Raw genomic sequence first — 72,089 nt, 5'->3', positions numbered from 1 at the left:
ATTTCATAGGGAGACGCAGGTCCTATGTTCCTGTGGCTTCAGGTTGGACTGGTTTTTAGGAGGGGTTCCTGTAGATTGGGGCTGACTATCACCCAAAACACACCATTTGCTACCCAGTGGATTCCTTGGTTCACTGGGCAGTAGGCTCCTTTCTGAAGTCACAGGTGTGAGCTGAGGGTGAGGTGTTGCACTAAGTAGAGGACAAATGTGTGTCCTCCAGGATGACATACTATTTTAAACAAACTGTCTGCGCAAGGCATTGTCAGAAGATTGTACTTGGCCTTCACTAAGAGTTGTCCTGATCTCACAAGTGACTTACTAAGTCCGTGGATGATTCATTTTGGTTATAAATTGAAGGAATTTGAAATGACCATTGAGGTTGGTCTGTGGTCGCAGACCTCTGTGAGCAGGACCTGAGTCAGGTCCATTCATTCCTGGCCCCACATGCACCTACCTTGTCAGTACCAGGGGGCCATGTGATACTTCAGATGCCTGGGCATGAGGGCAGCTCACACTGCCTCCAGGATGAATGTCGGCATGTTTTCTCTGTCTCTATGCACACAGACCCAACTGAGTGGGTGGATGGCCCTGTGGGACAGGCTGAAAGGGGACACTGACTGGCTCTGTGGTTGAAGGGTCCCTCCTGATAGGACCCTGGCCTCTCCTCCTAGGAATGAGTTCAGGCTCTGAGACATGGCTGAGGTCTGGAAACTGAGCCAACAGCCAGACTTTGGCGGGCATCAGCCATCCTTGGGTTTTGCTTCACTTCTTGGAACTCAGACAGAATCTGGGTTGCCTGCCCAGGTGCTTTGCCATGAGGTACCCTGTGATCTCTCAGCCCAGGCTGCCTTTCTGCTTCTAAGAATGTGCAGACTCTTTCCTTCCACCTGTTCATCACGTCCATTTGGGTTCTGTGTTACCAGAATTTTTCTTCTCCATTACTTGCTGAGAGTCCAGTTCTGGAATTCTGTCACCCAGCAAGCACTTTGGCCCTTAGCAGTCATCATCAGTGACCTCCTAGACAATGTTGGTGCCCTTCTTGCCAGGTTTTTTATTTTGTTTTATTTTTAATTGCTACATATAAACATAAAATTATATATATTAAAGGAGGTGCCATGTGAAGTTTTAATACTGTGTGAGATTTAAATCATGTTAAATGTGTCTGTCGCTACAAGCATTTATAATTTCTTTATGGTGAAAACTTTCAAAATCCTTTCTTTTAGCTACTTGAGATACACAGGACTTTGTTGTTGTCTATAGTCACCCCCACTGTGCCATAGCACACCAGAACTTCTTACTCCTACATAACTGTAACTGTAACTTAGGACCCATCAGTCAACCTTTCCCCAGCCCTCCTTTTTCAATTACCACATACAGCCTCTGGAACCATTCTCAATTCTCAACTTTTGGGATCAACTTTTTCGGATTCTATCTCCAAGTGAGATCATATGGTACTAGTCTTCCTGTTCCTGACTTACTTCCTTAACATAATGATCTCCATTTCCATCAATTGTGTTGAAGATGACAGGATTTTGTCCATTTTATGGATGAATAGTATTCCAGTGTGTGTTTTGTATCACATGGTCATTATCTGTTCATCAGTAGATTGTTTCTGTCCTTTAGCCTTTGTGAATAGTGCTACAATAAACATGGGAGTGCAGGTGTCTTTGGCCTTTGTGAATAGTGCTACAATAAACATGGGAGTGCAGGTGTCTTTGATAGACTATATTTATTTCCTTTGGCTAATACCCAGTAGAGGAATTCCTGGATCATATCCTGGTGTTATTTCTTAATTTTTTGAGGACACTCCATACTGCTATTCCTAGTGGCTCTATAAATTGACATTCCCACCAATAGTATATAAGGGTTCCAAGCCAGCACTTATTATCTTTTGTGTATTTAATAATGACCATTCTTAGTGGAGGGAAATGATATCTCATTGTAGTTATGATCTGCATTTCAAAGACAATTTTTGGTACTGAGTACTTTTGCATATGCCTGTTGGCTATTTGTGTGTCTCTTCTGAGAAATGTCTGTTCAGATTTTTCTCCATTTTTTAATCAGGTTGTTGGGTTGTTATTTTTTTTTAGTTCCTTATGTAGTCTGGATATTAACCTCTCATCAGATGTGCCATTTACACACATCTTCTTCCATTCAGTACAGTGTCTCTTCACACTGAAAATTGTTTCCTTTGCTGTGCAGAAGCTTTTTATCCTGGTCTAAGTCCAGGCCTTCTGGAATGGTATAGTGAGGATGCCTAAAAATCTGTTCCTCATAGAACTATTGAGAACAGGTACAAATGTTTTCAACAATCAGCTTTGTCAGGCCTCTGAAGATCAATCAAAACTTACACCAACGTGAGGAGCATTTATTCAAGAAAAATGCCAAATTTCAATAAGAACTGTGAGATTTATGGCATGTTAACATGACCCATTCCCATTCCCCACACCCATCTTGGAAGTGGCCTGGAAATGGAGCGAGTGCACAATCTTCTAGGAAAACTAGCATCCCAGCCCAGAAGGTGCACTCTGGCCTTGGTGCACTCTGGAGTTGCCCCATTCATAGGTCTCATCATTATTTGACTACACAGAACTCATTCTTGGCAAAAGTGGGCAAGGGGAATCCTGACAGCAACTTTGTCTTTATATATATATATATATATATATATATATATATATATATATATATATATATATATATATTTTACTTGTAGATGGATATAATAACTTTAATTTAATTATTTATTTTTATGTGGTGCTGAGGATCAAACCCAGTGCTTCACATGTGCAAGGCAAGCATTTTACCACTGAGCCACAACCCCAACCCCTACCTTCTCGTTTAAAAGCAAACTAATTTTATTCTTAAGGGACTCCATCTTCATGGCCTAATGCTGCTACCTGAACTGCAGTTAATTCAGGAAACCAGACGAGGGGCAATAGGGGATTAGAAAAGATAAATAGATGGCAGAGTGCTTGCATTGCATGCACAGGTCCTGGATTTCATACTTAGCACCATAATAAAAAAGACAGACACAGAGGAAGAGAAAAAGCTGGGACCTGGTAGATATTACACTCTGGTGGAGTGCAGTGACCATGAGTCAGCTCAGCACATTTATTATATGTTTTATCACTAAAAGGGTTTTGTGAGAAAGTTTCTTTAAAGCAAGCAGAATCAAGATCATAGCTATAAGCAGCCCAATTATGATAATTAGCTTGCACCCATAACTTTCTACCCCTGAACAGCTGGCATCTGAACCTCAAGGTCAAGAACTGGATAACTCTGTGGCTAACAACCTCCTATTGAGCAGGGTGTCACCACAGCAACTGGGCTATCTTAATAGCACCTTCTCCCTGAGAGTTCCCAAGAGAGGCATCGCCTCTGTCACAGGACAGTTCAAGACCCATACTTCAGTCACCACTCCCAACAACCTAACTACCAACCAATGACTTTGTCACAGGAGAAGAAGTTTCTGGAGAAGGGGTCTGAGGATTCCCAGAAGCAGGCTGACTCGGCTCAGGACTAGCTGGGTCCTTGGCATATGCATCAGAGAAGAATTTCAGCATGAGCCAGACAAAGACATAGACTGGGCTTTATTTAGGAAGGTAGATACACATCCAAGGGAGAATGCAGCTGACTTGAGTGAGGAGCAGCCCTGACTTGGGCTGGGGGCCCAATATTTAGAGATGAGCTGTACTAGAAGCTGGAGTGGAGATGGATCCAAGGTGGGGCTGCAAAATTTCTCCCAAGTTTTTCTGCACTTGTGTATTTCCCTCATTTTACAAGGGCATGGGCCAAGGTTTGCAACTGTGTCTTCTGCATCTCGGTGGCATGATTCTGCACTTCAGTGGCTTGAGGGTGTTTCCCTTAAGATTCCATATTTCTCTCTCTTTATCCTAAATCCCTAATACACATTGTTGATTAGGTTTCAACATATAAATTTGAGGACAACTCAAATATTCAGGCTATAATAATCCTTCTGCTGAATTGTCTCACCATATAGATGAAGAAACTTGAATAAGGCACATAGCCCTTGTATTTGTCACTTGAATATGATCAGAGTAAAAACCAAAGGCCTAGGTATCTCTATAGTCAGGCCAACCATTCCCTACTCTGTCCCCTGCTCACTTAGTCCCTAACCCAGTGTTTACTCGCTGGTCTTCAGCATATTGCAGAATTCTCCAGCCTCAGAGCCTTTGCACTGCCATCCCTTCAGACTGGACTGTTCTTCCCTGAGGAATCTACTTGTGTCATTCTCACATCTAGTTCTCAGGTGACACACCCTTCCATGCCTCCCCCTTTTGAATCCTTTATTCATTTATTCTTTATTTAATTTTTAAAATTGTCATATAATAGAGATATATATTTCTTTAACCATTTTGTTTGTAAAGGTATCTATTTAAAATTATAATACCTCCACCTGCTGGAACAGTCCTGAACCTTCTCAACCTGAGTTTCCCCCCCCCTCATTCTGTGACCTATTTAAACACACTGTGCCAGATTTTGATTGCTACTGTAATAAATTACATATATATATTCTTTCATTGTTCTGAAGATGTAAACACCAAACTCACAGGGTTATAATCAATAATCATTTCTTTGTAAGGCTGTATTCCTTCAGAAAACTCTAAGAAAGAATATATTTCCTGGCCTTTTCCTGATTCTATTCTTTAAGTCTATTGATGTGATGAATTCCAAAAATCTAAATGGAACACTGGACATCATTTTTTGTTTTAAGTTTAGTTTTAATTTACACTTCTCTAATTGCTAGAGATGTTGGACATTTTTTCATATAGCTTTTGACCATTTGGATTTCTTCTTCTGTGAAGTGCCTGTTCATTTCCTTTGCCCATTTATAAATTTTGTTTGTTTAGTTTTTTGAGTTCTTTGTATATCCTGGAATATGATGCTCTGAGGTACAAGTTGCAAATATTTTCTCCCATTCTATAAGCTCTCTCTTCATGTTCTTAATTGTTGCCTTTGCTGAGAAAAGGCTTTATAGTTTAATGCCATCCCATTTATTGATTCTTGATTTTATTTCTTGTGCTTTAGGAGTCTTCTTGAAGAATTTTGTTCCTAAGCTGACATGATGAGAGTTGGGCCTACATTTTTTCTACTAGGCACATTGTCTCTGCTCTACTATCAAGGTCCTTGATCTACTTTGAGTTGCGTTTTGTGCAAAGTGTGAGATAGGCGGTCAATTTCATTCTGCTATGTATGGATTTCTAGTTTTCCCAGCACCCTTTGTTGAAGAGGCTGTCTTTTCTCTAATTTATGTTCATGGTGCCTCTATCTTGTATGAGATAACTGTATATATGTGGGTTTGTCTCTTCTATTTGTTTGTCTCTTCTATTCTGTTCTATATATTCCCTTCATACTGGACTGTTCTTCATAAATGTTTTTATGCTAATACCATGCTGTTTTCATTACTACAGCTTTGTAGTACAATACAAGGTCTGGTACTGTGATGCCTCCTGCTTCACTTTTCTCACTAAGGATTGCTTTGGCTATTCTGGGCCTCTTATTTTTCCAACTGAACTTTATGACTGCTTCTTCTATATCTATGAAGAATGTCATTGGAATTTTAATAGGACTTGCATTAAATCTGTATAGGACTTTTGCTAGCATGGCTGTTTTGACAATATTAATTCTGCCTATCCAAGAACATGTAAGATTTTTTTCCATTTTCTAAGGTCGTCTTCAGTTTCTTTCTTTAGTATTCTATGGTTTTCATTGTGGAGGACTTTTATCTCTTTGTTAGATTGATTCCCAAGTTTTTGTTTGTTCTTTTTTTTAGGTTATTGTGAATGGAATAGTTTTCCTAAATTCTCTTTCAGCTGATTCATCATTGGTGTGTAGGAATGCAATTGATTTATGGGTGTTAATGTTAAACCCTCTTACTTTGCTGAATTCATTTATGACTTTTAGATGCTTTTTGGTGGAGTTTTTGGGTCTTCTAAATGTAGAATCATGTCTTGGCAAATAGGAATAGTTTGAGCTCTTCTTTTCCTATTTATGTTCCTTTAATTTCTTTCTTTTGTCTAATTGCTTTGGCTAGGGTTTCAAGAACTATGTTGAATAGGAGTAGGAAAAAGAGGGCATCCCTGTATTGTTTCAGTTTTTAGAGTGAATGCTTTAATTTTTTCCCCATTTAGAATGATGTTGGCTTGGGTTTAGCATGGATAGTTTTTACAATGGTAAGGTATGTTCCTATTATCCCTATTTTTATCCTGTTTTGAGCACAAATGGATGCTGATTTTTGTCAAATGCTTTTTCTGCATGTACTCACAGAATCATACGATTCTAGTCTTTAGGTCTATTGAATTACATTTATTAATTTTCATCTGTTGAAACAACCTTGCAGCACTAGAATTAACCCCATTTGATCATGATGCAGTATCTTTTTAATGTGTTTTGATATGCTACTTGCAATTATTTTATTAAGAATTTTTGTATCTATGTTCATCAGGTATATTGATCTGAAATTTTCTTCCCTTGAAGTGTCTTTGTCTGGTTTTGGTATCAAGATGATATTAGATTCATAGAATGAGTTTGGAAGGTCCCTCTTCTTTCTTACTTCATGAAATAATTTGGTGTAAGTTCTTCTTTGAAGTTCTGGTATATCTTGGCTGAGAGGCTATCTGGTCCTAGGCTTTTCTTTGTTGATAGCATTTTGACGGTGTCTTCAATATCATTGTTTGAAATTGGTACATTCAAATTTTCTATGCCCTCCTGATTCAATTTAGTAGATCATATGTTTCTAGAGATTTAAGACAGAAACTTTTGACAAACTGGTAAACTGTTTTCTTAAAGAAACTTTCTCCAATACCAGAGATCTTGAATAGCCTCCAGATCAATAATCCAGAAACATCTCTCCACATAATTGAAGAACTTGGCTTCCATTTTGGGAAGAGAAGGACCCTTTTGTACTTTCTTTCATTTCTGTTTTTTTTTGTTGTTGTTGTTGTTTTTGTTTTTTTGGTTTTTTTTTTTTTTGCTTTGGCAGAAGTGGGTCTTTGGTTTTTCAGGAGTTTTTCTCTGTGTTCTGGAGGATTCTTGACCTCTTGATCTAGGTGTCAGTGGTTTTTCATCTTCCCTGTTCTTATGTCATTGTTGTGCAATTTTAGCTGGAGAGTCACAAAGAGGTTTCCTCACTAGTGCTTTTATTTAGTTTCTTCATCAACAAAATCATCACCTTTAGCAGAAACAAGTTTTACTGCTTTCTGTTGAACCTTGCTACTGCTTCTAGGGTCCAACAGCTTTTCAGATTCACTAAAGAGCTTGACATCCCTGGGATATTCCTCCACAGTGTGCACAGACCAGGAACCACACTTCATATCAAGACCATACATGGTGTAATTTTCAAGTCCCCAAGGGAAATTATTTACTGCACAGATATTTTTCAAAACTGCCACCATTGCCTTACTGGGACTGCCTTCATAATCTATTGCCTCTGTTTCAGCAAGGTGCAGTTCATTCTTTGCACCACCCATCAAAAGACCATTCTTAAAAATTACTTGTGTTCATTTTCATCATTATCCACCTGAAAGTGATCATCTTTGTCAGCCTCTATTTCTCAACCAAAAAGGTAATTCTGGGGCTCTAGGGCTCGTGTCTGTATTGACTGAATCTCTCATTGTGGGGTATTGAATGCAAATGGATCTCAGTCTTTAAGAGGAAGGGTTTGAAAGGTTAGAGGTAATGGGACAGAGGAGAGTGAGGTTGGGAGAAAATACAGACATGGGAAGAAAGCAGATAGCAAAAGAGGCAGGGAAAAGAGGAGAAGCAGTATGTAGAAGGAAGGAACTCATATAACCTCCAGCAAGCTCTGCTTCCCCTACAGAGACTGGGTATTCACAGTGAATTTTGTTTTTTAACATCTGCATTTCTAATTTTTAGAATTCTATTAATAAGTAATTCTGTTTTGCATTACCTGCTAAACATGCCTTAAACAACCTTTTTCTTCATTGAATTTCAATAGACTGGTCCTTAGTCCTCCAATGGTAGGTTTGGGGCATGCCCACACCCTAGAGGCTAATTTTGCATGTTTCTCTGAGACTTATTCTCAATAGAATGTCTCCGGTATATTCCAATAGCTATCTTCTTTTGCTACTTATGCTGCTAGTAGAAGCTTGGAAGACTGTGAGTCATGAGCGTTAGCAAGAACTGGTTAGGGGTTGGGTTTGTAGCTCAATGGTAGAGCACCTGCCTTGCATGTGTGAGGTACTGGGTTTGATCCTCAGCACCACATAAATAAATAAAATAAAGGTTTTGTGTCCACCTAAACTAAAAATAAAATAAAAATAAAAAAAAGAACTGGTTGGAAACAGGGAGAAGAGATTGGGGCTCCATGCTGGGCACAGATAAGTGGATACCTCTTCTAAAGAATGGGGAAAGGGTGTGGTTTGGCTAGAGAGGTTCCCTGGAATCTGATGATCAGCTCCTAGGGCCCCAGCCTAGGACACCAGACTAGGTTCTGTGCTCCTGTGTGGCAGCTCCCCTCTGCTGCCATGTTCCTGTATCTACTCCATGATGACCTCCCTGAACACCAAGACCATGATGAATTGACCTGTGATCCCTGATGCCTCCTTTTTCTCTCTATTGGAAATACTGACTGTTCAGCTAGGTTTTAAGTTTAAGGAGAACAGATATCATCTTGTATTTTTTGTACCCAGAAGTTGGTAGAGGTCACTGAAAGTGCTTTCAGATTTTCTCCTGGTAACACTGTGCCTGTGAGGGGTCCCTGATAGCATGAGAGCATCCTACAATATCAGTTAAATGTGACACCAAAATAAGGATCTAGAAGATTGAGGGGGTCTAGGATGAAGAGTCCTCTATCTGCCAGCCTGGCCCTTCAGAGGGAGTCTGAGAGTCACAAAATGATGGGAACTAATGGCTGTCTTCTCCCTGTCCTGAATCTCACATCCACGTTTCTCTCACAGGTACCCACTCTCTTTGCCTCGACTTCACAGTCAAATCTCAGTCCAGACCTGGGGAGTCCTGGTGTGAAGTGCAGGGCTCAGTGGATAAGACCACTTTCCTTCAGTATGACTGTGAGAGCAACAAGATCAAACCTTTGGGTCACCTGGGAAGGGAGGTGAATGCCACCAAAACATGGACACAATTGACCGAAATGCTGAGAGAACTGGGGCAAGATCTCAGGATGATCCTGCTTGACATGGACTTGGAAAAAAAATAAGACCATGGGTAAGTATGGAATGGGGTGAAGAGATAGAGCAGGAGAGAGGAAGGGGTGGAGTGCACATGTGGAGGAGGCTCTGGATGTATTTGTGTAAAAGAGATTAACATTGGCCCAGCCTTAGAGGGATGTGGGGCTTAATGGGCAAGAAAGGGCAAATCTGGGAGAAAAGAATACAGGCCTCTAAATGTGCAGAGAAATTCTCAACTTATTGGGAGGTGATGAATCTATCAAGAGTGGAAGATGATAGTTTTGTTGTGTATTGCAGGTCATCTCACCCTGCAGGCCAAGATGTCTTGTCAGTTTGAAGGAAAAAATCACATTGGTTCATTCTGGAATTTCAGCATTGATGGACAGCCATCTCTCTACTTAAACGTGATGCACATGGAGTGGACAGTGATTAATCCTAGAGCCAGAGGGATCAAGGAGAAGTGGGAGAATGAGAAAGAACTGACAGAATTTTTAAGGAAGGTCTCCATGGGAGATTGCAATCACTGGCTCGGGGAATTCTCAGAGCACTTGGAGGAAATGCCAGGTAGAGAGCTGAGTTACTATGAAACTCAGCAGGATGTGAAAGATGTAGGAATTCTCTTTAAAGGTCTGATGACTTCCCTGTGGGATGTGAGCATGTGCATATAATGGAAAATTTGATGGGCTGAATGACTGACTTCTTCATCAGCTTCTTGACTGGACAATCAGTGATAGCCATGTGGATTTGTCACTAGCCTCCTTTCTCATCTCACCTCCCAAGGTCTCTTCTTTACAGGAGCCCCCATTGTCCATTAATCAATGATGCAGTCATTAATGGTCGGCCAACTAGTTCCCAGGTCTATATACATTTCTGTAAACTTCCAGGCCTTCTCTTGTTACAACAAATTGGATGAACTTTTGCTGTCCCCTTCAGTTGTAATGTGAGCTCTATAAGGACATAGCACAACCTCTGTTCATCTCTGTACTCCCAGGACCTGGTAGAATAATTGTCCCATAATGAGTCAGTATATATGAGTTGAATGCACTGTATGGGGAAAACGGGTGCTGAACAATGGATATTTTTAATTTTGACAGGGATTTTGCTCTTTTGTTTGTTTTAGCACCAACATCAACAGTCCCAGTTACCAGCAGATCTCCACGTACCTCATCTGTTTCAGTGACCAGCTTAGGGATCATCATTGTCTTAATTTTAGTCATCAGTCATCATCATCATCTCCATGGCCAACAAGTTCTACAGGAAATAAACAGACACCATGAAAGGTGAGGAATAGTCTGTCCTCTGGCCTTTGGGTGGCGCTGTCTCAGTCTGGTAGGGCCTTAGGACAGGTGTCCCACCAGTTTCACCCAAGCCCCTGGCCACTGATATCTCTCCACAGAAGTAATGCCCTTCCTTAGCCTTGAGCACTACCCACTCCACAGTAGTGCTGGAATGACTGCTGCTGAGTAGAGGAGGCCACTGTAGGTAGCACAGCAGTGCAGTGAGAGGAGGGACACACAGGAGTCTCCTCCTGAGTGGGGCAGTGCCTCAGATCTGGAGAATCTGGTGGGTGTTGGCTCCAGATCTTTGGTTGAGGAGTTATTTGCTCTCTGGGATAATATAACACAGGTTAATAATTTTCCTTAATGTTGTAGAAGCTGTTCCATCATCTACTATGTCTTCTGTGGACCACAGGAAGGCAACATCATCAGACCACCCTTGGTGGCAAGAAGTGTCCTTAGATGACTGTCTCTACTCTGCCACTCTTTCCAACAAACTTTCCTCCATTTGAGTGGAATTGGAAAGCCTGCAGACATTTCCCTTATTTATAGAGGAAGATGATTTAAAAGGATATTTATCTTGGTTTAATGAGGTTTATCTATGTATTCACACTTATTTTTGTATATAATTAAGTTACTGATGGACAGAAACCACAAGTCAACTCTGCTAACTCACTAGATATTATGACACAAATGATTAAGGCCATAGAGTGAAGTGACATGTGGATATATTAACATCTTGTTAACACTATTAGACTTTATTAGCAAAAACTCCTCCTCTGGCTAGTAATGTTTCTGATATGGGGCTCTGGCTCCAACATCTAAATGGAGAATCTCCATTGTGACCTGAGCTGCAGAAGAACAGTTCTTCCAGCTAATAAAGACTGAGCTGACTCAGAGCAGAACATTCAGTTGGGTTTCTTGGAGGCTTGTTTATAAAGACCATTCTCTGATGGAACAATTCCATCTTCAGGAAGCCAGAGAGCAGCAGGGCTTGCAGACTGGCAGGCTGTTGGTGAGGACAATTATGCCCATCTTCAGAGGAGTTACTAACACCCCCCCCAGGACTTTACCCTCCGTGTGCCTTGAAATCTGGGGCTTGGGAGGGGTCCCCAGTGGCATCTGCCTCCTCCTCCTCCTCTAGCCTGCCTCAGAGAGACTGGTGTCTCTTGTTCTCCTTGATCTTCAGAGAGGATCTTACAAAACCCTCTAATACTTTTTTTGGCATTTCTAAAAGGAAATCATTATAATGCCAACTTCTTCTTAGCATTCCTGTGGTTTTAAAGCCTGGGCATTTAGGCCACCTATTAGAGACTGGACCAACAAACCTTCAAAGAAAACAAATTTCCTCTTGGTCCATTTGGCAGAATTATACTGGTCTGGGCTAACAATTGCAAAGCAATGAACCCCCAAAGAAAATCATCAGAGTTCTCATGTAATAGAGATATTTTCCCCTTTGAACTACCTTTTTAGAAGGTCATCAGAACACTAGACAATCAGCTTTCTTCAACTACTTGCTCAATGTTTTTAGCGAGACTCCTTTGGTATGAGTTTCTCTCTCCCAAATAATCCTCTAGTCCTTTTAACTTTTAGTTCAGCACTAGCTACTCTAATATTGCTATCTGTGGATGTTACATTTTGCCTATTGAATTTCTGAAGGCCAAGTTCCTGATTTGTTTTTCCTTCTATTACACTCCAGTACCTAAAATAAACTTTCCTCCATTTGAGTGGAATTGGAAAGCCTGTAGACATTTCCCTTATTTATAGAGGAAGATGATTTAAAAGGATATTTATCTTGGTTTAATGAGGTTTATCTATGTATTCATATTTATTTTTGTATATAATTAAGTTTCAGAGGTCTCAGTCCATCGACAGACGACTCCATTGCTCTGAACTGGAAGTAAAGCAGAACATCATGGCAGAAGGGTGTAGAGGAGGAGAAACAGCTCAGGAGGTGACCATCAGGAAGCAGAGAGTGCTCTCACTGAGCAGGGACAGAGGCATACTCCAGTGACCTAGTCACATCCTACCTGTGGATTTAGTTACCACCTAGCTAATTCCTATTGTTAATATATCCACATGTCACTTCACTCTATGGCCTTAATCATTTGTGTCATAATATCTAGTGAGTTAGCAGAGTTGACTTGTGGTTTCTGTCCATCAGTAACTTAATTGTCCTCTGCCTCAGAGCATGTCACATTTTCCATCTTGTAGTAAAGCTGTGTATGTATATTTTGTCTCCCCAGTATAGGGACAAAAGATATTTATGGAAGTGTAGGATAGGTATTTCTGTAGTTCAAATTCAGAAGTTAAAAAGGGTAAACAGAAACTCTTAAGCATGACACCATAGTACCCAATTCCTTTTCCCCCAGACTACCAATGGGACCAGTTTCTTCGAAATTGTTGATGTAAAATAATAACTCAACTTTAAAGGAAATAAGAAAATAGTTTACTTTGAGCCAAATATCAGTGTGACCATGGCCTTGAAACACAGATTCAAGTTAGTTTGGATGACGTTCCACTGTGAAAGAGGTTACATGAACTTTCATAGTCACAGAATAAAAAGTCATGAGTCAGTGTACTTACTAAATACATGGGTGAGGTCCTCCAGCACGTGAACCCCAGTGAGATGGCGCAGTCTCCTCCACAGGGTTCAGGTGTCTCAGCTTTGAGGTTGGTGGAGGCTAGAGGTGTTTCAAGCTTAGCAATACATTCTGAGAGTTTTTTCTGTAAGTCACAAGGGTGTCAGATACAGAGGTTGATAAGAAGTGACTGTTAAAAGGGACAAAAGTAGCCCAAGATAACTTTGACTTCCAATCTACACCACACCTCTGATGTTCCACTTAGCCAGGGTCACATGTCTGTAGGGTCTTTGGTACACAGATGCAGCTTCTTCAACCTCAGTCCATAGCAGAACCGTACTCATCATGCCATGTATTATTTATTCCCTCTATCAAAAAGCAGAAATGCTAATGTGGAGGAGGAAAATGTTTTCTACTCATCTTGGGTTCATGATTAAGATCTTATAACCAAAAATCAAAACAGAAAACAGAAAAGCATACAAATTATAACTTCCGCATGACTTGAGAGCCTTTATAACAAAATGGGAACTCAGTTAAATTAAAGTGATTTTTATAGTGGACTTGATGAGGAACGGTCAGTCATGGAGAAATATGATTGAAGGCAAAAGGATATGAGGTACCAGTGATCAACAAGGGACTTAGGAAGGCCTGTTCGGATTCTTCTTGGCTCATAGTCCTGGAGGGAGGATGCTCTTTCCTCCAGGTAGCCAGGAGGGCACTTCCTATAGGAAGGTCTCATGACCTGTGTTTTAGTCAGATTTCTCACTGCTGTGACTAAAAGACCAGACAAGAACAATTTTAAAGGAAATATTTATTTGGGAGCTCATAGTCTTGGAGGTCTTAGTCCATAGACAGCTATTTTTTCTTTCTTATAGAAAAGGTAGCATATCATGCATGTTTTTCTTCACTTTGCTTCCCTCAACACTGTCCCCTGGCAATCACTGTAGTGAGAAACCCTCCTTGGTGTTTCTACAGTGTATTTTGCTGTGTGGTGGAAGCTCTGCCTATTTAACTATTGACCCATCGGTTCCAGCTGCTGCTAGTCTTTATCACCAATAGTGTTGCAATGGTACCTGCACATCTTGTCTTGTGCTATTCTTGCTAGTATGTTTTTGGGATAGTGTTGTAGAATTTCGATTCCCAAAAGACTAACTTCCAGGGTGACTGCTTTGTCAAATGGTATCTTTCTGCTAGGTTTGGCCAAGTTCCTCTTCATCTGAATTGTGCCATTCTCCCCTCCCTCCAGCAGTGCCAAAGGGCCCTCCTGCATCACGGTTGCCTCACCAGTAGAGCACGTGCCACATTTTAGTTGTTTGCCAACCTAACCGGCAAGCAATGGTATCTTACTGTAGTTTCAATTTACATTCATCTTGTGATAAGAGAAAGTGATATTGGGCACCTTTTCAAAGGGCTAACAGTCACTTTCACTTATTTTCTGTGCATTGCCTGTTCATATCCTTGATGAAGCTTTTCTTTTTATTTTGAATTATTACCTTTCTGTAAACAGTATCAAATCCTAGCAAAAATACTCTGTCCAAGAGACCTCAGCTCCTGTGAAATACAGTGGAAGGTGGCATGGGACTCTAGAGTGTAATAAGGAATATTGGATTTCTTGGGTATTTTAATTCACATAATTAACTAATCAATTCAACTAATGTTTGCATACACACTGTGTCTGAGCACTGTTCTCTCTCAAAGAGTGGTGGAGAAGAGTTTCCTCCACAATTTGTTCTTGTCAGGATTTTTGTCACATATAGCAACAAACCACAGGGTCTTGAGAGGGGAAATCAAAGGATCCCATCAGGACTTGACAGGGGCCTATTACACTCAGTGAAGAAGATCCTCTGAGGATCTTTGGAGATAGGGCAGGAAGAAGGGTCGCTCATGTTCTCCTGGTTGAAATCCTATATAAAGAGGTTTAACTGAATTTGTGACACAGGAATGAAAGAAAGGCAAATGTGAATCAAAGGCCCCATCCCATTATTCCCACCCTAACCTCAGATCCCCTCCCAGCGCCTCTAAATCCAGGGAAGCCATTTCACACTACTCTCTAAGACTGTCTTTAAGCCCACCCACCATACACATGCACAGCAATTCTCTCACACTCTCCAGATGAGCCACTTCTGGAGGGTAAGCCTGGCTCAGGGGATAGGGCTGTGGTGTACAATGGGAAGCCCTTTCCTCCCCTTCCCACTAGGTGTTTATGATTATGCACAGCTTCCCTCTGGAAAGGAAAGGCATGAAGTCATGTCTCCATTTAGGGTCTGTGTGGCTTTGAGCTCCTTCTCAGCCCTTCTCATACTATCTGTTACCCCAGACAAACACAGGACTGAGACTGCACCTGTCCTCACAAGTCTACCTGACATGTGGACAAGGACATTCTCACGCCCATGGGTTTCCTGGTCACTAGAAACTACTAGTGTTTTTTCAGCTACTTGTGGTGATAGGGACAATTGTCCTGGGCTGGGCTGGAGAATCATTATGCAGGAGTGAGAACTTATGTTTTTATGTATGTCTATTTCTCTATTTTTTTAAGGTACTGAGACTGAATTCAGAACCTCACCATACCAGCAGGTGCTCTACCACTCAATGTACTAGTGAAGCCAGACTTTGAGAGCAAACTCCATTCTCCTCTTCTCCTGGCAGGTGGAATCAGCTCAAAGTGTGGCACCTGGAAGAGCCAGCTTCTTCCTCTGGTATTGAGAGTGTGTTACGGCTCTCAGGGTGGGAGCTCAAGATGGTGGGCCATGCCCACCACTGTTGCCATGGACACCATTGCTCATCACCAACTTTTCCCTGGGTTCTTGTCTTACAAACACGACAACAGAATCCAAGGGTGGAAAGAGCAGGATTTATTCAAGTGTGAAAAAGAACAGAAAGTATATCTAAAATGAACAAATAAAATTAGAAAATAGAAACAGAACTCTCACAGGGACAACAGGTGAGCCTAATAGAGGTTGCCGCCTGAATGTGCTAGTCTAGGGGGCTTTTCTACACTTGGGTTAACACCATTGGTCCAAATTCATGCTCATCAGGGCTTGGGAAAGTGCCATGCTATTGGCTAGCCCTACAATCCCATTCAGCTCTGCCTCACTTGTTTTATACCCATTTGTTGGGAAGCGAGAGGTTCGTGAAATTGGGGATGTTGCAGGGTGTGGGTGTATGTAGAGCAGGTGTCCACACCAGGCCAGCCTGCCCCTGTGAGGTGACAGGTCTGCACCCTCTGGCTCCCAGCTCCTGAGACCCACACTGTGATGGTGGTTCTGTGGCCCTCCAGGGCCACAGCTCCAGGACAAGGACTTGGCTTCATTGTTTAAATATACTTCAGTGGCACTAGAAGGAGCTTCTCACCTCTGTGTTCAAGTCGTGTTCAGAGCACTGTGGCCTCTGACATTTTGTTTTGGTTGGGGGTAGGTTAAAAACAGGTCCCAGAAAATGAGAAAAGTTGAAAAAGGCTGTTGACAGCATTTGGTAGAGTCAGGGTCTGAGGTCATTAGTTAGAGGCCTCTTAAGTGCTTGCCAGCCTCCTCTGTGACCTGTCCAACGTTCAGGTAGCTGTGCTGAACACCAGGGTGTGCCAGCAGGACCTTGCTACTCCCATGGCACCCCTGGCCTTTGCATGTTGTCGTGTACAAATGTTTGTCATGTACATGTTTGTCATGTACAAATTTCCTGAAATATTTGTGCACTCAATTATCCTCCCTTAACTATCTGACTTTTATTCATCTTTCATATCTACTCTGAAAAATCCAGCCTGGGTTAAGTGTTCCTGCTTCCTGTTCCCATGGCGTCTTATACTCTCAGTGTCATATCATTGACCTCACTGCATTATAATTGCCCATTTATTTGTCTGTATCCTTCACTAAGCTGTAAATTCCATGACAGGGACTCCTTTCTATCTTATATGTGGCTGTATTTTTATAGCCAATCATGTCAGTAAATTATAGGCTTTTGGTTAAATAAATAAATATTTTGGAGACAAGATTTCTCTCTACAATATGTGATAATTCATAAGCATCAATTAAATATTTATTCTTATCAAATACATTTAATATTTTTAGTCACTAAAATGTATAGCTTCAAATTGTCACACACTTGAATTTCATTTGGAGACATTTGAGATGTTATAAATTATATCAAGAGTGACACTCTACTCCAGGCACAAATGCACACAGCCAAACACAAGAAGTGTTATTAGACACAGCACTGCACAGGAAATTGGGACATTTAAATTCAGATCCCCATTTCACCACAAACATTGTGTCTTTGGCAAATCTCATCCTTTTCAGGATTCATCCTCATTTGTAACATAAAGGGATTATATTAAAATGTTCCACTTGGTTCTCAAAGATCTAGCCTTAAAATTCTGAGTACTAACAATATTAGCTTTGAAATCTGGTATGTCTTAGTTCAAAATCTGGTCCTTAAACTTACTGGCAGGATTTCCTAGTCTGTATAATGGGGGTAATTGCTACTCAATAATGTTGTCATTGATGAATTAAATAAGATCAAGTTAGTTCTTGACCTGGATCAGGTACTTAGTAAGTGTTCATTTCTTTTCCCTTTAGGAAATGTGAAATATCATAAATAGGATTTAACTGGGATAAAAGAAGATAGTTTATGTAATAAGTTCTGTTTTTCACCTTGCTAACTGCTAACACTGCAGGTGTGACTAGGGAGCAAATACCACTTGACTTTTGGTTTCATTTTCTTAGAACCCTATTCTATTGCCAGACACCCTGGTGTTGGTCATCTTGCTTAGGAGGTAATTAAACCTGGAAATTTGAACATGACAGGATAACAAGTACCAAGCCGTTGATGTATGTATATAATGGGGGAAAGGAGAATCTAAATTGATGACCTTATACCACCTCCAAAGATAAGTAAAATCATACTTGATCATTCAAAAGAAGGACACAGATTAAAGTGATTCATAAAAAAAAGACCCAGATACTGGTGAAATCTGTTTACCAAGCCTTAAAATTTGGATACCATTATTAAGTCATTTCCAAGCAATAAGGAAATATAGGAAAAAAATGGTCTTCTGATTAGAGCCAGTTCCAGAAGATAGACACCAAAAGGGTTCCCATTGTCAGATTAGCAGTTGAAAGATATCAGCAAAGTTGCTGAATTTTTTTTTCTATTTTCAAGCTATTCTTAGTTTTATATAGTGATTTTAGCCTTTATTTATTTGGTAATATTGAGAGCAATTTCATGTAGAATGTATTTTTGCCTTGCTGAAGTTCCTTGTTATCAATAGTTTCCAGAGAGTCCCACCAGGCCCACCTCTTGGCTTTTGACTGACAGCAGGGTGACATCAGAATTTCAAGTCTGCTCTGCCATGACAACTCTGTCACCTTGGCCCATGCTGACTGGTTCTATCTGGATTCTTAATCATTTTTACAGGTTTTATGGTTAGGAGGAATTATCTTTATCTTCCAGAATCTGGTCTGTGAAGGGACACATAACTTGGGTTCTTCTTGTCAATGTTACTTCCTGCCTGAATTTCCTTGTAGATAATAATTTGCTGAAGAATAAGACATATCCTTTCCACTTTGGTTAGGCAGAGCTGCAGGTAAATTGTTTTTTGGCAAAGAAAGCATGTGGGGGTGAAGAAAGCATGTGGGAGTAAGCACAGTGGGACATTTCATAGAATTATTCTCTTAATGTGTGTTCCCACCCTCCTCATCTGTCTGTCCCCTAACAGCAATGGTACATCTATACATTTCTGTAGTAGCATCTATAGACTTCTGATCTTGGATCCTAGGCTCATCTAACTCTTGAAGATCCAGCATCATATAAGGGTATAAAGTAGGCACAAGTTGTTTACTTTCTCCGTAAAGGCAGATAGTAAGGGGTGGCAGGCCTCTGCAGGCCACACTATAACTGTCTCTATATCAAGTACTCATGAGAGCAACTGAAGACCACATGCCAATGAATGGGGCACTGGCATAGTTTTCTATGCCCTAGTTTTCTGACCCTAGATTAGGGTATCTCCTGTGTCTCCAGTGTTGGTGCCCATCCTTATGCTGTCTTTCCCAAGTGATTCTGCAGATGCATATTTTAGAGTGAGCAGCAGGTCTTATGCTCCTGTGGCTTCAGATGGTCTGGTTTTTAGGAGGGGTTCCTGTAGATTGAGGCCTACTGTACCCCCACCCACACTCACACCCTTTGCTGCCCAGTGGATTCTTCGGTTCATGTTGATTATAGGGTACACTTTCTAAAGCCACAGGTGTGAGCTCAAGGTGAAGTGATACACTTAGTAGAGGACAAATGTGTGTTCTCCAGGATGAGATACTATTTTAAGCATTGGTCTGGGGAAAGTAGTGTCAGAAGATTGTACTTGACCTTCTCTACCAGGGTATCCCTGACCCCACAGGTGACTCACTAAGTCCATGGATGATTCATTTCAGTTACAAATTCAGAGAATTTGAAATAACCATTGAATGGATCTGTGGCCCCAGACCTCTAGGAGAAGAACCTGGGACAGGTCCATTTATTCCTTATTCCTGGCCCCATGTGAACCTTGTCAGAACCAGGGGGCCATCATGATGCATCTTGAGACAGGGTCTCCCTATGTTGCTTAGGCAGATGAACTTCTAGTCCTCCTGACTCAGGGTTTTGGTACCTGGGATTACAGACACATGCCACCATAACAGGATCAACTTTTAAAAATTATTGTTATATACATTTTTAATGGTTGATTTTTTTGCCCATTTCATTAAACTCTTATTACAATATGATCATTTCTGTGTTTTTGTTTCTGATATGAGTGAGACATGATCTTTTTGTTACCTGCTCCCCATTCTTGGTATCTATTCCATTGTTGTGTAAGTGATAAATATTTATTAATATTACTTATTAATATTGAGTTGATTTAATAGTTTAGTAACAATGATCATGCAGAAGTATAGAAAAGATGTTCTTGTATTAAAAAATAAATAGTACTTCTTAGTGAGATAAGAAATATTAGGATTCTAGTCAACTAGATCAAGAAGGTCATGGAGAGAGTGAATGTCCATTTTAGATTTTCCCTTGCCATTTTGTATAAATTTATTTAGGCTGTAATTCTCTCAATAGCCTGTAAAGGAAGTAGCATTTTCATTTTAGAACTGGGGAGATTAGAGTATTTATGTAAATGTTCAAGTTATTGTTGTAATTGTAGGGCTAGGTTTTGATTTAAACCTTCTACTTTGATCTTCTGCTGCTTCCCCTTTGCTTGTCAGACTTAAGTTCCCACAGTCCTTTCTGTGCCTCGAATAAGGCAAACTGTTTCCTACTTGGAAACTTTGTTGTTGCTCCAGCCTGTTCTCTAATACCTGGGAAGCCCTTATGCTAGAGCCACTTGTGGATGATTCCTCTCATCTCAGGTCTTGGCTCAAATGTCTTCTTACAGTTTAGTTTTGAAAGGCACCCTGTCTACCTTAGCTACTCTACCAAGTTCTCTCTGCTTTTACACAGCATCCTGTTTGTATCCTTCATACCACTAATCACATCTTACATTATCTTGTTTATTTGTTGGCATATTTATTGTCTACTTTTCCTTAGTAAGGTCTAAGGTCCAAATATGAGTTCTTGATTACTGTGTATCTTTAGCACCTAAAACAGTGATTGGAACATTGTGAGTACTCGGTATGCATTTATTGAGAAGAAGAAAGAGATAAAGGATGAGGAAGAGCTAAAGGGAGAGAGAATAAGAGTGAGTAATGAGAATCTAGGTACAAGTTTCCAACTTCTTTCTCACTGGATGATTGACTCCTATTGGAATAAGTTATGTAATTACAACCTGTTCTTTTTGAATTTCCTTATTTAGGAATCCAATATGCCATACTCCTTTTAACTCAAATCTGCAAGACTCCAAAATTAAAGTCTGAGTAATTAGAGTAAAAACCATGGGTTGCACAATTAATAATGCTAAATATTCACCTTGAAATAATTGCAGGTAGTCACTAGAACCCATAAATTGGGGAATGAAACAATAAATTTCATAAAATACTTTTCCAGATACAGATAGAATTGTAGATCAACCAGGACACAAGAGGTGAGAGCATTATGTTGTTTGATGACTTCCCTGAGGAGAAAGTCTGCTGTGTGTGTGTGTGTGTGTATGTGTGTGTACACAAGTGTAAATATATATATATATATATATATATATGCACACACATATATGCATGTATATATGTGTGTACACATATACAATAAATTTCATCATAAAAGGAATATTAGAATTATAACCTTGCTGCTACAAACCTTACCAGTGTGATAAGTATTGAGGGAAATCTACTTAGGATAAAGAATAAGATGTGATTATCTATTTCTCTTTAATTAGTCATCTTCAGTATCAATCTTTTAATTAAAATACTTCAGGAGAAGAGGTATTCTCTTTCACTGGTACCCCATATCACCTAGGAACTTGTACATTGGAGAACTATTTTATGGTTCATTTTCTATGAGGGCTCTGAGACTTTCCTTGGAGATCTTACAGTACCTGCAGTCCACAATGGACATTTTTATTTTGCTATGACACTCAGTAGTCAATTGCAGAGTCTTGAAATGATAGTGAAGCTCGGAATTTAAAATACATATATTAATGTGTGGTTAATACACTATAAAATATGATTAAAAGTATCAGTTTAAGATATAACATATAAGACTAACTAATATATAAGTCTTACATAACATGTAAGATTAAGATATAAGACTAATGTTGGTCTATGTCTTTATTCTAGTCCTAAAGAATATTCTCACATATAATAAAGAATTTCCATTTGATGTTCGGCCTGTCCCATTAAGGTAAATAAATAAGCATCCATATTTTGTCTTCTGATTTTATTATCTATTTTATGCCTGTTTTTCAAATATTTCTGGATTTTTTCCCTATCAAATTTGGTATTGGTGATATGGCTGATACCATTGGTAGCAATGAGATGATTGACATTGACATTGATATCAACATTAACCTAATAATCAGCATCTTATCTGGGAAGTTAGTGGCTCTGAGGGTTAGCTGGTATATTAAGTGGAGTAGCTCACTATTTTTTCTATCCTTTTTTATATAGGAGAATTTCAGCCCCTGGTGAGGAAGAGCATTTGGAATTTGAAGAAGATGAAGAAGAAGGTGGCGCTGGAGCAGGGTCTCCTGATTCTTTTCCTGCTAGAGTGCCTGGTGGGTACAAAAAATGTACATTATATAATTAAAGGTCAGGTGTTTGGAACTTACTTTTGTACTTGTTAGTGGCAGGTAAAACATCTCCAGTTTTGCCAATCTTAAGCAAATTATCATGGCCATTCTGTTAGCGGTAGCTATCGGTTTATTGTGAAAGTATCTTACTATTTGTGTCAGGGATCCTCAAAACATCCCGTGTTTAGTGATTGGCTAGGAAGAACCACAGGACTCAGCATATAGCTGTACTCACAGTTGTATTCTGAGTCATTACAACAAGAAAACACAAGAACAAAATCAGCAAAGGGTAAAGGCACACAGGCAAATTCCAGAGGAAACCAAACTTCTAAGAGTCCTCTCCCAGCAGAGTCAAATATGTACTTGATTCTCTCAACATTCTTTCACACCTGTGAAATGAAAAATATTGTCTATTGGGGAAACACTGTAGAGATTCAGTGCACAAGACACTTATTGGGGTTAGCATGAACCAAAACTACAGACTCCAGGAAGAAAGCAAGTGTTCAGCAGAAACCATATTGTTTGCATGGATGGTTTAGGCACAGTGATCTTCTTAACAGGGCATGATAGGAATCCTGCTGAAATCCAGGTTCCCAGATGCTAGCCATGGGCCAACATTGTAAGTAGGCTTTCTAGAGTAACTGTTTGCTATGTTAATTTTTTTCTTTATATATCTAGCTGTTCTTTAAATAATCATATATGATTGTGAAACCTGGACCTGGAGGAAAGGATACTAAACAGTTGCCCTTAACGGGGAAATAAAGAATACATAGCAAGTCCTTTTTATTTGTGGAAGATCTTGACAAGGTTGTAAAATACCCTGGTCAAGCACCCTGAGTAAATTTTTTGCCTCTTCCACTTCTATACTTTCTTCTGTTCTTATACAGTGCACAGTTTTTACTTCTGATGAACTAGTTCATTTTTTGGAAGTGTGGATATAACACTGTACTATTGTGATGCATTTTTTATGCTTTATGGTATAATTAGATATAATATACATATCATCCAGAAAACTTCATAATTAAAGTCATATTCCAGTAATTTAAATACTCTTTGGTAGAAGACGTTTGAAATATAAACAGTATAGGCTTAGACAAACAAGATACCTGCACTTTTGAGTCTATCATCTGCCAATCAGTAGTTAAGTGACTGTACGTAATTCTTTATAAAAGGAGATGTTGACAATGCCTAATTCATAGGGTTACAATGAAAATTAAGGCACCACATACAAAGCATTTGGCATGATACTTTTCATTTGCTGGAGTAGTGGTGGCTACTGTATTTTCATTATCACTTCTAAATGGTGCTAACAGTCCTACACCATAGGATTACTGGAAAAATTACAATCACTATAATATGTTATTGTTAGTGTTTCTTTGATACAAGGTAATTATTTTCAATCTGCTTGTCCTTATGAAGAAAGAGCTATATTTTACTTGTCATATTTGTAGGAAATTTCAAGATTGCTGAGATGATGAGGTAAATAAATTTGCTAAAATTTTTCTGTATTTTTTATTTCCTTTTCAAACCACATGCTGTACTTGAAATAGATTCCAGTTCTATAAATTTCTGGTTTGATTATTTGTTCACTAGCTATACTTCTGTAGCAAACAAGATCCTTGAAGCAGATGATGTAAGTCATGAAATGGACAGATTAAGGTCTTTATGGGTTTCAGGTTGCTGAGTTGAAAAGAAACTCTGTAAATTAAGTCTATTTGCTATGAAAGATTAATCCCAAAGTAATTAGATTTTTGTATTCTGATATAGCATTTTGGTATTTTATTTCAGAGATACAGAAAGCTCACTAAACCCTTCTATTCCCTGAATTATTTTCCTCAAAGTAAGAAAGAGTACATATAGTTCAATTGGCAATATTTGATTTGTAATCATATTTTCCAGGGCCTATGTCATTATAAAATTGAAAATGTCATTGAAGGACAATTTAACCTTTAACTTAATTGTAGAATGGGAAAAAATTGTTATACTGTGGACATCCAAGATTTCAGTCGTGATAAGGCTGTTGTGTCTATATTATCATGGAAGGGTGCTTCTAAGAATTATAACATTTTTATTACCTTTATTTTATGTAATTTATATAATTGTAAGTTTGTTGTACTTTTTTTTTTGGTACTGAGGATTTAACACAGGGGTACTTTACCAGTGAGCCACATCCTCAGCCCTTTTTACTTTTTATTTTGAGACAGGATTTCACTTAGTTGCTTAGGGCCTCACTGAGTTGCTGAGATTAGTCTTAAACTTGGGATCCTCCTGCCTCATCCTCCCAAGTCACCTGGATTCCAGGCTTGTGCCATAGCATCTAGCTTATTATGATCTTTTGAAAAAAAATATTTATTAAGGTGTCCCTTGCATATATAAAAGGCATCTTTTTTAGTGTGCAGCTTTATGAGTTTTGACAAACACACATGCTAAACACTACTACTGTTAAGCTAATGAGATGAAGTATAATATATGACTATGGTATGACCAAGAGTAGTTTATTCCCATTTAAAATTAAAAATGGATTTTTATCCAACCTTTCTTGAAAAGAATAAAAAATTGTTAAACCTTTCTTTGACATTAATATCATTTTCAAAGCCTTCAATTCTCATAAGACAAACAGTAACTTTTGTGTACTGCTTTAAACACTAACTGGCTTAAGTACATATAGTAGTTTAATTTTCTTAAGGTAATCTCAGTAGATTTCATTTAAATAGAGGATATAAATTTATAACCTATTATTTATTACCTGAAAACTTATTTATCATGTTGAATATTAAAGCTTCTAAATGATAAACCAAAGTAATACAAATTAAAAAAAAATAGCTGGCCAGGATTATATGCTTATAATCCTAGCTACTTAAGAAATTGAGGCAGGAGGATTGCAAGTTTGAGGCCAGTGGGGGCAATTTAGAGAGACATTGTCTCAAAATAGAAAGAACTAGGGATGTAGCTCAGTGGTAGGGTGCTTGCCTCACCTGTGTGAAGCCCTACATTCGTTTCCTAGTACCACATGCAGAAATAGCCATGACATAATTTTAGACAAAATTAAAAAAAAAACATTTCTGAGTGACCTAAACATAAGCCTAGCAATCTCAACATTATTCTAGATTTGTATTGGTTATTCATCTTTTATATAGTCTTAGATATGTACCAAAAATGTTTTTTTGAAACTCAAAATGAAGAGTGAATCTTACTTCTTTAATATCAAACCTGTACTTGTTTCTTTCCTGCATAAATATTCAATTCTGAGTTGAACTTGAGAGTTAAGCAAATATGGATTTCATTTTCAGCTAAAGTGCAGTTTTTTTCTTACCCATGCATATAGGAAGTTGAAAACTGCAACAAAATATTCATTGCTGTTCCATGAATATTAGGGCATCCTTATTTCACAGAATTTTAGAATATATTTAGGGTTAAGCAGTAAATACCCTCAAAGTGTGCAGTTAGACTCTGGCTCTCCGTGCACTTCCTTTCTCTCAAAGTCTCAAATTCTCAGACTGAGCCGAACAGTCAGAGCCAGAGTCCCTCATCCAGTCATGTACTTATTTTTTTTTTAAAGGAACAGTTTCTTTTTTTTTTTAATATTTATTTTTTAGTTTTTGGCGGACACAACATCTTTGTTTGTATGTGGTGCTGAGGATCGAACCCGGGCCACACGCATGCCAGGCGAGCGCGCTACCACTTGAGCCACATCCCCAGCCCCAGTCATGTACTTATATTGAAAGGAAAGGAAAATACCATTCAATGTTATCTGGTAGTTCTCCTAGCTGTTTTTCAATAGTTTTAAGGCTTGCTAATATTCTATTACTCTCAAGCAGTTTTGGAAACATTTTAAGATTTCTTTTTTATAATTTGTTTCTTGTTTGTTTGTAGTACTGGGGATTGAATTCGGGGGTGCTCTACCACCTAGCTACATCCCCAGCTCTTTGACTTATTTTTTTTTTATTTTGAAACAGAGTTTTGCTAAGTTGCCCAGGCTGGCCTCTTCTGCCTTAACTTGCCAAGTTCCTGGGATTACAGGCATGCACCACTATGTCTGGCTCAGTTTTTTTTTTTTTTTAATCCATGAATCTTGTCACTTGAAGTCAAAAGGTTTTCTCCAGAGCTTTGCAGATATTGGTTCATAGGAAATGTCTATTGAGTAGGCTCTTCATCAAGGCTCTAAGCAACATCTGGCCTGCTTTTTCTTGAAAGTCCTCTGGCCACTCAAATTTTTAACCCAACACCTGTAGTAACTCTTCCTTGCATGCTAAATGGCAACTGCATATGAAGCATATACCCACTGATTCATCTTAGGTTTTGTGAGAGTATTTATTATTTTTTTCCAGATATGATGGTGACACTTAAGAATTCAGCCATTATCCAAAACACATATTTCTGAACACAGAAAAATACATATTTCTAGTACCAGTCAATAAAGAAAATAAAAACAAGAATATATTCATATAACTTATATACAAGCAACTTTAATCAGGTATAATTTTTAACAGACCTAGAAATATTATTATTTGAATGCTAATGAACCCTAAGATTTTTATCAAACTTTTAATATAATTTCAAATTGAACAAACTTCTTATGATTTTACTCTTTATCTTGAAAGGTTGGACCAGTTTCTCAACTACTAATCAGTTACCAACCAAAAGAAATTGTGCATGTGTTTTCATATTTTCACACAATTTGTATGTGTGTACAAATTGCAGATGTGCAGTGCAAATTGCAAAATTTTTCTCTTGCTAGATTTTTAAGACCCATTTCATGTTTTGTGCCATCTACAAAATGTTATGACCAAATAATGATTTGACAATACCATTATTTTAAATTATGTTAAAATTATCCCAAAATAATAGAAAATATTATTTTATATATATCCTTTTTATTGGATTTTAAAATTACAAAGAAATGTGCACTTAAAAAATGTGTGTGACAGACTTTGAATTGGTAGTATCAACCATCTGAATTTAATTGCAAGTATGATAAATCTAAAACAAAGAAGACATAAATATATAATCACACACATATGATAATGCTGAGTTTACATTTTAGATATTAGGTTCATCTCTGTCCTAAAAGTATGGACAACAAATTTTGTACTCCTTATTCATGACATTTAATTCACCAAGCACCAAGGCAAAATGAAGACTGACTCACCTCTTATTGAAGTAAATGCCTGTGACAAACATTTGTACGATATCATGTAAAAAGCAAATAAATTCAAATCAGTGTTTTGAAAAAATATAATCTTTGGTAATTTTCCTCTTTTAATGTTCTGACCTAGACAATAATGTACTATTTTGGAACAAAGACTGTCATGCCATTTCCAATTTTGGACTAGAAATTGTCCTTATGGTATGATATGAGATATAAACAATAGCAATTTTAAAAAGCAAAAATAAAAAGTTGAAAGAAAAGAATGACTTCCTCTTCTGCATGTGAGGACAGGGTCTTAAGGATCCCACTGACCTTCATATCCATGTCACTCCAGACTCATTCTCAGGCTGGTGGTCCTTTCATTGTCTGATTCTCCATGATCTCTATGGCTACACAGAGACTATTGAATGTGAGGCCATCCTACTTGATACTCAGACCTTCATTTTTTCTCAGCATCCTCTTGTAACAAAGAAGTTGTGGGCGATGGGCGGGGGGTGGGGGGCTTCAGATGCTCTCCCATTGTTTTTCTGTACCTGTTGCAGGTAGAGTGGTGCTTCATTTCTTGGTCTGTGTCAGTGCTGTGGGGTGCCCAGCAGAGGCAGAGGCCTTACTTGCACAATTCCCTTTCCTCTCCACAGTGGCAGTGGCTGTAACATTCTTGGCTAGGTCAGACGCTTTTACACAGTTTTTAAAACATTCTTGAGCGAACTTGTCTATGTTTAACAAACAGCCATTTGGGGGATCCATAGCTACCTTCATAAATTGTTTTCCACAGATGAAGCACAATGAAATAGAGCAACTTGAGTTTTTACCCAAGTACCACCTGTTAATAAACAGTTTCCATCAACAAGATGGACTTTTTGGTGTCCCCTATTACAGTAGTGTGGTGAAATGGTTCCAAACCTTCTAATTCATTGTCATTACTTTATCAGAGTTGTCTTTAGGTTTAGGCTTAGAATCTTACTCTCGCAGAAAAATCACACTGAATTGAGTAATTCCTTCCAACTCTTTTTGACACCAGTGAGAGCATGCCTGCTCTGGTTGGTGCATAAGAGGTGGTTGGGGCAGATAAGTCAGAAAAAGACGTGCTTTCTGTGTTCAGTACAACTTGGGGCTCACCAGCTACCAATGGCTTCCTTTGTCTTGCAGTAAAAACTGAAAGTGGAATTAACCAAATGAACACAGTCCTGCTGCTCACTGCTATATGAGTGTTAAAGACCTATCATATTGCTATCTGGGCTACTCAGTCTCTGTCCATTCCTGTGAATGTGCATTGCCCAGTGTACAAAGTTCAAATGTTACTCTTTTTTAATCACTCCCTTACTTGGAGTTCTTAGTGACAGCTCAATAACATCCCTGGGATGTTATTGAAAACTTGGTTTGGACAGCAGTAGCCATTTAGAGTTTTCCATATTTAAAAGTATGAGGCATAAATAGTGGCCTCACAAAAATGTCTATATTCTAATCCTGGGAACCTGTGACTGTTATGTTACATGGCAAAAAGAACTTTGCAGAAGCTTGAGATGGGGAGGTTCTGCTGCAGTTCCTTTTAAGGCTTTAGGGACAATTAAAATAAAGATGTTAAAATGGAACATGATGGTTAAAAGCATGGACTCTGTAGCCAAACTGCTGTGTGATTATGGATAATTTGTTTTTCTATGTCTCAATTTTCACCTCTGAAAAATAGAACTAAACTATTGTTGTGAGGATTAGATGAGAGGATTAGGATAGTATGTGGCACATCACAAATACTCACAAGTGTTAGCTATTTCTTATTTACATAGCAATTCCATGTGGAAGAACATTTCTTCTGATCTTTGCTCTAGATCTGAGAGCAGATGATCTAGCTGGAATAGCACAGGTTACACTGGATTGTGTGTAGGGATTTCTTTCTTATCCTTGTTAGTCTTTGAATTTTATGAATGTAGTTGACTTGTTCTCATATTACACTATGTAATTGGATATGTTAATTCTTCACTTAGAAATCTTCCTTTTAATGCATTGGCTCAATTTACAACTATCATGGTTTTATCTTTGATGCAGAAACATGCACCCTTTTTCATCTAACCTGGGAGCTATTGATGGTATGGTATTATTTTAGTATTTGATCTTCTTTTATGTTTATTATTTCTTCACTCATTGATATAGATTTTCTAGCCATTTTTTTTTTACTAGACAATGATAACCTCTAGAACTGGAAATTCAGTCATTCATTCAATAAAATATTTCTTCAACAAAGATCTGTTTAATCCTTGTGCATACTACAAAAGGAACAGTTCCCACACCTTTCAGGATGCTTATTGTGTAGTCAGCAAGACAGAGCCAAAAGCACATGATTATGATTAGAGATGTGTACCAATGTCATAGGTTGGCAAAAAGAAGGACTGAGGGAGTTCAGTAAATCTAGACAGATTTAGGACTCACTGAGTATATAGGAGTTGACCATGCAGAGAGAGAGCACATCATAGACCATTCTGAAACACCTAGGCACCTTTCTATGTAATCTATGATCTTAATTACAGTCAGCTTCCTTCATCATGAAGCACAAGGTTTGACATTCTACCTTGAATTAAAAAAGAAATTCAGACTTGAAATCACTGCCTCCATATTAAATTATTTGAAGCATAATGATTACATTAAACCTTACTGTGTAGTCTCAGGCAAAAAGATTGTTGGTAAGGAATGTAGCATCAGCCCTACCATTTCAACTGAAAGATCTAGATGATGATAGGTTATAAAATTGACTTACCCCAAAGTAACAAGTTTAATATCAACTTAGAAAAAATAATCTTAACATCAAAAAGACTTTGAAAGTTGTAAAGCAATCATCTTTTGACTGTCAAAAAAAGTAGTAAAGAGGTAAGACATAAAAGAGGTAACATTCTTGGGGGTTTCTTAGGGTGGGGTGGGGTGGGTTCTTTTTTTGTCTTTTTGGGAACTGGAGGCCGAATCCAGGATTTTGCAAATGCAAGGCAGACACTTTGCCACTGAGCTACATCCCAACCCAACATTCTTTTTTTTTTTTTTTTTTTTTTTTTTAAAGAGAGAGTGAGAGAGAGAGACAGAGAGAGAGAGAATTTTAGCATTTATTTATTTATTTTTCTTAGTTTTCGGCGGACACAACATCTTCGTTTTGTATGTGGTGCTGAGGATCGAACCTGGGCCGCACGCACGCTAGGCGAGCGCGCTACCGCTTGAGCCACATCCCCAGCCCCCCAACATTCTTAATATATAAAGAAAAAATTTAATTGTAATAACCAAAGCAGAATACATGAGAGGAACAGACAACATGAGCGAGTGCGCACTCGTGCACACACACACACACACACACACACACACACACATACACACACACACATTTAAAAATACCCGTTAAACATATAAAAAGATACTAAACTTTATTTTTAATAAAAAACATAAATTAAAGCTACTGTTGGTGAGTCTTAGGAGAAATAGGTACTTATTAATCACTGGTGGGAATAGAAAAATGGTGCAGTTTCTTTGGAGGGGAATTGAGCATTCTCTAACATATAAGTACATATTTTTATTTTTCCTTAGCAATCCCATTCCTGAGAATTTACTCTGAAGATGCACCCATAAAATACAGGAAAAAGAGGGGGAAACACTTGCATATACACCAGATTCTCTGTTGAGGTGTTTTTTATAATGATAAAAAGTTAGAAATAATGTAATTGCCATATGAAGATTGACTGAATAAACTATGATAAATAGGATACTGTAGAAAATAATTCAGAAAATCTCCATGAACTAATGAGTGATTTTTCAAAATATATTATTAGCAGAATTTATCAAGATAGTTCACATTAGCAGATTAAGGGGAAAGATTTCATAATGTTGTCAACAATGCAGAAAAAGTTTTCAGTTAAGTTTGAAATACAGCCTTGATTTTAAACAATTCTTGGCAAAGGACAGAAAAACATTCTTAACTTGATAAAACATGGCTACATGACATTTACAGCCCAAAATCATTTAATGATGAATTTGAACAAAACAAGAGTGTCTATTACTTCTTTTCATCAGCATTGTTTTGGAAGCCCTAGCTACTGCACTAGGACAAGAAAAATGAAATATAAAAGGGGGGATGTTCTTTATTTGCATATTTATGAATATATAGAGAATATGCAAAAAAACCTATTCATAACTCATTAATAAGATAATGCAGTTCCTGGATATAAAATTTGTACAGACAAATCAATTCTATCTCAAACAAGTAATAGTTGCTTAGAAAATGAACTATTATAATATTTATAGTAGTATTAAATAATATCAAGGACCTTATTATAAATTCAACAAAAGAAATATAAGAATTTTATGTAGAAAATAAACCTTTGTTGAAAGAAATAAAAGAATATCAAAAGGAAAAGGAAACTGGAACAATCTTGAAATTAGGGAAAAAGATGGAAGAGTGACTTAATAATTGTTATGGTTGGTGAGATGTTAAATTGTACATTCTCTTTTACTTTTTTCATTTCTCTCAATTGAATTGTTTATGAGAATGCATTTTATAAAAACAGTGAAGTCATTATTCTTTTTTTTCATTTGTTCATAATAGGTATTCTTGACATTAGATTTATTTGGACTAATTATAAATGCATGGAATATAATTTGCTCCAATTCAGTCCCTTCACCCTCCCCATCCTCCCTCCCACTGTTCCCTTTCATCCACTTTACTGATCTATTTACATTTTTTAAAATTAGTATCTTATAGATATTCAAAATGATGAGTTTCATTATAGTATATTCACATATGTGCATTGGAAAGTTAGTTTGGGTTTATTCCACAGTTTTTCCCTACCCACTCCCCATTCCCTTCTTTTTCTTTTACTGATTTTATTTTTTTTAAATACACGACAATGGAGTCTATTACAATTTTTATTACACATATAGAGCACAATTTTTTATATCTTTGTATAAAGTATGTTCATGCCAATTCACGTTATACATGTACTTGTTTTTTTGCATTACAATTCTTATTACACATATATACCACAATTTTTCATATCTCTGTTTGTATATAAAGTAGGTTGACACCCAATTTGTGTCTTCAGACATGTACTTTGGATAATGATGTCCATCAATCACATTCATTCCACATTCATTAGGAGGCTAATCCCCTGCCTCCTCCCTTTCCCTCACTCCCCTCTTCCCTATCTAGAATCCAACTATTCATCCCATGTTCCTCCTCCTTACCTTATTATGAGTCAGCCTCCTTATATCAGAGAAAACATTTGGCATTTGTTTTTTGGGGATTGGCTAACTTCACTTAGCATTATCTTCTCCAACTCCATCCATTTACCTGTAAATGCCATTTTATTCTCTTTTAAAAAAGTTCATTGAGTGTAATATATCACATTTTTTAAAATCCATTCATCCACTGAAGGGCATGTAGGTTGGCTCCAGTTTAGCTATTGTGAATTGTGCTGCTATAAACATTGATGTGGCTGTGTCCCTGTAGTATGTTGTTTTTAAGTCCTTTGGGTATAGTCCAAGGAGAGGAATAGCTCAGTCAAATGGTGGTTCCATTCCCAGATTACCAAAGAATCTCCATACTGCTTTCCAGATTGGCTGCACCAATTTGCAGTCCCACCAGCAATGTATGAGTGTGCCTTTTTCCCCACATCCTTGCCAACACTTATTGTTGTTTGTCTTCATAATAGCTGCCATTCTGACTATAGTTGTATCTTAGTTTTGATTTACATTTCTCTGATTGCTAGAGATGTTGAAAATTTTTTCATATATTTGTTGATTGATTGTATATCCTCTTCTGAGAAGTGTTTGTTCAAGTCCTTGACCCATTTTTTGATTGGGTTACTTGTTTTTTGTCAGGGCTTAGCTTTTTGAGTTCTTTATAAACCCTAGAGAGTAGTGCTCTATCTGATGTGTGAGGGGTAAAGATTTTCTCCCAGGATGTAGGCTCCCTGTTCACCTCACGGATTGTTTCTTTTGCTGAGAAAAAACTTTTTAGTTTGAATCCATCCCATTAATTGCTTCCTGGTTTAAATTCTTGTGCCATAGGAGTCTTATTAAGTAAGTTGGGGCCTAACACACATGATGAAGATTAGGGCCTACTTTTTTCTTCTGTTAGATGCAGAGTCTCTGGCTTAATTCCTAGGTCCTTGATCCATTTTGAGTTAAGTTTTGTGCATGGTGAGAGTTATGAGTTTAATTTCATTTTGTTGCATATAGATTTCCAGTTTTCCCAGCACCATTTGTTGAAAATGCTATCTTTACTCCAGTGCATGTTTTTGGCACCTTTGTCTAAAATAAGATAATTGTAATTTTGTGGGTTAGTCTCTGTGTCCTCTATTTTGTACCATTGGTCTACCAGTCTGTTTTAGTGACAATACCATGCTGTTTTTGTTACTGTTGCTCTGTAGTATAGTTTAAGGTCTCATATAGCGATACCACCTACTTCACTCTTCCTGCTAAGGATTTCTTTAGCTATTCTTGGTCTCTTATTTTTCCAGATGAATTTCATGATTGCTTTTTCTATTTCTATGAGGAATGCCATTGAGATTCTGATTGGAATTGCATTAAATCTATATAGTGCTTTTGGTAGTATGGTCATTTTGATAATATTTTGATTTGAATTAACTTCAAACTTTTGAATTGAAGTGGGTAGGATAGTACCAGATTGCTTTGAAGGGAGATTGGATCAGTTATGATCTGTCTTATAGGCTGTTCCTTAGAGCTGGCCTAAATTCACCCTCATCTGATAGTTCTACTTAGAAATAGTGTGCCTTAATCAGATCAATATCTTATATGGGAGTGTTCCCCAGATTGTAGCTGTGATTTTTTTCCAGATGACCAGATTGTTTTTCTGAAAGTGAGCACATTTTTAGTCATGTTGATTAGTTGTTCTACATCACATTGCTATTGTTTCTAGGGTTAACATTAATGATTCTAGGGTTAACATTAAAACCATCTCTCTCAGAATAATTACAAATTTTTGGGTGGTTTACGTCTTCTAAATCATGTCATCTAAAAATAATTGAGTGAGATGCTAATGAGATACTGCAGGAACAACTGCTGTTTTTCTGACAACTGATTGTGAAACCTTAAAACCTGCATACCTTGTCTTTATAAAGTGATGAGTATGCAAAATCTGGAAAGATATTCTATTTTTTAAATATAGGTAGATATGACTGCCATTTATTTCCTATTTAGATATATTGACATTCATATGAAAATATGCAGGTCATTAGCCTATTATAATTTCACTATTTACATTACTTTTAACTTGATGAGACATAAATAAAACTTTCATAGTACACAAGGTGGATATTTGATACACAGAACATAAAGATTTGTGAGGAGCTTTTTTGTGGGTTACATGTAGAACCCACGTATTTTAATATTCACTATTTTAAATGAACAATGCATGAAGGGAATGCAATACTTGGCCTATTTTTAAACTAGTGTAAAACCTAATGATACCATCCGTTTGCTTTTTAAAACGAATAACAGTTATTTTAGCCCTTGCACTTCAAGAGATCTAGTCTTTAATTTTTCAGTTGTCTGTTAGGTCAGTTTTGTTTACTAGATGAATGTTAACAAAACTATATGAGCCTGAAAGAATTATCAACCAAATTTAGTCTTTTCTTTCATCTGGATTGGGTTAATTTCACAAGTACAAAAGTAGTTCAGTCTACAGTAGTTCTAGGAAATGAAGAATTTGCCTTAATAAAATGTTCACTCAACTGAAACTCTGAGTAGTCAAAATTTCCAGACTCTAAACTTCTCAAGAGAAGGGCCTCATGTTCTCCATGTCATGTAAACTTTCCAAGGTGCTTGGCAGCACTCTGTACCCTGTGGAATACTCAGTACCTTTTTGTTTGATGTTACTGATGTTTGATGTTGCTCCCTTACAATCTACTATTAAAATGTAGCAAAACTGATACATTGTTCTTTCTGTTTTCTCATACTATAAAACATGTATATCAAAGTGATAATTTAAAAAAAACCTTTTTTTTTTGGTTGTAAATGGACACAGTACCTTTATATTTATATGTGGTGCTGAGGATCAAACCCAGTGCCTCACATGCAACCCCAGCCCCTCAAAGTGATAATTTATATGAAGAAACATTTAGCATCCTTCACATAAGAATGCTTTTTTAACCTCTATTTATTTATGTGGCGCTGAGGATTAAACCCAGGGCCTTGCCTGTGCTAGGCAAGTACTCTACCACTGAGCCACAACCCCAGCTGCCACCAAAGAATGGGATTATATGGAAAAAAAGGATGCTTTGTATGAATGTCTGTTTCATCAGCATTAAACAAACTTAAATTGAACATTGTCATCAGCTTAGCTTTAATTAAGATATGAATGACCAAACCTCCCCCCCCAAAAAAGGTGATTTTATCTTGAAGCAATTAACACAAAGCAATCTGTATCTCACAAATTAGTTGTTTAAATTTACTTTCTAGTGTGGGAGGGGATGAGTCACTGGACAATAATTACAACTATAGCAGTAATACTTTCAGGTTGAAACACTACTGCTTCACAAATGAAATGATTTTAGTAACTAAATTCAAACACAATTTGCTGGAGAGGACTTCTAAAACTTTTGATACAAAAGTATAATTGAATCAAGGGACAGTATTCTCTACACAACCTGTACGTGGGCAGCTACCTTGGGCTTTGCTACAGAAGTGGTACAATCAGATGGATGTAAGGAGAGGCAACTATGGGTGGGTTCAGAACTGCTCAGATAAACTACATAGAACACATTATAACTTACTAATAGAATAAATACAAAAAAGGCTTTAGAGGGAAAACTACTGTTGCTTTGAATAAAATAATAAATCTGCCTTTCCTTGAAAATCTATCTTCCTAGCTGACATCACCTTTATTTAAATGCTATTTTAAAATTAGGAGTTATAGTAACTTCAGCATTGCCTTGTGTCCTGTAGAGGTTGAAAGATACATTCAAAATGTGTTTGTGACTTAAATTTTATTTTACATGGTTAAAAATGGCATAAGCTATTATATGGTTTTCCTCTTACACACAGCTGCTGCTTCTACTATTAAATGGAGGTTATGTAGATTGAATTCTTCCTAAAGGACTCAAATTCTTTTTGATTCTGAGTTATCTTCAGTAGTTTAGAGATTTTGTTTCACAGAGATTTTGTTTCACACTGAAGCTTTTGCCCCTATTTTGAGAATACTTAGGGGACATAAAAAGAACAATGATATGTTATGTTCTAGGTTTCAACAATCCTATTACTTTCTAGAATTTAAAAGAATGGAAGAATCTGGTCTAGCAGTAAGCAAAAGTACCAGGCTTTTATAATTTTATTTAAATCTTAAACCTCTTTAAAATGTACTGTTAAAATTGCCGTAATTAAAATTACAGTTCTGGAGAGCTAGTTCTTAGAAACATTGTTTTAAAGACAGTAGTTACAGATTCAGGACTTGCTTTAATTGATTTTTAAATAAAATATATTTGAGTATCTATCAAAAAAAAGAATTTAATTCAGCCCATAGTTGCTGATTAAAGACATTATAAGCCTTAGAGTTTCATTCATTCTTAGAGGATTATACTTTTCTAATTTTTTTTATCATATTCCTTGAAAATCAGTGGCAAGGTATGGGAAAGAGAAGAGTGTGTTGTGTACATTTTTAAAAAGAAATTTCCTAATTTTTTATAGACACAACATACCACCTTATATTTTACTGTTATAATGCAATAATGGCAAAAGCAGTAGAACTTCAGGTCAAACAACTCTTGCTACCAATGTAAACTCATTCTCAGAAAACCATTCTCACATGGACAGTGGTTAGAAAAAAGTACATGAATGTGCTACAAAAATAGAGCCACAAGACTTCTCACAAGTAAAAGAAATCCTTTGTAGAAGTCCACAGTTGACCAAGGTCCAGCCTCCTTAACAGTGAGCAACAGGGAATATGCTGACAAGTCACCATCTTCAGTTCTGAGAGTGAGTTGACATGCTTCCCCAATGGCACAAAGTCTCATGACGATCCAATGAATCAACAGACACTTGGGAAATATTAATAAACATTTTTTATGAACTATTACAACAAAGAACTTCAGCAAGAAGGAAAATGAAGTTTATGATCTTTGAGTAAAAATTTTTAGTGTAGCAGTCTCTGCGACCAGATATTGAAAGAGAAAAAAAAATCAAGCTTATAAAACACCATTTCTCTGTTATCAACTGGAATACACTAAAAATAGGATAATGGAAATACATGTTCTTAAAGCATTTCCACAGGAAATGTCCATAATTATGACACTCTAAATCATTTAGCAATTGTATATGCTACATTAACTAAAACAAATGTATTCCTTATTGCACATTTTAAAATTGGAAGGATACTCTAGCTTAAGTGGGGGATATTTAGGGGGAAAATATTTTGGCTCAAAATGTATACTGCACCAAGGCAGCTTCATTCTAAAAACATAAACCATTTAAAATAAACTTTTATATTTTGAAGCCAATAATCCTTTAACTTGATGAATAGTTTATAGTCCATTTTCTGACTAAGTGTCAAAGGTTAATTTTATGGGCCCTGTTTTAAGGCCTGTGAACAGCCCTCACTAATCTGAGAATTAGGTGTAGGTGGAGGTTCATCTTTAAAGCCTGAAGGCATTAAGTCTTTTGCAGCAGGTGGTGGCCCATAGTCTTGGGGACCATGAGTTGGAGGTGGTAATGGGGCACCAGGAATGAAGTACTCTCTTGGGCCAAATGAGCCTAAAGGTCTAAATGGTGCTGGTGCGGGTCCTGGAAAAAAATCACGAGGGTCAAAAGGCAAATCCCATTTTCCAGGTGGAACACCTGGTGCATATTCTCTGAAGCCTATTGGTGGACACATACCAGGACCTGGAAAATAAAAAGGAAGTTATGTAAATACCCAGAAATTTCTGAACTAGGGTGATTTCAAGTATGTTAATATAGTCTTTAATTTCTCCCAAGCCTAGAACATCAACTGGTGAACATCCTGACTTGCCAGATGAGGCAAACTGAGATGGAACAAGTTTAGTTATAGCCTTTGACCAACCAGCCATGAAGCAACATATTAAGGATTTAAACATGGCTCTACCTAGCTCCAGGCTTGTCTTTTTTCTTTCCCTACTATATAATTGCAGAATTATTTCTATCTCACAAGAGCTCCATTTATATTTGGAAGTACTATATTACCATGACAAGATGATAGATCATGAAATAAGAACTTCACTACATCAAAGAAATATTGATAAAAGGAAATTCCACTATAATTACTGTATCCATTAAAAATTCATGAAGTATTTCAGCATGGACTTTACACATGCCATCAGAATCAAGGTGCATGCCCTCCTGAAAAAGGCCTTCCAAAGCCACCTAATTAAATCAGCAATATTTATTAGGTCACTGTTAAATCCTCCTCTTTAACACTTCCCTCTGACTTTTCTCAAGGTAAGGAGGGTTTGACTTTTCTATATTCTATAACCTACTGCTTATGCTTCCATTATGGGTGATTACAAACTTTATGTTATAGGATTTTCATATCTGTGACAAAATTTTAAGTTATGGCATGTGTCTCATCCACCTTTCCATCTATTGCAGTGCATATCAACAGATTTTCAACAAACATCTGCAGAAGTAATATTTCTGGCTTTTCTGTATATAGCCCCTTATCCTTGTCTATGAGAGATAGCTATTGCCTATCTCAGTATAAGATTATGTAGTGTCCCATATGTCCCAGAAAACTGGAGGAAAAGTTAAAATGTACTCAGCTTTATCCTTCCATTGTTAAGACCTGAGATAGCAACCAACTGTTTTAGCAAGCAATAGAAATGAAAGATGAATGTGATTTATAAGTCAATCACTACTGTTCAGATCATCATACCAAACGGTGGAGGAATTGGCCGAGGCCCAAAAGGCCCACCAAGCTGACGTGGCGGTCCATACCAAATGGGAGGTGGTGGAGGCCGTCCCATCGGGGGTCCCATGAAGGGTACCCCTGAGAAAGGAGGGGGCCCTTTCATAGCCATATGAACCTGCAATTTAAGATTTGAAAGCAGTTAAAAGTTTTAAAATTCCTATGTATTAAGACAAAGTACCAACACCGATAAAAGCTAAAACCCAAAACAGGCACCTGTCCAGAGAACACCATCAGTGCAACAAAACTACCCACCCCTCCTGTGTATTCCCACCGACAGCTTACAGAAGTTGGAAGGATGCCACAAGAGGGAGCAGTTTGTTACTGATTATATCTGCACAGGAAAGGGAAAGGCAAGAGGACTGGCAGAGGTTATTAACAGAGGTGATTTCTGACCAGTATGTCATGCTGTATTCACTACAATCTATTTCAAAGGGAGTCCCCCCCCTCCCCATCACTTCCCTTTCATCACAATAGCTCATTACTTCCATATTAAGAATGAACAGAATAAAATGAAAAATCCATTCTCTACCCATGTAATAATAGCTACTATTCAGAGTATCTTCAGTAAGTCTTTCATATATTATTCAACCTCTGAGATCTTTAAGTAGACTGTCTTATTTTAAATAAGAGGGAACAAAAGCAAATGGAATATCATAATTTGTTGAAGGCCACACTGCATATTAAAGGAACTCAATCCCAGGTTTGCCTCCAAGCCATGCTTTTCCCACCTCTACTCCTCTCTAACAATGGGTCTTTTCTCTCTTTTAAATCTTCTACTACAAAGGGATTTGGGGTCTTATCTAAGGTGCCCTTAGATTTCTCTAGAGATGTATATTCCTGGAATATATATACACTGGAACTTGAGAAGTATTTTCCATCACAGTGCTATATACACAAATTAGGAAGACAAAGCTTTAATATTTACATTCATTTACTGTACACCATTTGAGATATTGATTTATCATTTCCTATGAGTAGTGGGTTTGAAACTAAACAATTAAAATTTATTTTGTTATAGAGCTGCAGAAGACCTACCAGATATAATAGCAACACAGTTACAAGAGAATACACTTATGTGAACAAATGAGACCATTTCTTGGGACTGGCTCAAGAGGTCATTTTAGATGATCATTGTTTCATTGAAACAGTATTTCAATTTCAGAAAATCTGATACCAATCTAATTCAAATCACTCAAAATAGGGTTTGCACAAATGGAGGAATTCTTAAATAACATTCTTCCAAAAAAATAAAAAAAATATATGAATTATATAATTTATAATGAATTTACTTTGCCTTAGAACATTCAACACAAAACACCATATAAAGTTAGAGTGATAACTTTTCACATTCTGTAGTTCATTACAGTTGTACACACTTAAGCAACATTCCCAAGTTAAGGAGAAAAGTAAGCTCAATATTGCATGCAGTTTACAGCAAACAAGATCAGTGTCATGCTCTGAATATCCTTCCCAGAAATGCACAGAATAAAACCCAATTCAGTTCTCAACCTCTAAGCATCCAACTGGATGCTCAGTCAAAGAAGTAATGGTGGAGACTGAGGGGGTCTCAGGTTCTTGGGGAACAGTTTGCTTTTTAAAAAACAAATGGGATTGTACAAATAGAACACAAAGAAGGATAAAGCAAAGAGCAAGTACTGTAGGAAAGCTACATGTTCCTGCATGACCACATGATTCACAGTAACTACAGAACTTACCTTGCCCTCATTCGTAACCTTAGCTGGAGAAGAACTTCTGGAGCTGCTGTTCATGTGAGGTGGAACACATCCTGGGTCTGTTAGAGATCAAAGAATGGATTCAGACTTATTCTAACATGAAAAGAATAAAAATCATCCATCCACAATTACAGATTCTTTGAAATTACTTGGTCCCTTTACCAGAGGCAACAGGTTTCCCAGATGCCTCAGAAGACCAGTACGAGGTAAAGGTCCATCCATTGACCCTTGGGAAAGAAAGATCAGAGCCCTTGTATGTATTTTTCAGAAGAAATAAACCACTGGTGGACAGGTCAGGATTCAACAATACCTAGAAAGCAAAATGAAAAATGGGTTGCCCAGAGGTTGGGGTCATACCTCAGTTGTAGAGTGTTTGCCTAGCATGTGTGAGGCACTGGGTTTGATTCTCAGCACACATTTAAAAAATAAATAAAGATATCATGTCCATCTACAATTAAAAATATTTTTTTAAAAAAAATGGGCTGCCCAATACGTAAATCACAATTTATGAAGAGACTTAAGTAAAATAAAGAACTGCCTTGGGTTGATAGAACAGCAGATTAATAAGTATTGGTCCTAAACTTTAAGCTATAGACTTGAAGTATGTGTAGGCTGGCTTTTCTTTAGTCTGTATAACCTGACTTCCAATCTTACCAAGACTACAGTCCTATTTAGAATTGGAAATAAGACTCAGTATTTTCATGTAGGAAATAAAGTATGCTACATAAAGTTTAAGGCTACTTTTATAATATTTGGGAAAGGAACACCATAGAGATTTAATTTAAAGATAAAGGTTTACACTTCACAGAGTAAAATTTAAAAGAAAAAAACAATACAGAGACCTCCAGGAAAAAAAAAAATGTTTTCTATTCTAGAACAGATTTTACAGAAAACATTCACTAAGATAAAGTAAGAAATTATCTTCTATATATTGTACAGGCCCAAATTATATGTTTTCATTAAAATATTCAAAAGGGAAAAAAAAAACCAAAACCTTGAAGCAACATGTGAATGCTAACCAAATCCGTTTCTAGGCATATCTTTTCGATTAAGAGTAGCAGAAGGAGGTCTCCCAGCTGGCTCTGCTGTCAGTGGAGGGGAACATTCACCACCACTCAAGGGGGATGGACCAAAAGAGCCATTATGGCTCAGTGGACCTAAAGACAACAATGCCGTGCTACTACTTTAAGGCAGCCTTCTCCCTGACACCAACCCTCACCTCCCGCTTTAGCAAATCATTCAGATTATTTCATAACCATTACACACAGAAATAAAAAGTAATTTACATACATTATGCACCAAGAAATAAAATAGCTCCTTTTACAAAGTGCCCCCTACCTCTCCGAGGAGGATTTTGTAAATTTGGTCTTCCCGGCATAGGTTTTACAATCACGGGTTCATCTTGCCGCACTGCCATCTTTTGGGTCATTTCCAATAGTCTTGAATATTGAGAAAGAATGGGCTGAATTATGAAACAGCAATCTATTCCTTCATAGATAATATCTAGGATAACCTTAAAACACTATAAAACATATAGTAAGATACCAAAATCACATACTTCTGTCTCAAATCAGCAGCTTCCCTTTTCTCTTCAGCTATAGCTCTTTCTGCAGAACGAGCTTTGAGCTATTAAAGAGAAAATATTCAAATTCAGTTGCGGTAGGCTATGCACAAAATAAAGAAAAGGGGGAAAAAATCTTACCCAATTATCATGAGCTTTCTTCTCATGCATAGCAATCTGAAAAAGACAACACATTAAAAAAATATGTTTTTAGGGACTCATTATAATAGCCTATAATTGTCTGTATTAGATATCAAAGAATTCTGCAACTACAGGACAGTATTAATTACTACCTGGTTTTTAAATGAGCGCTCAGTTTTCTGTAGTTCTTTTTCCATCTCTTCAATTCTCCGCCTAAGAATTACAACAATTGAATAACATTTGAAACATTCTGACCATTTTCCCTTTATTCCATCAGCTATACTTTTAAAGACGTTATCATACATAAGAAAAACATTTCTATGGTTATATGAATCCAGTGTGATCAAAACTAATACTACAGGCCAGGTGCAATGCCACATGCCAGTAATCCCAATGATTGGGAAGCTGAGGCAGGAGGATCACAAGTTCGAGGTCAGTCTCAGCAATTACGTGGGAACCTATGCAACTGAGACCCTGGCTCAAAGTAAAAAAAAGGTCTAAGGATGTAGCTTAGTAGTAAAGCACCAAAAATAAATAAATAAATAAATAAATTAATTAATTAATTAAATAAAAACCTAATACTAATAACTTCTTTATCATTTAATTGCTAGAGATTCTGAATGATAAATTATAGTTTCCTTAACTGTTCATGAGTGTGTTCTCAAGTAATTCTGCTAGAAATATCTTCCTCCTTAAAACTTTTTTTGTTTTTTTCAAATTATATCCATAGAAGATTTCCAAGGTCTATCAAATGCCACACTTTTGTGGGTCTTGATACATCACACAGCAAACTGATTTCTTAAAGAATTACTACAACATACAAAACCCCCAGAACTGTTTGCATTGACCAAGTTCCCTACGGTCTTGCCCATTAGGTATAAGTAAATCTTTGTTAACATTTTTCATTTGTTAAGTTGAAATTTATTTTTTCTCCTGTGTGAATTGAATGTATTCATATCCTCTCGTTATTTATACTTCCAAGCTATTTTCTTCTATCTACACAATGTAAAAAAAGATTAAAAAGAAAGCTAACACTAGTTCATTAGACACTGACACCCTCCTTTAGAAACTGAACTCACTTGTAATTTTTAACTTCCTGTACAGCGGAAACCACCTTTTCATCTGCAGCTGACAGCTGCTGCTCTTTTTCTAGTCTCTCGTATTCTTCTTGGCTCAGTTTCCTAAAATAAAGCCAGTTATCAAATCAAAAGTTTTTCTTTGTGAATATCACTTCCCACAATTCTATAAAATGCTTAGGCACATAAAATAGAAATTCAAACCTGCAATTTCGTAAATCAAACTCTGGCAAATCACTTACATTTTCTAACTTCTCCTCTTAATTCTCTACTTACCAGTAAATAAAATAAATGTGAAAACAACATGTGCCCCAAGGGCAAGTCTCCTGTGTGTAAGATAATAAAAACTCACGTTACTTCAATGTGGAAGATCAGGACTGATCAACCTAACATAATTAAACATATTAGGATAAAGCAGGGGATAATTCTTTTCTCGTTTCTGCCATGGGTAGGACATTAAGTATATCTTTGTCATGGGGGAACTCTTCTCAATCCAAGACTGGTACCATAATAAAGATATAGTCAGTCAAAGAAAAAATCTTCTAGAATATGTCTTTTAGCTATGCAATTTACCACAGAACATTTTTCACACTTTAGATATCTATTTCAAAAGAATTGTAATTAAGCAAAAAGACCAATCTGAGTTTTGATAATGCCTGTCAACCAGAAAAAGAAGCCAAACTGACCTACAATCAGAGTATTATCTACTGACAAGTTTTAACTCTGATCATGAAACTCAAGATGTTCATCTACTGAGACAAAGGTAGACACATTTAATGATTTAAAAAATACTATTTTCTGCTATCCTTGTACTACCCTCTTTAGCCATAGTTCCAATTCAAAAGATAATTAACTTGAAACTTAATTTTCCATAAATCAGAAGAACTATAGTAAAAAAGGATTATTGATACCAAATAGAAAAAGGGGATTATATATTCTTATATAGCTTCTCATTTAATTCTTCAGCAAGTATTTTATGAGTGGCTATAATATACTAGTTACCTTGTAAGATGCTAAAGAATAAAAGAGTTCACTGTTTCAGGTATAAATGATGCCTAAAGGAATATAATAATTTTCCCCACTGGCTTAAGAAGGAATATGGAGAAAACTAAATCTTGAAGGACAGAGAGAATTTTGTTTCCAATTATCAAAGAGTTAGTCTGAGGAGCACTAAGAAAAATCAAAATATCTTTATAAGAATATAAAATTGTGTTTGAAGGGATCCAAGCTAAAAAGGCAGTGGAGATATATGGATGTGGCCAAGATCCATTAGAAAAAGGAATCTCAGAATTACAAGTAAGGTTGGCACTTTAAGGTACTTTTCTCCTAGGTTTACCCACATATTGAACATAACACAAAGATATAATGAGTCTGAACTAAGCCTTCATCCAATTCTTGGGCTTAGAAGAAAAAAAGAAGTGTTTGGGGCTACAAATAAAGGGACCCTTAATAAAAGCCCTAGCCTTTGAGTTTAGATTAGAAAATACTGCACACTTAAGTGATGAACAGGCAAAAAATCCAAAAGGAATAATACTGAAACATTGAAAAGACAAGTCATTTTTGAATTATCTTAATTGCTGACTAAGTTTAAAGTGACAATCTTACTCAAGTAACCTCAACACTTTTCTATAAGAAGATAACTTCATCTTAGTCCTCAAATTTCATCTATAATTATCACAACAATGTTAGCCAATCAAAACTGACCAGGCACTCCATAAGACAAAATTCTGTGAGAAAAAATCCCACAGAAAAGAAAACCACCTAATGGGGTTATCTGCACATGTTTTAAAATCACTGTGCTTTATACAGTCAAAAAAGTAAAGTCAAGATTATGAATTTCAGGGCTGGGAATATAGCTTAGTTGGTAGAATGCTGCCTTGCATGCACAAGACTCTGAGTTCAAACCCACCACCACAAAAGAGGAAAAAAAAAGATTATGAATTTTGTCAAAGGATTAGAAACTATAAAACCAAGAAAAGGTTGGGTGTGGTGACCTACCTACAGTAGAAGATACTCAAGAGGCAGAGGCAGAATGATGAGATTAAAGATAGCTTGGAAAGCAGTAAGACACTAGTCCCTTATGAGAAAGAGCAAGGAGTCTGGGGAGGTAGCTCAATAGTAGAGCACATGGCTCAATGTCCTGGGTTTGAGCTGTAGTACTGAAATAGGACTGGGGTTGTGGCTCAGTGGTGAAGCACGTGCCCCACATGTGTGGGGCATTGGGATCAGTCCTCAACACCACATAAAATAAATAAAATATTGTGTTGGGCTGGGGATGTGGCTCAAGCGGTAGTGCGCTCGCCTGGCATGCGTGCAGCCCGGGTTCAATCCTCAGTACCACATACAAACAAAGATGTTGTGTCCACCAAAAACTAAAAAATAAATATTAAAATTCTCTCTTTCTCTCTTAAAAAATCCTATAAAAAATAAAATAAAATATTATGTCCCTCTACAACTAAAATAATATTTTAAACCCTGAACTTTTTAAAATCCTAAACTCAATGAATGATTTTAGCAGCAGATTTGGGAAGTAAAATAAATCCTAGCACTTTTAAGATAGGTCAGAAGAAAATATCCAGAAGAAGTAAATCCAGAATGTAGGAGGCATGGGAAATCAAATTCTAATATGCATTATTATAATCAGAAGAGAGAATGAGGTAAAATCAACATTTAGAAAAAGACTCGAAAATTCAAGAAATGTTTAATGGTCCCAAGCAACATAACTGCAAGAGAAAAAGTGGGTGGGGTGGGGAAAACTACACCTAGGCACTTCCCAATACAACTGTTAAAAAAACAGAGAAATGACTACAGGAACTAGGGGAGGGATAAGACCAAACAACAATGATAATGGATTCCTTAATGAAAAAATTTAAAACAGATGGTAATTAATTGGATATTTTTAAATTGCTAAAACTAAGTAACAGTCAAAATTCAGTAGCCAAAAGAAAGAACCTTTAAAAAATGGAAACTGGTTTTAACTCTAATCATGAAGTTCATGTCAACCTAACACAGATTATAAAGGTAGCAATATTTAGTGGATAAAATACTATTCTCTATTTATCCTTGTACTACTTTGATACACTAATCAAATCTATCATTAAAGGACAATGTTCAAATAGAATGAAAATAATTTCAAATAAGAAACCAACAGTGTAGAATGCAGAACTACAGAAACTTTAAATATGTGTATAAATTGAATGAATGTTTTGTGGAGTTCACAGTATATGAAGTACTAACATACAATGCCACAACAGTTATCTGATTCAGGAGCTACTTAAAGCCCATAAAAAGATAATAAACCTATTAATCTATGTCAGGTTGTTATTAAATCCAGAATATATACCATGGCCTTTAAATTATGAGAAGATGAATAAAATTATAATTATAATTATATAATTATAATTCCATTATAATTTAGGATTACATCAAGCTTATACAGGGGATGAGGAAAATAATTAAAAATATTTAAACTATTAAAAAGATACAAGGGGGGCTGGAGATGTGGCTCAGCGGTAGCGCGCTCGCCTGGCATGCGTGCGGCCCGGGTTCGATCCTCAGCACCACATACCAACAAAGATGTTGTGTCCGCCGAGAACTAAAAAATAAATATTAAAAATTCTCTCTCTCTCTCTCCTCTCTCACTCTCTCTTTAAAAAAAAAAAAAAAGATACAAGGAAGAAAAAAAAGAACAGGTCATCAAATAGAAAGCAAATTCTTCATAAACCACAGGCACATATTGACATGGACAGACTTATATTTTAGAAAGTCCACTCAAGCGGCTATAGAGAAAATTAATAAGAATATATTATATAAAAGAATATATATATTATATAAAGTAATATATATTATATATATTATATATTATATAAAGTAATATATATTATATATATTATATATTAATTATATATATATTATATAAAAGAATATATATATATAAATGCTGAAGAGTAAAATCAGGTGCAAATAAATAAAATCTGACACACAAACTATTTTTAGAGAATTCAAGTATTTTTGTGGATTAAAAACTTCAAATGAACTTTCAAAAAATAACTAGCTCCACACTGAGAAGATTAATATATAAATATATACTACAAACAAGTACTTCTGTAATCATAACTCCTAAGGTCCTTGCCACAGTTCAATTTTTAGTGTGAACATCTGAGATATTCAAGTCCAAAACTTGTACCATCAATAAGTAAATATTATTCCTTTTTGAAGTTTTTATTCTACTAAAACATGTCATTCCAAATCACTCAGTATTTTTAAAGGTCCAGAGTTAGAGATACAAGTTCAAAACATTAGAATTACATAACTGATCACAATGAAAGGTAATTAAAATAAGTAGTGGGATCATAGAAAGGGTCTAGATCTTTGAGAGGTATTTCCACATAAGTGACTGTTAATACCAGTTTACCACTTCCTGCCTTCATATGAATTTGACAATTGATTACGATGTCCTCACAGCCTTAGTTTATGGTTCCAACTACCTCAGGACTCTTAAGACTGACGATGGAAAGAAAAATGCAACTTATAGGAAACAAAACACAAAGGAAAAAAGACAAATCTCTACTTATTACAACTAGAAGAAATTGTAAATAATCTTAAGAAAAGATAAAATTATCTGTTAGTTCACACAGTGATAACAATAACAAACAATGAAAATCTTACTTTTGTAATGCCATCTCATTTTGCTGGTAGAGTTCATTTAAAATCTCCACTTTCTGCCTAAGAGTTTTGCATTCCTCTTCCAGTCCAACTTTAGAAGACCGTAGTGAATTGCAGTCACTTTCTAATTTCTTTATTTGGTCTGTAAAGGATAAAACAGTTTATCTCTATATGTGTACAAGGACTTAAGAACTTGTTTGAGGGAGTAGTGCCAAGAAAAGTAAGAAGCATGAAAGCAAGAAGCTTTATCTTTCCAATAAAATTTTAAGTCTTTCCAACATGGCAATTTCTTCTCAAGAAGAACCCACCTTCTAGATTACATTTTGTGGACTTCGAGGCTCTTAGCTCAAGTTGTGAAAGTTTTAGATCCTCTTCAACTACTGATATTGTAGTTTGTGTCTAAAAATTGCAGAAAAGAGAGGTATTCTTAAAAGTGAGGCACAGGAAGAATTCACAGGCACTATGGGACTCTTACAAAGAACTATACCCGAGAGACATCCATCATCTGCTTAATTTGATCTTTGATCTTCTCGTTCCGATCACCTAAAAAACAAAAGACTTTAGCTTTTTCTTTCCTTACTTTTAACTCTATATTCTCCTAACTTCCCCAAACTAAAGAATGATCGTGTTCAAACACCGGAAGAAAAAAAAATCAATTAAATAATTAAACTGATTAGACTAATGACTTTTAAGAGAATTGCAAGCTTAGATTTAAAAAAAGAGAGAGAGAGGTGAATTTCAGGTTGGGGTTGTGGCTCAGTGGTAGAGTGCTCACCTAGCATGTGTGAGGCACTGAGTTTGATCTTCAGCATAAAAATAAATAGAAGTAGAAACCAAAAAAAGGTGAATTTCTAGTTTGCACAACTAAAATGTTATCTCTGCTATTCTTGTAAGATAAAAGCTTTTCTTCTCTCTCAGATCTATCTTCACCTGGGCAAGTAAGTGTCTTATTTAGAAAGATTCAATCCTATATTTTCTCCCTGAATCTACTACCAGGTGTGGTTTGAAATACTTGCTATGTAAGCAATATCCAACTTGGGAGAAAACATCTGGAAATATTTTCCTCATCAGTAAACACTGTTACACTCCCTCTCTAGCTTTCTGATAGTCTCTAGCCTCTGTTCTCACAGCCTTAGTTTATGGTTCCAACTGCCTCTGGACTCTTAAGACTGACTGTGGACCTTAAAACCACAGAGCCATAGAGATGATGAGTATCAAAATCAAGTATCATCTGCATAAGTTAAGAAATAAATTTCTCTTACTGTACAATGTTCAATACTTAGAGGTATAGGATGTGACTATTGTAGCTGCAGTGTACTTACTAGTTTTCAATGGGATAGAAAAAGTCAGTGTTCTTCACATGCCTATTGCTACATTATACCGCAGCAACCCACCTCTGCCAATGCAACAGACATATCTATAGATCCAGTGATATGTGTCTACAACCCTGAAGCTTAAGAAGAAATTCATCCAGCTGAAAAGTGGCATCTGTATACTTAAAGACAGGAAAGCAAAAAAGGATTCAACCTCCCTGAGACTGATCTTACCTGCTCTCTCTCCATTGGTTAATTCATCTGACTCATCTTCTCTATTTTGATCCTCAGATTTAGATTCACATTGTAACCGATTCAACAGTGTGATATAATTAGTCAAAGCCTAGAAAAGAAGCAAAAGGTTGGAAGACTTTCGATTTTAATTCAGAAGATTTCAGGAGAATTCATGAGATGAAACATGTATTTGGAGTATAAACTTACTTTATTAGTATTATCTTCGTAACTAAGAGCTACTTGTAAATCTTTCTGGGACTTCTCAAATGATTTGATTTGTTCACTGAGCTCAGCATGTGATGTACTCCAGTCTTTGACTTCCTGCTGCAACTGAAAAGTCAAAACACATGAATTCCTATGGGTTAGGTAGGGGTTTCTGCACTGGATACATTAGGACTACAAGACTTAGACAAAGAAATAGAGAGCCATACTCCTCGGTGGCCTGCCTCAAACGAGGGGGTTGAGACCTTGGTTAAGGAAGAGGGCAGAGTGGCCCCAACTCTCACAGCTGCAGTAAGAACATCAGAGCTATCAGGAAGTTGACCCTGTTTTATTGCATTCCCCAGAAAATTGCTGTCAATTCAAATAATTTACCTCCAGCAGGAATGGCTGGGCACATATGACTGTCTCCTAAATTTAGATTCCTTATCATGTAATCTTCCCTTGGCCGGTGAATCAGTAACTACTCAAAACAGGATCATAAAATACTTAATTTTCTGTTTTAAAAAGTTTCTTTGAGGCTATGCAAGTTAATAACTGATTGATATTTGATAAGAAAAGCAATAATCCAAAAATCCAAAACAGATGGAGAACATATATATGCACTCAATTTGGGGAGCATTGTTTAAACTTTGCATATCTAGAAAAGGTCCTACATGAATATTCCTTACCTCAGAAACAGATCCAAGAAAGATTCACTTCTCTAGTTTACATTATGTATGACATCAAATTTTCTTTACCTGCTCTTTCTCCTTCTTAAGCATGGTATTTTCTTTCTGAAGCTGACAGCATTCCAACTTCACCTTCTCTTCACGAAGCTTAGTTTCATTGAGGATAATTTGAAGCTAATGCAAAACACTACAGTTAGTGAATTAGTTCCAAAGAAAAAACAAAGTTATACTTTCCCAAACCAGACATCATATAGTTCTTATTTTTTGCACATTTTAGCACACCTCAAATTTTTGGTTCGCAACAAAACTAAGATGTAGTATTAATATCCGTTAGCAAGAGTTGGCAGCTTTACCTCTGAAAGCTCAGAAGTATTCACTGAAATGACATCTTTAAGCTTCTCTATAGATTTCTTATTTTCCATTATCTGCCAGGTAAAAACAGAACACAAAATATGCATTAGGATTTCAGTAGAAATACTGATACATATGTGTGTGTGTGTGTGTGTGTGTGTGTGTGTGTACACACACACATATATATATATATATACTAAAAAAGATAAACACAACAAAATATTTGTCAAGCCATCCCATTAAATTTCAGGTAAATGCAGGGGATCCAGCTTGGACTAAGCAAAAAATCAAGAAATGAAAGAGATGAGGGAAAATGAAGTCATAAATATTTCATGGCATCCACAACATTACTGTTTATGAGATAACCAGAAAAAAAGGACAAAGTATAGAAAACCATAATGCAATAAGTAAATAAAATGTTTTAAAGCATAGAAAATTAACTAATTAATTACTGTTTCAAATAAACCAGTTCAAATTAGTAATTTTTTTCGAGTGATAGAGAAAAAAATTTCCCAAGATCATTTTTAAAATTTTCTTATCTGAAGTAAAAAATGATAAAATTTAAGGAAGAATAGACTAATCTCACATACAGAAGAATTCCAAAAAAATTATAAAGATACTCGCTCCTTAAGGAAGTGGACATAACTCTGCAATCTTTGTTTGCAATGCCTGGGATTGAATCCTGGGCCTCATGCATGCTAGGCAAGTGCTCTACCATGAGCTGCATCCTGAGCTTGTAACTCTTCATACTTTAACTGTGGGCTGTGCATGGTAACTTCCAAAGAATGCAATATGACAAGGATTGGAAAGAATTTTTACAGTGGAGAAATCTGATAAATACTACCTCAGCTAGGTGATCAAGCTTACTTGGGGGTAGGATATTTCAGAACACACTCTACTATCTTTTGCAACTTTTATGTAATTACAGAAACTTATAGAAATTGAAAATGAAATATGTAAGTAAAATTTTTTTAAGTGCAGAAAATTCATTAATTCATTACACTTTCAAGTAAAAAGTAAACAAATACTATTCAACTGGACAATAGTTTTTTAGTTGTTCTGCATGTTTCCAAGGGCAGAGCAAAACAATATGAAAATTATCCAAGGTTGAGAATAAAAATATTTCCTAGGCCCATAAAAATAATTTGTTGTATCAGTACTTAAAAGTTCCACAAAATGGGCAGAAGTGTGTTCAACTTCCTTGACTCCTAATCTTACTTTAGTTAACAGCTGGACTAAGTTCAACTTAACCAATTTTACAAAATATTTCAAAAGCCAAATTGCAGTAACACTTAGCAGCAAAACTCATACCAAGTCCTGATTCTTAGCATTCTGTTCTCTCTCAGATTCTAACATAACAAGAAGACTTTTAGCTCTCTCATCCAGAAGTTCATTAGCTTTTTCAAGAAGCTTCATTTCATCCTGGAAAAAAAAGGTGTCAAGATCACTCACTCATTACATTTACTTTTGAGTTTAGAATGTAATTCCCCCCAAAGAAGGGATTTTTACCTTATATTTAGTAACTTCATCAGAAAGAATCATATTTTGTTTCATGGTCTCTTGGACCTGCTGTTTCTTTGATTCCTTCATCTATGTAAATAAAGCATTCAGAATTAAGATACACAAATTATAGTGCTACTATACAAGTTACTTCCAGACAAGTGACCCTTTCCAGAAGAAAGCAGTACTTAATACATATGACTGCTTAGAATTTGGATGATTTGTAGGAAATAATGAAACAAAAATTTTAAAATACGATTTTAAATTAAAACAGGTAGAAATGATTCAAGCTAGAACCAAGGGAGAAAGAAAAAGAATAATTATACCTTCTGTTCATAATTTGACAATTTCTGCATTAGTTCCTCATTTTCTTTCATGAAATTGTTCACCTTTTTGGAAATTTGCTGTTCATTGACTAAAAGGGGGAAATACACAAGATTATTACAATCACTAAATGAAATTCAATTACTCAATCTACTAAAAGCAAAGACATGTTATATGGTACTATGAGGAAATACTTCTTAGCATAACTATTATGCTTTTAAAAAGCAATCTATGCTTATTAGCAATAAGAGTATAAAAATTATTAAAATTTAAGAAAAATATAAGAACAATGATATTTTGCTGGGTGCAGTGGTGCACACCTGTAATCCCAGTGGCTCAGGAGGCTGAGCTAGAAGGATCCCAAGTTCAAAGCCAGCCTCAGCAAGAGCGAGACACTAAGCAACTAAGTGAGACTTGGTCTCTAAATATAGGGGGTTGGGGATGTGGCTCAGTAGAGTGCCCCAGAGTTCAATCACAGGTACCCCTCCCATCCAAAATGATATTTCAATTTAAGCTTATTTCACAGATGGGAAATACAGTAAAGTGTTGTAGCTTGATATTCCTCCCTTCTCAAAACACTTTCTTTTCAGAAAATGGAATCATTTCATTCTTTGCAAAGAAAAACAGAAATGAAAACATACTGATTCACATTACCATTCTTTAAATTATCTACTCAATTACTTAATGCATGATTAAATAATTAGCATAGAAATACTCTTCAAATGTAATACATCTGCATTACATCAATATTCAAAGTTAATCTGCCCCAAATTAAAACTTATCATCATCTCCCTATCCACAATTTGTTCCTCCTCTTTATCTCCTATCTCAGAGTTGGAACCATCATCATCTACTCTATTATCCATGCTAGCAACCTAGGAATAGTAAAATTTTCAGGAGGTAAAAAAGATAATAGACATTAAAAGTCACTGTATCTATTTCTAACATACATAAAACACACATCAAACACCAATACAAAGGGTTATTACAAGTTTAAGAAACCTAAAAATTTACCTTGATATACTCTATCTTTTACCTAGGAGAGAGAAAAAAGATTAAATTTGATGTCAAACATATGCTCAATAGAAACAGTAAAACAACAGTCAGAATCATAACCAAGTGAGAATTTAATAACATTCTGGTTCAGGATAATAATTTATAGGATTAAAAATAAGTAAAGGTTAACAAGCCTTTTAAATTTAATTGGTAGTGAGATTTCATAAATAGCCTCTGACATAAAAACACTAAGATATGTACCTTATTTCACAGTAAAGATGTGTGTGTGTGTATATGTGTGTGTGTGTGTGTGTGTGTGTGTGTCTTCAAAATCATTTACTTGACAATTCTAAATAACCAGGATAAAGTCTAGAAACAATGACTATTCAAAAGGAATCTGAGGAAACAATATTAAAGGCATAATCTTTGTACTAAGATATGCCACTTTCACTCACCAGAAAACATCTTAGAACTCCAATTTAAATTTGGCTATTGGCTGAATTTAGAAACTAAGAGGCTACATCATCTTATTTCTGCAAACCACTAAATATATAGCAAGAAATCTGAAAGGGAAGACTGCTAGAAGAAAATGCACAAGCAACAAGAGAAATGACAATTAACATATTCTGGAAAGGACAAAAACAATCATTTCCAAAAGACAGCAATAAACTGCCTGATAATAAAACCTAAGCAGAATTTTTTTTAAAACATCACTAAATTTCTTTGTAACTTAGCATATTACTTGTCCTTTCAAACTTATGTTATTAATGGTGATGGGATACTCAGATGTGTCCATGGATCATCCATGGGATCTTCGTAATAGGAAATTGCATTCAGAAAACTCCAACACAGAAATAAATGAACATTTCTTTAATGTCATAGCCTTGCTAACCTTTTACTCAAAATGGCAACAGAGGAAAATGGGAAGTAGCATAAAAGCAGTCATCTAAGGTAGGGACTAAAGTTCCAAAGTCAAATGCTGAAACTGAGGAGCAACAAGTTAGGAACCAGATCCCACATAACCTAGTGAAAAGAGAAACAGGTACCGCAGTTCTTGAAATGAAAGAAACAAGAGGGAGAAATATAAAATGGTTTCATGTTTTTCCCTTCTCTTTATCCTTCTATTTCCTTTTTCCTTTTAGCTGAGACAAAGTTCAATGAGATTAGAAAATTCCTCACAGGAATCCAGGCAAACGATTCTTCTATTTAAGAAGGGAATACTTTTTAAGAGATTTTACTCTCAATTGTACAAGGAGAGGAAACTTATCTTAACAATGATATGTCTGAAATAATTAAGAAATCAGAAAAAGAACACTCAGATTTGAAAAGATTTGTATCCAATGCTTTTGGCCTCTTTAAATGTTAGGATTTTCATATGCAAAGTCCATTTACCTAAAATAATTTTCTTCCAATTATGTTAAATAACTATGAAACAGAATAACCTACAGTACAAACATAAGTATGTATAAGCCTACACACACACACACACACACACACACACACTTATACATATATGTACACACATACACAGACATAGACTAATTCTGCTCAGGAAAAAAAAAAACTTAATGAACAAAACATTTAATGGATTTTTGGACAACACATAATCTATACTTCCAAATAAAAAGGTATTTTCTGAACATATGATCAAATCATAAAATCTGGGAAAATTTATATAAAAGACTGGAAAAATTATCTCATCTCCTTTTTCTCATTTTACTGTATTTCTTTGCAGCATTTCCCCCTGTTTATATGTGTTTATATTAACATACAGTTCATCAACATTTAAATCTTAGTTTCTGCTTTTTTCCCCACTTCACATTTAATTGTGAGCATTTTCTGTACCTCAAAGCTTTGAAATAAATAAATCTGCCTACTATTCCATTAATCAAACATACAATAACCCCTAAATAATGTTGTGCTAAGTCTTCAATCTAATACACTGTTCCATTGAAAAACATTACCAAAATCTTCAAAGCATAGTTATTTCTTTAAGATAGACTACTAGACATATATGCTACATAAAAGGATATTTATCTAACCTATCCCATCTTTTATCCCACTTTTAAGACTTCTGATACATATGAAACTACTGGTTAGGATGGCTGTAAGAATTACCAGTTATACCAACTGCACCCACACTAAATTATTTTATAAGGTTAGTTTGACTTAAACCACTAATTTGTGTTTTAGCAACTGAAAAAGAAAAAAAAAGGGGGGGCAGTGACTATATAAAATAATCCTTGTGCTTATGTGCTAAGGTATAAGTAAGTCAATTTACTCACAACAACAACAGTTCTCCAAAAGAAAATGAGAAAGGATACAATCCCAAAGAAAACAGTGAAAACTACAGGCTTCCATGGTAGTCCATAAAAATCAGGCCCAGGTTGAGTATCATCAGGCAATGTAGTAAACAGCTGAAACAGACAAATTAGAAAAAATGGGAAACCTTAAATTTATAACAAAACAGTCACAAAGAATCATGGCAATTCTAAACCAACCTCCTCATCAGAAATCCACCTCCTCAATATTTTCCAATAGCGTCTTCAAGAGAGAGGATACTGGCAGTCTCATATTTTTTGTTCTCTTGCAGTGTTTTCAAGTATAATGAATCTAAATACTTTTTTAAAAATATTTATGTATCTTTAGTTTTAGGGTGGACACATTGTTTTGTTTTTTATATGGTGCTGAGGATTGAACCCAGTGCCTCATGTATGCTAGGCAAGCGCTCTACCACTGAACCACAACCCCAGCCCGAATCTAAATACTTTAAATTGAGCATACATTTCCAGTTTGTAACAGGCCCTATATCATCACATTGTCTAACACCTGGCTAGAATCCCTCTGGATCATTCTTTTCTCTGATAACCTGGTTTTTAGAATTTAAAAAATTCATTTAAGACAAAAACTTAAATATATGAAAGAACTAATTAATTTTATGGCAACAAATAAAAACAATGATGATGTATGTATAAGATTTTATATCTTACTTCCATTCCACTCTTATATAAACAGATAAGTGACATGTAATTTCAGACAACTCTTGAAAACTGGCTTAGATAAACTTCTCTGAATTTAACATCCTTCTATAAAATTCAAAGCCTAATTTTAAATGGTTGCTCAAAGGCAGTGTAGTAAACACCTGCCTACTCTTCCCTGTTTTCACCGCCCTCTACAGGTAATACCAGATAACTGTCATCTGGGCCCAATTCCCCAGCAGTCTCCGTAGGGAAAAGACCTGTAGTAACATTAGCTGTTTGGATTGTTGGCTGCATTTCGGAACATACCATGAGGTTGTCACCTCTATTCCGTCAAAAAAAAAAAAAAAGTGCAAGTGGGGAAAGCTCAAGTCCACTCTCACCGGCCTCGCTTAACAATACAGTCACATCCTGCCTGCCTTGGGCCTGACACACTCCATTTCTCCGTCGCCATGACAGTCAGTGCACCCACTCTGCCAGAACTCAGCCACCCGCCTGCCAGAGCTGGGGTCCCTCCCTGGGAATGGGACCGTCACCTCCAGTAGCTTGGCTATGAGGGCTGCGTAGAGCATGGACAGGGGTCCCAGGAGCTCCGGGTCCCCCGGGGAAGCACAGTGGCAGGTACTGTGAGTCCATGGTGTAGGGACAGGTGAGCAGAAGTGATGCTTCCCTGCAGAACAGCACAGGACCCTGTCTTTCACTGTTTCCTACTTTGGGAGGACCCAGCACAGGGGGCGGGTACTGGGAGTGAACTTTGCCTTCCTCCACAGGCGCTTTTTGCCCAAAGCACGTAAAATGCGTCATCAGAGAAAGCCACTGGGTGGACTGCAGTGAGCAGATGGAGGATGCCGAGGGGCGGGGCTGGGAGCGGAAAGAACCAACTGCAGAGCCCAGCGGGGGACAGCTCAAGGAGAGCCAAGCGGAAGAGTCCAAATGAAAGGACTCCAGAAGGAAAGACACTTACCTGTCCCTGGATTACTGCTGTACATAGGTGTAATCTTAATATAATCTTCTATTTGTTCCTTCTGTTCTTTGTTCTTTTTCTTTTCTTTCTTTCTGTCTTCTTTTGCAGAAATACCACTATCGGTATTTTTAGTGATTCCTCTATTGGCTTATTATTCCTCTATTGGCTATAACTCTGTTTTCTAATCTTAGTGCTTCAGAGTTTAGAATATACATCTTTAATTTGTCACAATCTACCTTCAGATGATACTATATTACTTCACATATTCAATAAGAATGTTACAATAGTTACTACCCTTCTGAGATTTATACTGTTGTCATGTATTTTACTTTACATGTTTTCTAAGTCCCATACTACACTGATATTTGTCTTTAAACAGTCAATGACTTTTTAAAATGTTCAAATAAGAAAAATTATTTTAAACATTTATGCACACAGTAACCATTTTCTTTACTCCTTTATTCCATTATTTCCATCTGCTGTCTTGGTGCAAGTGTAGGGTGAATTCTTTCAGCTTGTATGTAAGTACAAGTCTTCATTTTAGAAAGATATTTCACTGGGCACGATATTATCGGCCAACATTATTGCTCTTCAAATATATTAAAGGTATCACTCCACTATATTCTGTGTTTCATTCGGGGTACTTCTCTTGCTATGTCTTCAAGTTCACTAACAATTTCATTGCAATGCTTATTCTGGCATTAATCCCATCCACTGTATTTATCATATATTTTCAACTCTAGAAGTCTGATTTTCTTAAAATATATCTTCTATATCTCTTTTTACCTTTTTAACACACGAAATATAATAGTGATAACTTTAAAAAAAATGCCATTACCTCATTCTAACATCTCCGCCAGTTCTCAGTTGGCTTTGATTGGATGATTCTTCTCCTCATCATTGTGGATTGTATTTTTCTTGCTTCTTTGCATGCCTGGTAAGCTTTGATTCGATGCCATACATTATGAATTACTGTTCTTAATATTTTGTATACAGTTAAATTACTGGAAACAATTTGAGTCTCTTGGGTCTGAATATTTGTTAGGTATGACATAAATTGTAATAGTCAGTCCGAGGTAACACCCTTCTGATTATTCTACCCAACTTCCTTAGATAGTTTTTTCCAGGTGCTATTCTGGTCCCTGTGTTAGGACCTATTCCTTCTAATCACTTAAGATTGTTTCTCTGACTTGCTAAGCAGTTTCATCACACTTATGTGCTGATCAATACTCTGCTGAACACTCAGGGAGCCTTTCACAAATTTCCAGAATTGTCTCTCAATGTAGAAACCTTCTTTTGTTACTCCACCCTGTGAATTCTAGTCACTTTGGTTTTCCTGGAATCTCAGCACCATCTCTCAATTCATGGTATCCTCTGGTTCTGCCCGACTTCCCCTTCTTTGTCATGGCTTGGGAATCTCTTAACATAGTAAAAGCTGGGACAACTATAGAGCTCATAGCATTTGTTCCTTATGTTTCCAGAACCATTCTTTGTTGCTTGATCTTCAATGTTGCTTGATCTTCAAATTTTATGTTTGTGGGGTTTTTTCATATTTATTTTAGTTGTTTCAGTTGGGAAGGTGAAGCCAGTACCTATATAAACCTATCATAGCTAGATGTAAAAATCATTTGCTTTTCTTTTTCTTTTTATGGTGCTGGGGATTGAACACATGGCCTCTTATATGGTAGGCAAGTGCTCTACCACTGAGTTACATATCCCTTTTCTCATTTGCTTATTTTTTTAATAGCAGAATACATAATGAAATAAATTTTTAAAGTTAACTATAAAAGAGAGTAACATCAGGATAGACAGAACTGGGACAAAAGCTAGAGTTCTTTCAAAATCAGGCAGGAGAATCACAAGTTCAAAGCTAGCCTCAGCAACTTAGCAAGTCCCTATGCAACTTAGTGAGAACTATCTCTAAATAAATATAAAAAGGCAAGGTATGTGGCTCAGTGGATAGGAGCCCTGGGTTCAATCACCAGTACAAAAAAACAGAAACAACTTATTTTTACAAATTAACTTTGGCTCTTCTAAATATTTAAATAATTGTAAAATAAATTTAAAAATCTTAAAAAGTAATACCTAAATATTGAAAGCAAAAATGAAACAACCTGTGATATCAACTTGGTGACAAACCACAGAAATGAGTTATTTCAAACACACCTTAGTGGGATATAGCTTAAAGACAAGAGAATTTCATTTCATTTCAGGAATACATTTCTGAAAGTATTTTAAATAATATAAATATAGTCGTATGTTGCTTAATGATGGGAATAAATTCTGAAAAACACATCGTAGGCAATTTCAGTGTGCAAACATCATTGAGTATACTTATACAAACCTAGAAAATATAGCCATTTCCACACTTAGGTATTCATATATGGTATATTATTGCTTTGAGGATAAAAACCTATAAGATATTATTATACTGAATACTGTAGACAATTGTAACATTGTAAATGTTTATATATCTAAACATATCAAACACAGAAAAGATATTAAAAATACTAGGTGACAAGAATTTTTTAGCTCCATTATTATGCACTAATGACCAAAATGTCATTAAGTGGCACAATACTGTAAACAATTATATTGATGTCATTGAAAACTGGAACTCCAACATCAGAGAAAGAAAACACAAATCTAAGATAGATGAAGTGAAGTAAAATCTCTAGCATCCTGAATTTTCATGGGAATTATCTAAATGACATGATGAAAAACCCCCACATATTTCTGAGCTTTGTTCACTAAAAAGGCCTACAAATGACAGTCAATTTGAGCAATAAGCAATCCTAGTACTTGGAATGTAGCCTCTAAATATGACTTCTTATTGAAAGGAACCAAAGTTATTTTAGAGAAGTAGTTCCTTCAAGGTCTGGACAGGAAATGTTTAAGATGAACGTGGAACATCTCATACTTCAAAAGCAAGGGAAATAGGTAACAATGACCACTAGGTGGTGGCAAAGGGTCCCAGGAGCCAAGATAAAGAGGCTTCTACAAGGCAAAAGGGGGGGGGGAATGGAGCATCAGGTAAGAACAATTACTATTCCTAATTGGATTAAACACACCAAATATTTTTAAATGCATGATAATCATATTGACAAATAAAAGTTAAAAAGATTTCAAGCCCCTTTGTGTATCATTTGATAATGCTAGAAGAATACCTTACTATTCTGAATTGAACCTAAACCTGACTACCAATTTGCAAGAAATATAAAGCAACAGACAGAGGCTGAGGTTGTTAGCTCAGCACTTGCCTAGAATGCATGGAGCCCGAGGTTCAATCCCCAGCACCACCAAAAAAAAAAAAAAAAGCAATAGAGAAAACAGGTTAAATTGTTGTACCAGGGGATGTCATTTATTCACCAAAACTATAATATATCCTAGAAGTCCCACAAACATATTTTTTCAATTATTGCAAAAAGTTACATATATATATATATTTGGTACCAGGGATTGAACTCAGGAGCACTTGATCACTGAGCCACATCCCTAGTCTCAACCCCATTGTGTATTTTATTTAGAGACAGGGTCTCACTGAGTTACTTAGCACCTCACTTTTGGCTTTGAACTCGTGATCCTCCTGTCTCAGCCTCCCGAGCCGCTAGGATTAAGGCATGTGCCACCATGCCCAGTCAAAATATATTTTTAAAGAGCTATTTTTCAGATAGAAAGCCACAAGGGACATGCAACTGTCACCCCTAAGAGCAGGAGAACAAATAGGTGAGCATTCTACCTGGAGGCACCCTCTAGACCTCAGTTTGGGAAGGAGAACCCAAATGGGGCATAACAGTCTCACTGTGCAGAGAGAGACCAGAGTTCCAGGAGATTAAGCAGCCAAAAATATGTAGAGAAAACTACCAGAAAGATGGGAGCCACAAGAAAAAGAGTTCCAGAAATCTGCATGGAGGTGGTCTTCAGTTTGGGGCTACATTCTAAGCAGTACCTGTGAGGGCCAAGAACAACTATAAGCTAACCAATCCCACAGTTGGCACTGAGCTGAGAGAAGTCTGGATTCCAGCTAGCCAGAGAGAGTTGACATACAAAAACAGTATGGTCAACAAGCTCATGAAGAAGTATTTGATCCAGGCATCATGGCACATGTCTGTAATCCCAGCAACGCAGAAGGTTGAGGCAGGGGCTGGGGATGTGGCTCAAGCGGTAGCGCGCTCGCCTGGCATGCGTGCGGCCCGGGTTCGATCCTCAGCACCACATACCAAAGATGTTGTGTCCGCCGAGAACTAAAAAATAAATATTAAAAATTCTCTCTCTCTCTCTCTCTCCTCTCTCACTCTCTCTTTAAAACAAAAACAAAAAAAAAAAAAGAAGGTTGAGGCAGGAGGATCCCAAGTTTGAGGCTGGCAACTTATCAAGGACCTAAGCAAGTTAGTGAGACCCTATCTCAAAAGAAAAAAAAGTTCACTCAGTATCATTAATTATCAGGAAATAAACTCACAAAGACATACCCACTAGAATGGCCCAAGTGCTAGTGAAGATGAAGTCAAGTGGAAGTCTCCTAAATTGCTGGTGGAAGTATAAAATGATTGTAGTCATTTTTAGCATGGCTTGACAGTATCACACAAGATAAAAACATACATTAAACGTAGGAGGCAATTGCACTCCTAGATATGAGTCCACTTATAGTGGCATATATATAAAATAGTACTGTAGGAAAAATGAATCTATAGTTAAAAAAAAAAACTTATCAGTGGTTGCCTGAAACAGGTGGTGAAGGAACTCACTGGGAAGGATCCCAAGGAAACCCCTTTTCTAGTGAAAAAACTGTTCTATATCTTGATTATGGTAGTTTTTATATGGGTATCTACATTTGTTAAAACTCAGAGTGTGCTTGCTTTGGCAGCACATATTCTAAAATTGGAACAATACAGAAAAAATTAGCATGGTCCCTGAGCAAGGATGACACCCACATTTGTGAAGCATTCCATAGTTTTGTGGAACCAACCCTTCAACAGATGAATGGATAAAGAAACTGTGGTACATATATGAAATGGAATATTACTTATAGCATTAAAAGAGAAAAAATTATGGCATCTGTGGGTGAATGGGAATATCAGGTTAAGGGAAGTAAGCCAATCCCAAAAACCAAAAGCTGTATGTTCTCTCTGAAAGTGGATGCTGACCCATAATGGGGGTGAGGTGTGTGGTAAGGGGCATGGAAAGAATGGAGGAACTTTGACTGGGCAGAGGGGAGGTAGGACAGGTGAGGGGGCATAGGGATAGGAAAGATGGTAGAATGAGATGAACCTGATTACCCGAGGTACATGTAGGACTACACATGTGTTGTGTACAACTAGGAAAAGTTTTGTTCCATTTATATTCAATGAATTGAAATGCATTCTGCTGTCATGTATAACCAATTAGAACAAATTAAAAAAAAACCTCACTGATATTGGCTATCAAGGAATTACTGTTAAGTTGGGTGATGGCCCGTGGGTTCATTATACTATTCTCTATGCTTTTCTTTAAAGCTTTTCTAATTAAATTTATTCTTTAACTAGTACATAGAAACAAACACTACAATTATTGAAGTAGGTAACATGACATTTTGATGCATGTATACACTATGTAACGTTTAAATCAGGTTAAATATATATCTACCTCCTCAAACATCATTTCTCTATGGTAAAACTTTCACAATCTTTTCTTCTAGTATTCTGAAATGGACAGTATGTTATGGTTACCTATAGTCCCCTACTATTCTCTCTGCTCTTATTTGAAAGTTTCCATGATAAAAATACTAAAAATAATTTTTAAATTAAGATATAACTTCAAATATTTAAAGGATTTCTATGTAGAAAAGAATTCAATTTTATAGAGAAAATCATGTGAAGGAAAATTTGGAGTCAATACAAGGATGAACTAGACAACAGAAGAACATATAGCCTTGTAAGAGAGTGACTCATGCTAGGAAATACTGGTGTACAGGCCTCATAACTACTCGTCAGGGCCACAGTAAAGAAAATTACAGCAATGAATGAGAAACTAGACTAGCTGACTTCCAAGGTTTCTTCTAACACTAAGATTCTACTAAGATTCCATTGATCAATGAATCTGATTGGTGCACATCTCCCAAACACATCAGAGCCTATTACTCTCCAGTCCTATCAGATATCATACTACTTGTTTAAGATTTTACATTGACTTGTTCATAATTTTTGCATATATTTGTTAAGTCCTTTTCTTAAGGCTTTCAAAAATCACAATCGTGCCTTATACCTGTTAGACTCTTTTAGTCCTCGCACAATGTCCTGTACATACTGGGCCATCAAAATGCCTTTTTGAAATCTCCTTTCAAATCAGTCTCCTAACATTGTGCCTCTCCTTTACCACTCACATCTATGTCTTACCTATCACCGTACAATCACTGACCATACCTGCACCACATTTGTGTCCCCCGACCTAGAACTAGAGGAGGGCTCTGTGCATACCTAAAAATATGAATAAAGTAATCCTTCCCATATCGTGAGGCTGTTAACTTTCCAAGTGATGCTGATTCATTCTGATAATCAAATTATGACTGTGGAAGACTGCTTTAATCACTGGAAATATCACTATTCTAACTGCCTGGCTTCTATATACCTCTTACTCAGGTGGCTGCCACCATCATGAACAAACATGGAGCCAACTGAAAAATGATTTGTTTCTCCCCACCACATCTTTTCCACCCTGGTGGTCTTTCCTCCCCAGGTATATTCATTGTCTTTATACCACCTTCTGACTGCCTACATGAGAATTAGGGGGTACGTGGGGGTAAAACCCTTCAAAATGCCAGACACCTCACCAGACACTTTACCTTGTCAAATCATTAAATTCTTATGATTGGAGTAAGCATTATCTACATTTTTCAGATGAGGAAAACTTTTTTCAAAAGTTTAGTTATTTGCCCAAACTTCTAAATGATAACCTTGGGATTTGAAACCAGATCTACCTGGCTACAAAATTTATACATTTTACAAGGAAAACAACATCATCATCTTTCTTACTCAAGCCTTGAAATAACACAATCTACAGGAAACAACTTCAGTTTAGGAGGATTACTGTCACAATGGCCCTAGGACCATCTTATCCTCCAACCTCTAAAAGCTTTCTCATTCCTATAATTAAATTCTAAAAGTCCAATATCAACAAATACCAATGGGGGGGAGGTAAGCCCTAAAATGCTTAGATAAGCTTCTAGACAGATTAAATGTCTTGTTTGGATCATGATTTTCTTTAGAAAGATCAGCCTTAAGTGACTCTAAGAAACAGATCTAACCTAATTCCTTTCATTCTTAAAACTTTCTAAGGATCCCCACTATTAATGGTCTAATGCTACTTTGGCTCATGACTTCCTTTAAGATTTGCTGGCCTCTCCAACAGACCATCCCCTTCCAACTTCACACTTTACAACACCAATTATTCACATTCTCCTGCCCTCCCCAAATATCCTTTTCTTGATGTTTCCATTTCTCTGAACACATTTCTTCTGACTACCAGCTTCCCCCTCCGTCTTCCTCCCCAGCCTGTCTAATCAACAACAAACTACATGTCAGACTCCTGTTTGCCCTTTGCCAGTGCTTCAAACACATCTCAACTACTTTATGACCTTATTGATCACCCTTCCAACCATAATAAATGCATTTATGGACAATAATGTTCTACCATCAAATAAATACCTCTCTTTCTGCCATTATCTTACTGTGTTTCAAGTGAATGCTGTTATCTCCCTGCCAGAAAGAAAGGTTCTGAGGGGAAGAACCAAGTTTTTACAGGTATGCAAATGACCAGCCTTGGTAGACAGCAAATCTTCCTCATGTGCTAAACCAAGTAGCCATTTAAGCCACACCCCTATGGCTTTTGTTTCTGGAGCTATCTACTCAAAGGGTCAGGAGTCATTTTCATAAAGACATTTTAAGTTCTTCACTTCATGACCAGAAGCCACTTACAAACTAATAAATAATCAACATTCTAAATGAAGAAACTATGTCAAACTTACCATCTTAGACAAATAAAGCAAGAATGAATGTAACAAGAAAAGTATGCTGTCCAAAAGGGTGGCATCTGCTGGCTCTTCTACCTTTATCGCTAGTTGGTTTTCTGTATCAGCAGCATCAACAGGAGTACCTTCTGTTATAAGTAGCTCTAAAATTGAAAGGGGAAATGGCTATTTTATTTTATGTTATAGAATAAGAATTGTCTCTCTTCAGTTTCAATATTCATCGAGTGTTTCACTAAATATATGAGTCACAGTGCCTGGAATATGTGGCTCTCCTAAAGACAATTAACACAGAGAAGAAAACTTCAAAATCCTAATTAGAGCTGTCAGACCCTTCAATTATAAAATGAACAATCTCAAGTCTACTCTCCACTACTTCCATGGCCATACAACTGCTACCAGAACAATATTAACTCAAGGAAAAATTTTAAAACCAGAGATATGTAGACAGGGTCACATTCAACAAACATGGATTTAGTGCTGGTGAAAGAGAGGGAGTCTTGGTTTGCAGATTTGCAGGTGGAATGAGCCAAGGCTTAACACAGCATCTGGCACCTGGCAGAGATACTCAACAATTATGTATTGAATGGACAGATGACAGCTATTTAAAAAGAACACAGTAATACCAAGAGAGACTAAAGGGAATTGGGTACAGACCTGCATTGAGGCTCTGTGAATGAGCTTGTAGGGGTGGAATTTCAGTATGAGTTACATGAGCCTGGGGTACGTTTGATTAAACAGCAGGAGTCCAACATGCAGTTATTAAGAAGTTGGACCAGTTGCTTCTAAGGTCTTTCTCAACCCTGAGATTCCATTCACTACTATTCTTTTAAGCTTTTGCCTAATTTTTTTTTTAGTTTTTTTTTTTGAGAGAGGAGAGAGGAGAGAGAGAGAGAGAGAGAGAGAGAGAGAGAGAGAGAGAGAGAGAATTTTTTTCATATTTATTTTTTAGTTTTCGGCGGACACAACATCTTTGTTTGTATGTGGTGTTGAGGATCGAACCCGGGCCGCACGCTTGCCAGGCGAGCGCACTACAGCTTTAGCCACATCCCCAGCCATTTTTTTTAGTTTTTGATGGACGTTTATTTTATTTATTTGTATGCAGTGCTGAGAATCAAACCCAGTGCCTCACATGTTAGACAAGTGCTCTACCACTGAGCTATAACCCCAGGCCCTCCATTCACTATTGGTCTATGAATTTGACTGCTGGTGAAGTCTGCCCCATTGCCTCAGCATCTCAGCACCTGAGACACATTAAATGACATTTGGGAAGATTTTACCTATAGAGGTCATTGACATCACTTTGTGGTGGAACCTAAACATCTCCTGAACATCTGTCTCTTTTCCTTTAATATGAAGTTCGATGTCCACTTTTGGCTCTTCATCATTATCTGTCTTAGAGGTTTCCACAAAAAGACCATATTCTGCACTTTCAGGATAAATATAATCTGTTGCTGCTTGTGGTTTCTTCTTTTTTCTATCTGGGACTAAATCTTCCTCATCTTCTTCTTCTTCTTCTGAATAAGAATTCTCCAAATCCATCATATCTGTTTTCTCATCACCACCTGTGCCAATAAATAAAGTATCCTCCAAGGTTGTCAGTATATTTTTATCATCATCCTTGATGCCCGGGGGCAGAGTTACCTCAGCCTTATCTTCTCCATTTGAATTCTGCTCTTCACCTATTGAATATTTCTCCACTCCAAACTCCACTGTGAATTTCATGTCTTCTTCATTTATAAAGGTTAGTAACGGGGGCTCCCCAAAGCTTTCCTCATTCTCCTCTTCTTCCTTATCAAATGCATAATAATCAGCATTCAATTCCTCATCATCAAAATCATCTTCTAATGAAGTCACCAGTCTGGTCGTCTCACCATCAGACACAAGTGCATCAGCAGTAGAGCCAAATTTGGTTTTCAAGTCGAATGTCATTTCTTTTTTCAAAAGTTTATAAGCATCAGTCTTCTCCTGTTCGTTTGAGACCTGAGAAATGTTGCTGGTTTTGTTGCTTTCACTTTCTGGCACTTTCAATTTATCTGGTAGTATTTCTTCAAAAAGTTCAAATGAAGTTTGTTCACCCTGAGCATTATCTGTTTGACTATCTGCATGAGGATGGTTCTTCTGAGCCAAAAATTGTTCCTACCATCCATAGTGTTTTCTGAGAATGCACTTTCAATGCGCTCTGAGTTTTTCCCAACCCCCGCCTCAGTCAGTAGAGAAAAATAAAACGCTGGCAACAAGTAGGAGGGCGCCGGCAGAGACGGAGGGGACACACACAGGGTCCCGAGGCTCTGTCACTCCTGCACCCCACCCGTTGTCCTTCGAACCCCTAGCCCAGACCACAGGGCTGGGGACCAGGGGATCGGAGCCCCATGCAGCCCCAAAGAGCCACCGCAGAGACCCCGGGCCGCCCACCCGCCTGCTCACTCACTGGTGCATTCGTAGTCTGCACAGAGTTTGTGCTTCGAGCAGCGCCTGCCGGTGCTTGGGTCCGGGTGGCCCGGCACTCGCCAGGTGGGACAGAGCACGAACAGCCAGAAGAGCAGCCCAGGCACCGCAGCCATGTTGTGGTCACCTCAGTGAGCCCGTGATGCGGTGGAGTAGGCTGAGGCAGGCAGTGGCAGGCGGCGCTGGAGGGGGCTCAGGGGGCGGGTGGGTAGCGAGGCAGGGAGGGGTGGTGGGTAGCAAGGCGGGGAGGGGTGGCGCCCAGGAAGGCTTAAGCCTTTCCCGGGTGACACGTCAGCAGGGATATCTGGGGGTAGATGCACAGACTCTACTGGAGAACTCACAGAGCCAGAGCTCTGTCCTTCTCTAGTCAAGACCTTCTCCTCAACTGAAGACCTTCTCCTCTAGTCGCTGCCTTGGCAACTAGAACTCTCCTTCTCGTCCAATCACCTGCCTTTGCTTCTATGCCCTCACAAGTCATCACCCACCCATCCCCCCCCCACTCCGCCAACCGGTCCTTTCTGGCTTTCCTCAATGTCTCCTTTCTGGTCCATCCTGAACTAGCCCACTCCACTCCACCATGACTCCCATCCCCCATTCCTGGTCTGGTACCTCCTTTTCTGAACTACCAAATCCCACCCATGACTTGTCACAGCTAGTCTAGGGTTCCAGGCTCCCTCCCCTTCAAACTCCTTGAGGATCCTTGAAGCCCCACCCCAAGATCCCTCTGATTAGGAAAGGGGAAGGTGAATGGAACTGTGAGTGAGGGTGTAAACTGGAGACAGTGGCCTGCTTTTTTTTAAGGCGGGGACAGGTGGGGGCAGAGAGATGGACATTAGTCTTCCAGCTAAGATCTTGAGATTCTTATCTTTATCCATAAGGGAAGAAATTATTTAATTCAAAAGCATATTTTTAACTCTCATTTTGTGCTACCATTCATGCCAGACGCTGGACAAGGCCCTAGAATGGTGTTGGAGTGGATGAAAATCAAAAGACAAGATATCTGGTCCTGGTCGGAAAAAGTCCACAACTTAGTGGGAACCAACTGACAAAACCGATTGTCAGAGAAGAAAGCTACTAGCTAACGTTTCTTGAACGCTTTATGTCCAGTTGTTATTCTGAAGGTTTTATATATATCAATTCATTTAATCTTCATAACAATAGTACCTTACAGTAGTAGTAGGTCCTATTCAAATCCTTATTTTAGAGTAAATTGAGGCAGTCACACATCCAGTGAGTAATGAAGCTAAGTTTCAAGCCAAAGGAGTAGACTCCTTTTCATCACAACCTATCAACTAACAAGCAATTGTTGTACTTTCTGACAAGAGGAGCAAAATCTGATTTAAATCATAATATAGCTGAATTATTGATATGTACAGTTAACAGGGGGAAGGCACAAGCTAGCCAGCCCAAGGAAGAGTGTCTGCAATGCTCCCGTCCTGGGTGGAGCCATTCTCGTTTGTCTGTGACCAAGGGCTTGTCACTATAGTCTCTGCTAAGGTTATTCATCAACCTCCAACAATGAACCCATCAGTTGTTTCCCCAAATTAACTGAATCTTTAAAACTTAGAGAAAAGAATGTAGTCCACCATGCTCATAATGTTAAATAAAGAAAACGATGGAAAAAAGGTGTGCACAAACATTTGTCTACAGGGGCCATGAGAGGTCCCGGTTGGTCCAGTGTACTTCTGCGCTTTCTGGAGAACCAGTGGATCATAGAGAGAAACTGTCTGAGTCATTCTTCATTTCTTTTCTACCATGTATTTATTATAAAATGTATCTAGTAGGCATCTCTAACAACATGTTGAAAAAACTGAACTCATTTTTCTCTCAAAATCTGCTCCTTTCAGTCTTCCCTATCTCAGAAATAAGAATGACAATTTAATTCCCATTTTCCAGGTGCTCAAAGCCCAAAACTTACAAACCATCTTTGATCTCTTTTCTCTCACATTCCAACTCCAGTCCATTAGACAATATTATGTCTTTATTTTTATAATTTTATTGAGATATGGTTGACCTACAATAAATTGCACGTTTAAGGTGTACGATTTGATAAGTTTTGACATGAGTATACCCATGAGACTATCACCAAAATCAAAAGAGTCTTTCATCGTTCTTTGTAATCCCTCCCCTCTCCTTTTCTGGGCTGTCTCCAAACATCTCCTGTCATTATAGATTGTTTTGCATTTTCTAGAATTTGATATAAATTATACAACATTTTATTTATTTATTTTTCTGACTTCCTTCTTTCCAAATAAGCATTTGAAACATGCCCCCAATCTGACCACTCCTCTGCATCTGCTAAGCCAATATACAGGCCAAACCCACATCATAAGTCACCTGAATGATTCCCTTAGCCTTCTTCTGTCCTTGCTTCTGCCCTCATTTCCCCCAATATCTATTGTACTGATGGCAACTAGAGTGATATTCTTAAATATAAATTTGATTGTGTCTCTCTGCTCAAAATCTTCCTATAGCTTCCCATTTCCAAATAAAAGGCAATGACTTTAGCCAGGCCTGGTTGTATTCATCTGTAATCCCAGCAGCTCAGGAGGCTGTCAGGAGGATCCTGAGTTCAAAGCCAGCCTCAGAAATGCAGTGAGTCCCTAAGTAACTCAGTGAGAGTTATCTCTAAATAAAGTATTTTAAAAAGGACTGTGGGTGTTGCTCAGTGTTTAAGTGCCCCTGGGGGTTCAATCTCTGGTATCAGGAAAAAAAGCCATGACTTTATTATGGACTGCCCTGGCTTATTATGGACTGCTCTTATTCAATGTGACTCCCCTCATCCTTTTCTCCCCATTTCCTAACATTCTTCTCTTGTCTGTTAGTTCCATTTAAATACACCAAGCCCACCCCTGCTTCAGAGCATTTACACTTGTAACTTTGCCTCAACCTTAACTCCCCAAATCATCTGACTAGCTAACTACCCCTTCACTTTATCATGTCTCTGTAACAGTGGCATTTCATGTGATAAAGGCCTTCCCTGGCCATCCTACACAAAATAGAGCCTCTTGCCATGACTATCAAGCCCATTACCCTGCCTTTCTTTCTCTTCAGACTTGCCTTTCCACTTTCGACTTCTCTTACCACTTTCCTTACATTTGTTTATCTACTTCACTGCTCTGAGCCAACCTCAAACACAATTTCCAACAGGAGCAGGAAATTAGTTGTTTTGTTCACTACTGTTACATCAGTGACTAGGGAAATGCCTAGAATGTATGAGAGAGTTAACAAATGATTTGTTGGGTAAACTCATGGTTCCAATGATATTATAAATATACTACACTATTAACCTAAACACCTATATTAACTATTAAGCCCCCATATATAAATAGTACTGAGAGGAAATAAGCTATGAGAACAAGGCATTTAAGGTCTACCTCTCAGCAGCATGCATCCTCAGCTCCAGGAATGTACCCCTGAATGTGTTTGTTGTTGAATGAAAACATACTTGTGTGGAGAGTAGTTGTTTGGTTACATGATACTGGAATATTTAAGTAGATCTTTTAAAACTAGCTTTAATTTTTTCTTATTTTTCTTATTATAGAATATGGTATGTTGTAGAATTTTTCTTATTGTAGAATAGAAATTAATGATAATTCATTGGTGGAAAAATCAGAATAGCAAAATGATCTAATTGCATATTATCTTCTTGATA

At 37.1% G+C, this 72,089-nt stretch overlaps 1 non-coding gene and 1 pseudogene across 1 annotated transcript; one reads left to right on the top strand and one right to left on the bottom strand.

Moving 5' to 3' along the window:
* Positions 1 to 35,685: 35,685 nt before the first annotated feature.
* On the bottom strand, positions 35,686 to 68,550 carry LOC144252976 (transport and Golgi organization protein 1 homolog; annotated as a pseudogene).
* Positions 62,836 to 62,942, top strand: LOC144252991 (U6 spliceosomal RNA). The gene has a single exon (XR_013343093.1). It is a non-coding gene; the product is annotated as a U6 spliceosomal RNA (small nuclear RNA).
* Positions 68,551 to 72,089: the final 3,539 nt, after the last annotated feature.

Source organism: Urocitellus parryii, unplaced genomic scaffold, assembly GCF_045843805.1.
Source record: "Urocitellus parryii isolate mUroPar1 unplaced genomic scaffold, mUroPar1.hap1 Scaffold_79, whole genome shotgun sequence".
Lineage (NCBI taxonomy): Eukaryota > Metazoa > Chordata > Mammalia > Rodentia > Sciuridae > Urocitellus > Urocitellus parryii.
The sequence above is the reverse complement of the archived record's forward strand: the minus strand, read 5'-3'. Positions and strand labels throughout refer to the sequence as shown.